Source organism: Chenopodium album, chromosome 11 (genome assembly GCF_948465745.1).
Source record: "Chenopodium album chromosome 11, dcCheAlbu1.1, whole genome shotgun sequence".
NCBI classification, from domain to species: Eukaryota; Viridiplantae; Streptophyta; class Magnoliopsida; order Caryophyllales; family Amaranthaceae; genus Chenopodium; species Chenopodium album.
In genome coordinates this window covers 35936423-36008511 of record NC_137844.1, presented here as the reverse complement: position 1 = coordinate 36008511, position 72089 = coordinate 35936423, and the positions used below count along the sequence as shown (strand labels likewise).

At 33.5% G+C, this 72089-nt stretch overlaps 4 protein-coding genes across 4 annotated transcripts in view; 2 read left to right on the top strand and 2 right to left on the bottom strand.

Annotated features, from left to right (window-relative positions):
• LOC145566549 (protein FAR1-RELATED SEQUENCE 5-like) overlaps positions 1 to 3637 on the bottom strand; it is a 9133-nt gene extending 5496 nt beyond the window's left edge. The window contains exons 1-2 of the mRNA XM_081625934.1: positions 3547 to 3637; positions 33 to 1027 (exon numbers count right to left, since the gene is read on the bottom strand). Coding sequence (XP_081482060.1) covers positions 33 to 1027; positions 3547 to 3637 — 1086 coding nt within the window. The remainder of the gene's footprint in view (positions 1 to 32; positions 1028 to 3546) is intronic.
• Positions 3638 to 18328: 14691 nt separating this feature from the next.
• On the top strand, positions 18329 to 24936 carry LOC145566548 (cation/H(+) antiporter 20-like). The gene is made up of 4 exons (XM_081625933.1): positions 18329 to 18505; positions 18644 to 19672; positions 23010 to 23963; positions 24574 to 24936. Exons 1-4 carry the CDS (start codon positions 18329 to 18331, stop codon positions 24934 to 24936), a joined length of 2523 nt encoding a protein of 840 aa, XP_081482059.1.
• Positions 24937 to 25700: 764 nt separating this feature from the next.
• LOC145567531 (putative ADP-ribosylation factor GTPase-activating protein AGD6) lies at positions 25701 to 30641 on the bottom strand. Its single transcript, XM_081626830.1, has 3 exons — positions 29496 to 30641; positions 29309 to 29386; positions 25701 to 26483 (listed from the first exon to the last, which is right to left on the bottom strand). Exons 1-3 carry the CDS (start codon positions 30333 to 30335, stop codon positions 25980 to 25982), a joined length of 1422 nt encoding a protein of 473 aa, XP_081482956.1. The 5' UTR covers positions 30336 to 30641; the 3' UTR covers positions 25701 to 25979.
• A 19509-nt stretch (positions 30642 to 50150) lies between these two features.
• On the top strand, positions 50151 to 56673 carry LOC145568817 (short-chain dehydrogenase TIC 32 B, chloroplastic-like). The gene is made up of 8 exons (XM_081628211.1): positions 50151 to 50440; positions 54582 to 54813; positions 54926 to 55005; positions 55152 to 55305; positions 55423 to 55501; positions 55856 to 55940; positions 56041 to 56090; positions 56338 to 56673. Exons 1-8 carry the CDS (start codon positions 50320 to 50322, stop codon positions 56521 to 56523), a joined length of 987 nt encoding a protein of 328 aa, XP_081484337.1. The 5' UTR covers positions 50151 to 50319; the 3' UTR covers positions 56524 to 56673.
• The last annotated feature ends 15416 nt before the right edge of the window (positions 56674 to 72089 follow it).

Sequence of the window (72089 nt, the reverse complement as noted above, 5' to 3'; positions counted from 1 at the left end):
GAACAATATATTATGAAGAATAAAATTCTTACCTCTGGTATGGCGTTACTCATTGCAAGATCCTGATCAGTGAAGATTGATTTTGGTTCGATTCCACACATCGACTTTTTGAAAATTTTAAGAAGCCAAACAAATGTGTCAGTCTTTTCGTCACTTATGAATGCACATCCAAACATTGTTGTTCTCCAGTGACAGTTTATACCAACAAATGGTGCACATATCAACCCATATTTGTTTGTTCTGTATGTTGTGTCAAAGATTAAAACATCACCATAGGCTTTGAAATCTTCAAGCATTTGAGAATCTCGCCAAAAATAGCTCACGACATTGTTTTCTTCTCCAAATTTCAGTCTATAAAAGAATGAAGGATCATTATCTGCTCTCTCTTGAAGGGTATCCAATACATTCTGCATGTCTCCACCTTCAACCATACTCATTTTCACCCTTGATACATAGTTTAGGTGATCTCTCTTAGTATGACCTACACATTCTTCTCCTCCAGCTTCATTGGTGATATAATTGTAAGCATCCATTGGTTTGATACCACTTTCAACCATGCTTTCAATTAGTTCACCCATTGGTGCTGATATTTGCCTTTCTGATCTTAGATGATTACGTTGAACTGCTATAACCAATTCATGATTATGTTCCAACTCATGTGTAACAGCTTCGAAATTTCCTTCTTTGGTTTTCTTGAAACGAATATGAGCTTTGCAACCAGTTCTTGTCTCATTTACCTCCCTATCTTTTCTCTTTTTTTCATCAGTTTTACCCAATATGGGTATTTCCACTGAATGTTGTTCAGCTGCCATCTTCATTTTACCCTTTGTATGCCCTTCTTTAGAACACCTAAAATAAAACTCATACAATTGATCATTATTATCTCTTCTCTTTGTTGATTTTCTGACACTGAAACCAACAGTCCTTGAATGAGCTTTGTATAAAACAAATCCCTCATTGTAGTCTGATACAGTATAACCTGCTAGACATTTACTTATGTTTTCATCCTTCTCATATTTGTAATAATCTGCAAGAAAAGTATATATGAAACATATCATAATTTATTTCTGTCAGGAAATAAAATATTATACACAGTAAATAAATGTTCTTTAAATTTATGATACTTAAGTATTATCATGTCGTCAGGAATTACATTATTTAAATCAGGAATTATTAAATACTAGTCAGGAAATAAAATATCTCAGTCAGGATTATGTTTACATTTAATCAGGAAATAGATAATATAAGTCAGAAATAATAATATTTGTATCTGATTATAATATGTTGTTGATTATTTTTTCAGGAATTAGATTATTTATGTCACTTATTAGTTTTGTTTTGTCAGGAATTAAATTTTGTATGTCAGGTATTAAAATATTATGATATCAGAAATTAGATTATATATCAGGAATAAAATTGTTTCAATCAGAAATAAGATTACGTTTGTCAGCTTTAAGATTTCTTTGGTCAGGAAATAAAATATGTACGTCAGGAATTAATTTGAATATATCAGAAATTAAATTGTATGCTTCAGGAATAAACTTGTTTCAATCAGGAATAATATTAATTTAATTTCAGTAACAAAAAATAGTCAAAATATCAAAATAATGTTCGAATCAGAAATTAGATTATAATATTCAGGAATAAAGTTATATTAGTCAGGAAAATAGATAATAATTACTGAGGACATAAATGATATGGTCAGGTTTAAGATAAATATAGTCAGGAAATTAGAATTTAATAACTCATGACCTTCCCTCTTCTCTTTTCAAAAAACACGTAAAATCATTTACCAGACATAAAATTAATTGAATAAAAATGAAATGAATTTACTATAAAAGAGGTTAATTATAAATGAAAAGACATAATTGAAAAGGTATGACTCTCCCTCTTCCAAAACACTGCATCTATTCACATTCTTAACATTATATATAAGTAACCATATTGTTAACAAACTATATTCAAAAAAACAAAAACAAAAATTCATATAAACTGCTTCAGTTAGAAATTTTAATTAATCTCATAAGAATTTAACTACTGCTATTACAAAAGGTATATTTTTTTTCGTATTATGATTATACCTTTGTTACTGTTGTTTTATTGAGTTTTGTTATGATTTATGTTTTCATTTTGTTTTGTTTAGATGGCTAATCAAATCCCACACCCAATTGACGCCTTAGAAGATGCACATCCAGCAATGGCTGTTGAAGAAATACTTTGCATGCATATTTTCCCTAGGTGCACATTCAAAGCCCAGGCAATGATTAACTGTACATGTAGATATTATAATGAATTATGGTATTATAAATATTGGATTCCAGAAACAGTAAGAAGAAATCATAATTCAAATGAATGGTGGGTTGCATATGACATTATGAGGCATAAGGGTTATGGGTTTCATAATGGCATGGTGCAAGACTGGGCTGAATTTCTGAATGGATTACGTTTTGTTTTTGCTGAAGAAGATGCCAGCAAATTAAAGAGAAAAAGAGAAGAGGCAAATCATCCATGCAGAGAGGCAAAAAGAATTAAAATTGAGGAAGATTATCTTTGTAGTTTATTTTCAATGTTTTGTACTTTATCATAATTAAATAACATTTCAGTAATATATAATTTGGAAATTTAGTTTATGTATTTTATTATTTGAAATTTAGTTTATGTATTTTATTTTTGGAAATTTGGTTGATGTTATTTTATTTTTGGAAATTTGGTTGATGTTATTTTCTTTTTTGTTTTAGTTGATGATATCAGTAGCTTATACTCAGGAATTAGCATATCTTAAACAGGAATTAAATTCAGAAATAAAATTAACTCAGTCAGGTTTAAGATAACATTAGTCAGGAAATAGATAATAATAGTCAGTAATTAAATGTTTGAAAATTTATTATACCAAGGAATTACATTATGTTATTCAGGAATTAAATAGTTCTTGTCAGGAATTACATGATGTTAGTCAGGAATTAGATATGTATAGTCAGTTTAAAAATAATAATATTTTGATACATTATAACTCGTCAGGTTTAATATAATATTAGTCAGAAAATAGATAATAATATTCAGGAATAATAATAATAATAGAGTAATTACATCATGTTAGTCAGGAATTAGATAGTTCTTCTCAGAAAAAAGATATGTATGGTCAGTTTAAAAATAATAATATTCAGGAATAATAATATCTATATTTAAATAGAGTAATTACATCATGTTAGTCAGGAATTAGATAGTTCTTGTCAGAAAAAAGATATGTATGGTCAGTTTAAAAATAATAATATTTTGATACATTACAACTCGTCAGGTTTAATATAATATTAGTCAGAAAAAAGATAATAATATTCAGGAATAATAATATGAATATTTAAATAGAGTAATTTAATGTTTTAAGATTTATAACATTAGTCAGAAATTAGCATATATTAGTCAGGAATTAGATAATTATTGTCAGAAAACAGATATGGATAGTCAGTTTTAGGATAATAATATTCTCATGTATTATAACTTAGTTAGGTTTAAGATAATATTAGTCAGAAAATAGAATTATCTGTATACCTATTATACTTGCAGTATCTTCATCTCTTTCTGCATCATCTCTTTCTTCATTTATATTTTCTTCTAGAATAACATTATCTGCTGCATTCATCATTAATGTTAGTATATTTGAATTTCAATCTGAAATTATCAAAAATAGTTTTGCATGCAAATCATAAGTTGAAATTGAATTCGATCGAATACTATAGTAAACTGAGTATCTGAAAATAAATTAGGCTTGATTTCAAATTATAAGTCGAAATTAACTACAATCTGAAATTCGATTGGCATTAATTGGTAATAATAAGTAGAAATTAACTCCAATTTAAATATGATCTGATATTAAATTGAAATTTAATACGATCTGAAATTCAATTTGGCTTGCATGCGAATTATAAGTCGAAATTCATATTTCAAAATCGGTATAATACAATCTGAAATCATGCGAATTATAAATCGAAATCAATATTATATGAAATTTGAAATTACATGCAAAGAAAATTATGAATTAGATTGTACCTTTTTCAGCAGTAATTGAGCTGCAAATTGATTCTATAGGTGAATCAGAATCTCCTTCAATCATCATCCTATTGTTTGATTTCTCCATGTTTTTCTGGAATTTGCAGATTTGAATTATATGAATTTTGCAGATTTGAATTTTATGAAATTTTGGGAAAATGAAGTGGTTGAATTTCAATGAATGACGGCGCTCGAAATTTTATGAAAAAGATTAAAATGATGAAAACGACAAAATTAAGACAATTTATAAAATGGCGCGCGGGCTTTGGTCGGGTTGGTCAGGCCCGCGCCTTTTTAATTAATGAGCCCGGACTCACGTGAGTCCGGTCTCACGCAAAACGTTTCGAATTAAAAAGGTTGAATTATCAATTATGTATTGTTGTACTACGTATCATATAACTACGTAGCGGTGCACAATAAGTGGTACAGAATCTCAAATGAAGCAATGCAAGCGGTAAATGGTTGGTGAAATTTGGAATACCAAAATTACGAAAACTCAACTACTCAAATTATAATGTAGCTAATGTGGGGCTTGTTCTATGTAGTTAAGGATTCTTTCCTAAATTCATTTTTTCTTTGATAGGTAACAAGAACGATTTATAATTTGGCTTTTTTTATATAGTTAAGGATTCTATTCTAAATTTTTATTTCTTTTTTGTTAGGTAACAAGAACGATCTGATAGAATTGGAATTTTTTAAAGGTCAACCTAATCAGTATCAGTGATTAGGTACTTTAATTTTATTACTCTCTGTGTTTTAATAAGTGTTACACTTACCAAATCCGGCTATGTTTTAATAAGTGTTACACTTTCATTTTTGGCAAAAAAGTACATTTAAATATTATATCTCTCTCCTCTCATTATCCCCACCCAAACACACGTACTACTACTTTTTTTTTTATTATATCTTTCCTCTTACATTCATTACTTTTCAATAAACTATTAACCGCATTATTTTTTTTTTTTACAATTTTTTAATAATTCAACTACCCACTTACTTCTTATTTTATCTAAGTCAATTAAATTGCCCTAAACTTTATGCCGGTCAAATTGTACACTTATTAAAACATAGAGGGAGTATACGGAAAAGGATAAGGGTATCCCATCCTAAAATTCGTTCTTTAATATCTATTAGTTGTTGCACTTTCTAATTTGCTTTAAATTATTCTAAAGAATAGTTTGTTACATTTCTTTTTCCGAGTGATTTCCGTGGATATGGTTCAAAGAATTCAAAATTCCTCAATTACTCTATATTTTATCGAAATTCCTACATACTGTCCACGTCATCCAACCTCTTCAAATTTGATTTTTTTTTTTCTAGTTAAGAGTCTTGCATAAAACCGCTAATTCAATTAGCGGTTATATGTTATATTAAACCCACACTTTTTGTAAGGTGACTTTTTTTTTTACTCAGATAAACCGTTAATTGAATTAAAAAAATAATAATAATAAATAAATTAAGAAAAAAAACTTATTTAAATAGGATAGATGACGTGGACGGTATGTAGGGAAATTTTATAAAAAGTAGTGAATCGTGGAATTTTGATTTTTTTGAACAATATTCATGAATCACTCTCTTTTTCCACCTACCTCACAAAATAAGTTGACATGTAACATTTGTCATTTATTTTTTAAGGTCTCGTTCACTTTATCTTATTTTTGCTGAACTGAAATTATTTTTATTGAAATAAAATTATATTTGCTGAACTTAAATTATTTTTACTGAACTTAAATTAATTTTACTGAATTGAATTATTTTTGCTGAACTGAAATTATTTTTACTGATTTTCTATTATAATTCTTCTTTAAGAAAGCTAAATTTTACTGAACTGAACTTATTTTTACTGAACTGAAATTATTTTTAATGAACTGAAATTAATTTTACTGAACTGAACTTATTTTTGCTGAACTGAAATTATTTTTACTTAATATTATTTTTTTATGGTGAAGTGAATAGGGCCTAAGTTATATTACAATAAGATATATACTTGTAAGACCCTGTTACTTCACCTTTAAAAAATAATATTCAGTAAAAATAATTTCACTTCAACAAAAATAATTTCAGTTTAGTAAAAATAATTTCAGTTCAATAAAATTAAGTAACTATAAAGAAGAAATATACTCCGTAATAGTGAATCAATTTAAATAATTTCAGTTCAATAAAAAATAATTTAAATTCAGTAAAGATAATTTCAATTCGATAACATTAATTTCAGTTCAACAAAAATTAGGTGAAGTAAACGCGGTCTAATACTCCATAAAGTTTTGAAAGAGTGAACGACTTATTTTATCCCTTAATTTAAAAAAAAAAAAAGGTATTTTCCCTTAACGATTCTCATATTCTCTCCAAGTTTCATTGGATATATTAAGAGTTGTATTTGCCCGTAAAAAAAAAAGAATTGTATTTGATAAATAGTTTGTATAAAATTTTGCAGGAAGGGTGAATGTTTTTTTTTTTTTTGATTGGCGGTAACATTATTTTTTCTATTTCATAAATTTAATCTTTCATTGATATTGCTTGAATATATGATTTATTTTGGACTTTCTTATTAAAAGATTGATTGAATTTTTACATTAAAATTAAAATTAGCTTTATTTAACTTTGAGGGGGTATTGAAAGTAGTTTAAAAATTAGAAACCAACTTTCATTCCTCCCTTCCCCTTCCCTTTATATAATAAAGAGATCAATTAAATTTTGATTAATGAAGTAAAATAATGTGCTCTCTTTTAATGTTATAAAGTTATTTTTGTTGAATAATTTAGAGTATTGTGGACTAAATACATGTTAATTAATTAATTTACTTAGGCAATGGTGTTGTGAATTAATTAATCAAGATTATTAGAGTTAATGACCTTGGTAGAAAAGAATAAAGTTTCTTTGAGAAAAAAGGAAAAAAAAACTTACACTCGGTAAAGAGAAGACAAGGAAGTCCGGTCAGCCGCCCGGTTAGGGTGGTGCTCGCCCGACTGGGCGCGTGAGTGAACTCCAAATTGCAAAGCTGCTGCCCGGTTTGGGATTTATAGCCCGGTCGGGCGCGTGTCTTGGTTCCACGATATTTGACGGTTTGCTTTGTTAAATTTGGCAGTTATCGTTCACGACTTTTGGTGATTTTTACTCTAATATAAAATATGTTCATTGAACATATGTTGTCAGGATCTTTTTAAAGGAGAAAAGTCAGATTTCTTTTTTTCCTTGAAAGCTTTTGCAACTTTAATTATCATCGTCATAAATTATCATATAAATATGGTTACATTAGATCACAAACATACTACACACTGTAGTGATTGTCTTCGTTGTATCTCTTAGTAATTTCGTGATACCCGGTGTGTAAATTCAAGGTTGAAATATTAATTTGGGAAACTGATTTCGTACGTTCAGGCCTCGAAGTGTTAATTGTCCAATTTTCTGTCATTTTTGTGACCCGGTAATACAATTTCCCCAACAATCCAAAGTAATAATTTCCTACAAAGATGACATGGTGTAAGAATTATCATACAATTTCCATAATTTGGACAAATTAAGAGGAGTGGCTATAAGAAGATGGTAAAAGTTCGTTATTGCAATTTGATGACATATCTTGGAGTAGTGTTTGCTCACATCCCCGAAGTTAATGGAGGAGGAAGACGAGATGTTGGAGGCCACAAGGAAGAAGATCAAGTGGAAGAACGGTTTGTTCGGTACAATCGATACGATGCAATTCGCGGTAATTAATTATTGTGTTTATCCATCGCGAATTGGTTAATATTTCTAGTTTTCTATATTATTATATTTTTTCATGCTTGAAATGATGAATGGTGTGATTATATTCATTGTTTGATTATTTATTTTATGATTATTTAGCATGGATGATTTATTATCAATTATGATTTTATTTGATGATGGCTTTTTATAGAAAGTATTAACATATATTTATTATGTTAATTGTTATATAATATGTATATTGATATTGATTTTATATATGCTAATTGTGATTCGTGGATTGTTGACTATCGATGGTAATTAATGTGGCAAGAGTAATGCTTTAATAAAATATTTGTTGGTCTATACATGGTAAAAGGTCTGTTGTAGTTTTCAATGGGTCATGCAGTAATGACTAATGGCCACAGTAGTTAGAATAGTTTTGAGGTAATTCGAATGTCTTGATTCAATTCAATTGATGCTTACTTCGATAGTTCATGAACATATTAATGTGGATAGTTTGGTATATACTATTGATGATTTAATTTATTCAAGTTTTGATTTTATTGTTTTATTTTACAAGAATATGATTTATTTTATATTTTATGGTGTTGTCTTGTGTAATTATATTATGTAATTTCAGTAGTATAAGTATATGTATATGAAACAAATTTGATGGCAATGAGGAATTTGTCAAATTTGTATATATGGTGTATTAATTCTTATGCATGAAACTGATTTTGGTTTATGATGAGTAAATTAGATGTATTTATCTTCGTGATGTCCATGTTTTGGAGGAAGAATTTAATTCTTAAATGTCACGATGAAAGGATAGATGTATTGACAAAATATTGGTTTATTTTGTTGGTTTGAATATGTCATGTATTGTTGCGGTTAAGCCAAGTAAGTTATGATATATTTGTATATTTATTTTATTTCATTGGTGTTGTCATATTATTGATGTTTGTTTATGTTTTAATTCTCTCATTTAAATCAAATGTGAAAAGAATAATTTATTGCTTGATTAAGTGCATTTGTGTTTTCATAGCATACTTTCCTTAGGCAATATAAAGTTTTTAGCAACTGTCATTGATGTTTTTCAAGATGTTGCTATGTTTATTTATTGTATTCTAAGGATGAAACCTAGACATATTTAAAATCTACCAAGTGAATAGTAGAGTTGTAAACTAACGGAAAGTTTAAAAGTTTAAGAAACGATATAGGACGTGAATATTATAAGCCAAGTTATTTCCAATCTAGAGGTTTAGTACATGAATCTACCGCGGAATTTACACCACAACAAATTGGTGTAGCGGAAAGGAAGAATAGGACACTAGAAGAAATGAATAATTCTATGTTGTCATATTCGGTTTTAAGTGATGGATTATGGGGTGGAGCCATTTTAATGGCTTGTTACGTGTTAAATCGTGTTCCCTTGAAAGGGAAGGATGTTACCCCGTATGAGCTATGGTATAAAATCAAACCAAACTTAAGTCATCTCAAAGTTTGGGGTTGTAGGGCAATTGTTAAAATGCCGGAACCTAAATGTAAAAGTTAAGTGAAAGAGGAGTTAAATGCATTTTATAGGATATCCAGAACATAGCAAATCCTATAGGTTCTATGTAATAGAGCAAAATGACTTTTGGTTGGTTCACACCACCATTGAGTCAAGGGATGCATGGTTTGATGAAATTAGATTTTCTTCAATTCCTAGATCAAAGGATGTAACTCTAAATACCAATGCTCAAAGTTTTGATCAAGGTTTCGTTGATCAAGAGGTGGATGACCAAACTCATTTACATGAGGCATCTACATCATCATCACAATTAAGGATAAGTAAGAGGCCAAGGAAATGAAAAAAATCTTTTGGACCGAATTTTCATGTGTACTAGGTTGAAGGATCAAGGGATAAAGTTTCACTACAACATCCATATAGTTTAATGTGGAAGATGATCCTTTAACATATGAAGAATCTATGAAGTCTTAGGATGCTCCATTTTAAAAGGAAGCAATTAATGATGAGATGAAATCTATCATGGGAAACAACACTTGGGTTTTAGCTAATTTATCGCCTAGTTTAAACCAATAGGGTGCAAATGGATCTTAAAAAGAAATCGAGGATTGATAGAACTGTTGAAAAGTTCAAGGCCTGGTTAGTGGCACAAGGTTTTATGTAAAAGCCCGGTATCGGTTATTTTGATACATATGTGCCTGTAGCTAGAATCTCAACTATTAGATTGTTAATTGCACTTGCGGAAATTAAAAATCTAGTGATCCATCAAATGGATGTCAAGACCGTGTTCTTGAATAGAGATCTAGAAAAAGAGGTTTATGTGCGACAACCGGTAGAGTTTGTTGTGGAAGGCCAATAGGCAAAAATTTGCAAGTTAAATTAAATCAGTGTATAGGCACTTAAGCAATGACATCAATAGTTTGATGGGTAGTGTTTTCTAATGGTTTTAAGTTATACAATTTAGATATGTGTGTATAGCAAATTTAATGACAACGGTTAAGGTGTCATAATTTGTTTATATGTAGATGACTTGTAGATCTTTGGATGGAACGAATTTGTCACAAGTTAAAATGACAAAATCCTTCCTTAGTTCACAGTTTTCCATGAAGGCCATGGGAAAAAGAGGATGTCATATTGGGCATAAGAATAAAGAAAGGAAAAGGTAAGTTGTTTTTGTCACAATCTCATTACATTGAGAAAGTGCTCAAGAAGTTCAATGTTAGTGAAAGTTTGACCTTTCTTTATTCAACACCTATGGATCCTCGCATAAAGTTATTACCTAGTAATGCTAATGCAGTTTCACAACTGGAATATGCTAGAGCATAGGATGTTTGATGTATGCCATGACAAGTACTAGGCCGGATATCGCTTATGCGATTGGTCAAATGAGTAGGTTTACTAGTAATCCTAGAATGCTACATTGGCAAATTGATCATTGTTTGTTGAAGTACTTGAATAAAATCATGGATTATGGTTTGTGTTATAGAGGGTATTCTTCGGTTGTTGAAGGATATTTGGATGCAAGTTGGATCTCAAATAGAGATCATTCATCCACAAGTGGATGGGTATTCCCATATGGGGGAGGTGCCATTTCATGGGCATCTAAGAAGCAAATTAACTTGCATTGCGGATTCCATAAGACATTGGAGTTCATTGCATTACATTCCGTTGGTAAAGAAGCAGAATGGTTAAGGGTTTTAATGCATGATGAGATTTCTTTGTTGCAAAAGCCAATATCACTAATAGTGATGAATTGTGATAACAATGTAATTTTTGGATAAGGCATATAGCTAAGTGTAAGATGGTGAGTTAAGGTATATTGATGTAAAGTATAGTAACATCAAGGACTTAACAAGGATAGTGTAAAAACTATTGTTTATTTTCGTACGAAGTTTAGTCTCACCAATTGCTTCAAAAAGCATGGGTAAGAGATGTTAATAAAAGGATGGCAATAGTTTTAGATTGGAGCCCTATGGTAATCACAAATAAGGGAATCTCAACTTAACGCCCAATATGACGTTGGGTCTTAAGTTCAATGAGATTAATTCTCTTAGTTGATGATTGAGAACTTGTTTAATCATCCAAGGTTAAGTTCCGGTTTTACTGTGATGAAAAGAGCTTGTTTTAACTTAATAGAATTCCTGATATACTGCTGGTCACAAGAGCATGTTTGGAAGTCTACCTATGTAAGTACGAAGTTTAGCCGCTTCAAGGAGCTATTGGAGCATAGCTTTGAAGTACTTACGAAAAGATAGGGACATATGGCTTTACGTGTTAAGTATTAATGTAATCATGTAATTTATCTTGTGTGTGTAATATCTTCATGAATCCAATATGTATTGCTTTTGGTTCAATCGTTTTATGACACCAAATGGATACGGGTTCTTGGAATGTCTATTGCACTAAGTGGAAGTTCAAGTCTTTGTACACTTTCATTTATGCACGAGATTGCTTTTATGATGATGATGTTTTGCAAAGAATCTAGGTTTATGCTCTAAATGGGGGAGGATTGTTGAATAATTTAGAGAATTGTGGACTAAATACATGTTAATTAATTAATTTACTTAATTAGACAATGGTGTTGTGAATTAATTAATCAAAATTATTATAGTTAATGACCCTGGTCGAAAAGAATAAAGTTTCCTTGAGAAAAAAGGAAAAAAACTTAAACTCGGTAAAGAGAAGACAAGGCAGCCCGGTCAGCCGCCCGGTCAGGGTGGTACTCGCCCGACCGGGCGCGAGAGTGAACTCCAAATTGCAAAGCTGCTGCCCGGTTTTGGGATTTATAGCCCGGTCGGGCGCGTGTCTTGGTTCCACGATGTTTGACGGTTTGCTTTGTTAAATTTGGCAGTTATTGTTCATGACGTTTGGTGATTTTTACTCTAATATAAAATATGTTCATTGAACATATGTTGTCAGGACCTTTTTAAAGGAGAAAAGTCAGATTTCCTTTTTTTTTTCTTGAAAGCTTTTGCAACTTTAATTATCATCATCATAAATTGTCATATAAGTATGGAAACATTAGATCACAAACATACTACACACTGTTGTGATTGTATTCGTTGTATCTGCTAGTAATTTTGTGATATCCGGTGTGTAAATTCAGGGTCGAAATATTAATTTGGGAAACTGATTTCGTACGTTCAGGCCTCGAAGTGTTAATTTGTCCAATTTCATGTCATTTTTGTAACCCGGTAATACAATTTCCCCAATAATTTTAACATAAAATTTGTGAGAATTTATATATAATTAAGGTCCTAATAACTTAATTTCCCTTAACTTATCTTCTTATGGAATATCTTACCTAAACTTATTGTGTCTTAAAAGGTATCTTATCATCTAAAGATCTTACATTGAACGGATCTAAAATTTTTCTAATATTTTGGATTTATAATGTGAATATATCAAAATATATAATCCTTGTATCCTATATAGGATTTTACACTTCATTTTTCCAACTGCCCCTAATTAAATTCTACTTGTATAAATTTGGCTAAGCCGGTCCCTTTGTTACCAATTTCCACTACAACCAATTAAAAAGTTAGGGCCTTCACGGCTTCACTAAATTTTTTCTACACACCTAATGTTGAGTAATTAGGTTTTGATGATTGTAAATTAATGATGATTATCAATCTAATGTGTTTGTTAAATTGTGCATATGAAGAACAAGTTATGCTTGGAATGAGATACAAGGAACCTAAGCTATGACAAGTATATATATAAGGAACTTGAGCAATTTAGGATAAGAAATGAAGGAACAAGAACAATGATGAAAGTTATGGTTGATAAGCATGATGATGGCTAAGGAACCATGAAGGTAACTATGTAAATAGGTGTTTGCATATGTTAACTTCATGAGGTAAGTACCCTATCCATACATGAGTCATATATGCATAGGAGTATTTACGTAGCTTTAAGTTTAATTAGTTCTCTCACTTGAAGTTTGTTTATGACAAACAAACTTCAATCTAATATTTCACTTAACTGTTTATGTGAAGACATGAATTGACTTAAGTGAAGTCAATGGGTTGGAACATAGAAGACATCAAGAGGAACAAGAGAGAATGAATGAACCTAAAGCAGGTTCTCCCATGAGAACTAAACCACGAAGGAACCTGAAGATATTCTCCAACGAGATGCAGAAGGAACCTTAGGAAGGCTTTCCCATGAGAGACGGAGCATGTTTCCTAACAGGTACATGAGGTGTTTCCTAACAGGTACACACAAGGAGATTACTAACAAAAGCATGATAGCAAGCTAAAGAGTGAAGATTGGACTGCGAAGATGACAGCAAGTTCCAGAGGAACTTGGTCTGCGGTTCCAGAATTGGAACGTTGCCCCAATGTCTAGAATACATCAATACTACAAGATTCCAGAACAAGAGTTTCAGAGAAGCAACATGAAGACGGAGAAATTGAAGTATATCGCTTTAAGATTCATGTAAGTATGTTGGACATAAAAGTCATTCTGAAACAAGCCTATAAAACCAAGGTGAACTCCTGATAGTCAATGAAATTAGAGTTACTGACTTGTTAGGAACTCAGAGACTGTCAGAGTTTCGGAATCTAATAGGAACTTAAGTTTGCATGTCTTTAAGAGACGGTTTTAATGATATAAATATTTACCTAATACGTGCATATCTTTTAGGGATTTGGTTTTACAGAACAAATATATTTATTTTCTAATAAATCCCTTTTGGAAAAAGATAAGTTATTTTTGGAATGAACTTTCAGCAAAAATAAATTTTGAATAAAATCTGATTTCATGGTTAGTATAATCTTTTGGAAAAAGATAAGCTAGTATATTTGGAAAATATAAGTTTGAAATAAAATATGATTTTATGGTAAATATATCTTATTATTATCGATAGAATATATTCCTAACAAAAAGATATATTTTTGGAAAACTTATTTTGGAAAATATCTTTTGAACATATATTTTGATAAAACTTATCTTTTACAAAAAGAATGATTTGTGTGTACTATAAGTATGCTCATATGTATTCATTCAAAGTTGAGGTTGACGAAGTGGAGTGGTCATACTTAATGGTTTAATCCTTCACCACGAAGCTAACTCAGACCTCCAAGTCAAAGTTCCGGGGTTAGGGTTTGGTTTTGGTTAGTCCAGTCAAGTCCAGACAGATCTCGTGTTTCCAACATATTAGTTTTATCTCTTTATTCATTTATATGTATTTAGAGTTATTCTTTGAGATCTTGTAATAAAGGAAAAAAGGGTTCTTAGTATTTTATGTATTGGGGTGTGAGAGTTCACGAGGATTCTCGTTATTGTAATTGAGATATTGCAAAGTGTGAGCTTCTAGGGTGAGGCCGAGTGAATAGTGCTCTGGGAGTACTGAGTGGAATCTAAGTCTGGGACTTAGGTTGGGTAGGATAGGGTTCTATCGAGTAGCAAGTTTTTGGGTAGGAATTTGTGAGAAAGGTCTGATTGTAATAGGTTGCAACTAGGAGTGTTTGGCCTATTATAGTGGATTAATTTGGTTTGAAATCCCTTGGAGGGTCGAGGTTTTACTTCAAGTTAGGCCCTGGATGGTTTCCTCGTAAAATTTGCTTTTCATTGTCTGAGTTCCTAACAACAATCAGTTTTATATTCCGCAAAAAATAGACACTAGGAACATACTACAATTCACCCCCCTCTTGTAGTATACCATCCGAAATAACACCTAACTTTTAATAAAATTATAAAAACTATATATTTCACACTATTCTGATAAATATAATTGATAACTAAACAACTTATAAGTTATCACTTAAACTATGTCTCATAACAATTATAACCATCAACTAATAATAAGCAATTAATATAAGAATGCAACCATTAGTTTAGTTAGCTTGTAGAGATTGAAGACGGTCCTTGTATGTTGTATGCATCATGCATAATGAATTTATTATGATGAATGATATTGATCATCTTTTGGTCATCTTAGGTAGCATATAATTTTTTATATTTGAATGAAAGTACAACGAGCTATGAAGTGTACGGATGACACTTATCTAGTTGATAAAGATAAGGAGACTTTACATACTTATCGATCAGAATTTATTATATGTGCACTCTACATCATTTACTACCCTTTTAGTCTAAATTCGTAAGATAGATAAATGCAAAACAATCCAAATAAGATAACTGTGAATGATCCAATAAATATGTTTTTTTTTTTTTTTTTTTTTTTTTTTTTTTTTTTTTTTTTTTTTTTTTTACAAAAGAACTTACAAACAAACAAACTAAAAACAGTAAATCATGCCGACACGCCATCCCTGCCAAACAGTGAGCTTGAGCAACCGTAGACCATGGAACCTTCTGAACATGACACACAACAAAGCCCCAATAACTTTCAGAGCTCCTTCTAAATCCAACGGATAGAAATATCCTTGGGAAACTAAGACCGAAGCAGATCCACCACCAAAGAACAATCAGTAAGAATATGTAAAGAGGAATACCTACGCTTCCTGGCATGGCGTAAAGCAAACAGACAAGCCTTCATTTCAGACTGAAATGCAGAATTAGAGCTACAAGTCTGTGCCCCACCCCGATTTGAACATCAGAAGCTAGATCCAAGAATACTCATCTAGTACCCGCATTATGACAGCCAGAACTCCAGGCCCCATCAAAAGTAAAACTAACTATACAAACATCCGAAGCATTCCCTCGAAGAACTACAGAAGACATAGTACAAGAAAACCCAGAAGGAAACGCAGATTTAATATTATATTTGAACAACCTAGCCCCAGAACACCTGTCCACCCAACTAGAAGCTAGATCCATAATACAATCAGGAGAATAAACTGCAGAACGAAACCTCATAGAGTTCCGAGTAAGCTAGAGGGACCATAACAGACTAAAAAACGATCTAGCATCAACCAATCCTTGTCATGAAGAAACCTAGAAAGAACCTCAAGAAACCACTGTTCAAAAGACTGATCTTGGGGCATATTCAAGGCCGATCCACAAGGTCGATCCTCCCATAAAATCCAAGTAAAAGGGCTATCTCGGAAAAGATGAGAAAGAGTCTCCACATCCTGAAGACAAAACCCACATCTGGAATCCACACGTAAACCCTTTCGAGAAAGCAAAGAAGCAGAAGGCAGCGCTTTATGGATAATCTTCCAAGCAAAAATTTTCCACTTCGGAAGTAAAGGTGAAGCCTAGAATTGCCTCCACCAACGCGAGTCAAGAACCAAAGGTGACCGCTGGTCACCATTCTCATAACACAAGGAACACACATACGCAGTCTTCATGGAGAACATCCCGTCCCTGTAAATTTTCAATAAACAAAATCATCAATTCTTTCCTTAGGTCATTCACGGCGCAAAATAAGGTCAGTTGTATAGGAGGAAACAACCGATGAATCATACCCGTATTCCATGCGTTCGAACGCTTATTAATTAGATCAGAAACAAAGGATGGGGCACCTATCCTATCCACATAATCCTTAAACTGAACCTGAACCCCAGGCACCCAACTATTATCAAGAATACTAATGTTGGTATTAGACCCCACCTTCCACATCAAACCATGACGAAGGGTCTGAAAACCCTATAACACACTACGAGTCTACGACAACCCCAAGACGGCCTAACCGTCTTGACAATACCATGAGAAGGCATCAAAGACAGATACTTTGCTGTTTTACAAGAGAAAAGAAAAGGTAAGAGAAAGTATTTCAAGATTTGTATGAGAATGATGTTGTCATAACTCATGCGACACAAACACTTACAAAATCACGAATACTCCACCACATGAATATTCGCTTCTAAAGCTTAAGTTAGTAGTCGAAAACAAAAAATCTATGAAAAGGAATTGAAGTAGAGAGAAGTAGAGCGTTTTTGGGCGACATGCCTTAACCTTAGCGCATATCTCCTATTGGTTTAGCAAACGTATAGGATGAAAAATGTACCATTATATGTATAATAAGTGACAGGTGGTAAGTATTTTGGGGAAAAATATTCACCTATAGGATGGTAAAAAATACAACTACATGCATAATAGTACACAAAAAGTACTATTCAGATAACTTATATTTTAATAGTACATTATACATGCATAATGGTACATTACAATGTACATTATACATGCGTAATGGTACATTACAATGTAATGTATCACTGTAGAGTCAGTTTTTTCCAAAAGTTTACCAAATTTACATTTTTACCCTCCTATATATTTTGTAAATATATAGGAGCTATGCGATGAGATGCACTCAAAATGCATATGTAATGAATGTAACTTGTTTCATCATTTAATGATAAGGGTATTTATAGTGTTACAATTTTATGTGCAGTACACACACAATGCACACAAAATTGTAGAGTGAGTGATAACTCAAGTGGTTAGAGCTCTTGTCCCGGTTTCAGGTGATCCTGGAATCAATTCTCATTATCCGCCCTCGTGGCTCTCTAAACACCCAAAAAAAAAAAAATGTGTTCAGTATGGTTTAAACCCTAAAACACCCTATTTTGTTGCCTAATACACAAATGACACGTGTCATAAATAACGTACTTTTTTGGGATTTTCTTAAGGTTTGGGCTTTAATGCCTTTTTAATTTCTTTTCTTTTCTCAAATTAATTATTTCAAATGGATCATAACTAATAAAAAGAAATAGTGTGGATAACATTTATAAATATATATATTTTTATGTTTTAACATTTATATATATTTTATATATTTTGGAGTAGTAAAAATAGGGGGTCAATATTATTTTTTATTTTTATTTTTATTTTTTTTAGCTTAATATAAAAAACAATAAAAAAATAAAAAAAATAAAAAAAAAAGTGCAAAAACTTTATTAACAAAGATTTAAAATTTATTAGTCAATGAATAATTGTCACAATGTATGTACTAAAATTATAAACAAATTTTTTATATTGTATTCTATTGCAACTTTGCTCCATTTTCTAAATTTTATTTTGAAGTCCTATGGACGGAGAGCGTGACATATTCTTGCGTAATTGTGCTTTCAAAGTCTCAAAGATGCACAAAATTTCACTATATATGTAACATCCAAACTTCATACTTTCAATACATAAAACTTTTCCAACATAGTCTTTTAGCAATCAACTTAAACAACAATAATAATGTTAAACATAACAGCCATCAAAACTGCCTCTGATGGCATTTTACAAGGTGATAATGCCCTTCAAACCGCCTTCCCCTTACTCATTATACAAAGTACCTTAATCCTCGTCGTAACCCGCCTCCTCGCTTTCGCCTTCAAGCCTCTCCGACAACCCAAAGTCATTGCTGAAATTGTGGTATGTACTCATAATAAATCATACATACAATGCCTTAAATGATTACGTATAATTATTTTCCTGATTAAGATTCATATGTATGTCGTATTAAGTGGTAATTATTTTTTGTATAATAATTATTTATTTAACATTGTATAGGGAGGTATATTGCTGGGACCATCCGCACTTGGCAGGAACCAACAATACATGGATAAAATCTTTCCAAAATGGAGCACACCAATTTTAGAATCAGTTGCTAGCATTGGTCTTCTTTTCTTCTTATTCCTGGTAGGCCTTGAGTTGGACCTAGGCTCTATTCGACGTAGCGGCCGTGAGGCCTTCACCATTGCTCTTGCCGGAATAAGTCTCCCCTTTATAGGTGGTGCGGCGGTAGCTGTTATACTCCGCCGCACCATCGAGGGAGCTGACCGAGCTGGTTATGGTCCTTTCCTTGTGTTCATGGGAGTTTCACTCTCTATCACCGCCTTTCCGGTGTTAGCCCGTATTTTGGCTGAACTCAAACTCTTGACCACCAAAGTAGGGGAGACAGCCATGGCAGCGGCCGCTTTTAACGACGTAGCTGCATGGATTCTCCTTGCTCTCGCCGTTGCTCTTGCAGGCAACGGCGAGGCAGGTGGTCATAAAAGCAGCCCGTTAGTCTCGTTGTGGGTGTTACTAGCCGGGGTTGGGTTCGTAGCATTCATGTTCTTGGCTGTTAAGCCCTTAATGGTCTGGATGGTCCGACGTTGCTCCGCAGAGCAGGGTGTGGTGGACGAGCTTTATATCACTATAACCCTAGCCGGTGTACTCGTGGCCGGGTTCATGACCGACTTTATAGGCATTCATTCCATCTTTGGTGCATTCATTTTCGGTTTGATTATCCCTAAAGAAGGTGATTTTGCCGGGAAGCTACTAGAAAGAATTGAGGATTTTGTTTCAGGCCTATTGTTGCCACTATACTTTGCCTCTAGCGGTCTAAAGACCGACGTCACAAAGATCCAAGGGGCCGTCGCGTGGGGGTTACTCGTGCTGGTGATCGCGGTAGCGTGCTTCGGCAAGATTTTCGGTACCTTTGTGGTGGCTAAGTTTTGTAAAATGAAGGCTAGGGATGCGTTAGTCCTTGGTGTGTTGATGAACACAAAAGGTCTGGTCGAGCTCATTGTCCTCAATATCGGGAAAGAAAAAAAGGTTTGTACCTCTTACTCTAGTAATTTAATTATTACGTCCCACATATGTTGTTTTTATTGCAATTTTAATTTAGTAGTGTTTAATCAACTATCTTTAATTTGCACGTTCAATAAGTGTGTGTTGTATGCATGTCAACCTTAATTAAGCTTAGAATGTTCATAAATGCTTGCATGTTATGTAATTTTCCACCTTCATAAATTAATCAGTTAAGCTAAATGAACAAGAAATATTATAGACATTTTACTTCAATTTGGTATCTTTGCTCTCATGTATGATGTATAGTTGTGTAAGCAATGCTAGAAATAAGGTTGTATTCTAGCAACTTGCTTGAGAATTACTATTCTCATCTATTGAGCGCCAAAACCAGCATGATATTGATGACTTTTATATCCAATGTAACATATAATTAACACTCTGTTTAACGTAGTATAATTATAAAATAATGGAACCATGAACCAAATTTGCGTCAACTGCTAAACTAGGAACATTTTGATCGATATTATCTCTATTTACATATGATACGTTGCTACGTACCTTCAATGATTTATATTTAACAAAAAATACAGTATATGTGATTTAATTATTTCCTAATAAAATATTTAATTTATTTTTTTGATTTTTAATTTATTAATAATTAAAACTAAATTTTGAAAATTAATTTGAAAAAAAAAAATCAAAACTTAGAATAATTAATTTTCAAAAATTTAAATTGAATTCCTAAAATAAGAAAAATGAATTTTAATTAATTTTTACATTCAAATATAATTCAAAAACCATTAAATCATAGTTGTCCAGTTTTAAAAATTGTGGTTCAAATATTCTTAGCAATATACTATTTGTTAAATTGTTAATAATAAGGTATATAAGTGTTTAAAATCATGCATTAACTAGCACAAAAGTGTATTAAATAAAAAAAAAAAGTGTAAGTACATAAATAAATGAGAACTTTAGAAATCACTATTCAAAAATCTATTAATTATTACTGCTGATATCATTAAAGGACACTTGTCAACTTCTTATGAAATTTTTTCCCCCAAAACTATATTTTACATCATCATTTGTTTTTTCTCTATTTTTTTTAAAAAAGAATTCTTCCTAAATTTCAAGAAAATACTTCTTTCAAAATTAATTAATGAAATTATAATTACACTTTTTCGAATAATAAAAATATTGACAATTATTTTAAACAAATAATATTTATTTAATTTGTGCAATGCACATAACTAAACTAATTAAAAATAAAATAAAATAAAAACTTTATGCCTCAAAAAATAAAAAAAACTTTAGAAGTCAAATTTTGCTAAGAATTTTTACTCCACTATGTACAACAGTTATTGCTTTGCTATCTAGTTTCAATAGTCCTTTTCAAAAAGATTATATTATGCCACTTGGCTTAAATTAACCATTTTTTTTAATCCAACTTATAATCTTCAACATTTTTTCATATTTGGACCTTAGTAAAAATTGAAATATATGATAGGATAATATTATTAGAGAACCGTTGCTTAGATTTTAAAAATAAGTAATTCAAGTACTACTTCGTACTTCGCAACTTTGAATTGGTAACATTACATGTTTGATAATTAAAGTAATGACAAGCTAGCTAATTGTTGAGTGCCATTTAAACTTGAAGATGTGGATACAATTTACGGAGATGGAAACATTATAATCTTGTTCACAAGTTAGTGTTTGACACGTAATGATTCATAAACTAAAAAGATCCTTATAATCTTCACTTTAATATAGTTCTTCTTTTCTAATGGCTTACGTTAACATTTTATTTTCCATTGACATAGACCTCTACGATCAATGATGTTCATAGATCAATTTTTAATCCTAATATTATTAGTAAGAATTATCTTGAAAGTTGCTGTCTTATTAGTCTAAAATGCAGCCACCGGCGTCTTATTACACGTCAAATAATTATAATGTTATAATGGATGGATTGACTGATTGAAGTATTTAACAATTTTTTAATACATTTCCGCATTTCCAAGTAATATAAGCAAAAATTTATTTGTCTACATAATGGTATGTAGACAGTGCCTCTACTTTCTATTAAGAGAAACATCAAAGGATACTTTTAAAATATTCAAAGTCAAACTTACTTAATAATCTAATGTGATATTTAATTTCATGTGAAGGGATCTGAGTATAGGATTGGTTAAATACTATAGATTCAATCACCAGATTCTTAATTAACGACTAAACTTTTGTTTGGCCTGACCTATATACAATGTAGTATTATTTGTCTAATTGTCTAGAAGTGGAGTTCACAACACTAACAAATCTTCCTTGTGATTTGACATCCTAGAAGAGTTATATTGTGATTATGACCTGACAAGTGTTAAAATTTTAGCTAAACAAGTATTATAAACCAATTTTTACGAGCTACAAAATGTACAATAGTGACATATATATGGTTTTAATATCAAAACTTCTTTGACAGTCAACTGTCCAACTATAATTAATTGCTTCCTTCGTCCTTAAACAAAAGTTTTATTTTCTTAGTGCATAAATTTTTTGTAGATGGATTGTAGTGTTACATTATACTGTTGATTAAAGTTAAATAGTGATTAAAGATAGTATGCAAGTATTAACTTTAAGGAAGTACGGAGTAATACATTAAGAAAGAAATAACGTATATATTTAGAAAAATTATAGAAGAATGAAAATTTTTACATATGAAGCAAGACCAATAACAAACACGGTACATCAATGATAAATTTCATGTGGTATTATTAGGTTACAGAATTATTATTATTCTTTCTTCATCAAAAAATTATTTGTTTTTTTTTTCATGGTCAAACTTTAATACTAGTCATTCTTGATTATACATATAATAACATGATTAACATCTATTATCCTCAAATTTACTTTAAGATCATAATCTAACAATATACTCCGTAACAATTTTTTCTCTCATTTTTTGTAGTTTCTTTGCTACTATTACCAGCTAATAATTCATACTCTAATAATACGAAGTATGCCTATATATTTTACTCTCTCCGTCCCAGAATAATTGACATGTTTGACTTATTTTTATCAACTTTGGGCCTTTTTTTTTTTTTTTTTTTTCCTTTCATCATATAAAATAAATTCTTAATTAGTAAGTTGTTGTTGAATTTATTTTAATATATATTTTGTAATATCAAGTTTTTGTTAAAATTTATTTTATATAATATCAATAAAAGGTGCTCAAAATTAGTTAAAAAAAGTTAAGTGTCTCTTGGAAAAAGGGTTTATCATTTTTTTTTAAAAAGTTTTTCTGCTACTATTACCAACTAATAATTTCTCCATATTCCTTTTTTTTTTTTTCTTCTTCTTGTGGCTTCAGGTTCTCAATGATGAGATGTTTGCAATTTTAGTGCTAATGGCACTCTTCACAACCTTTATAACAACACCAATAGTAATGGCAATCTTCAAGCCAGACAGTTTTGAAACCCAAAAGAGGAAGCTTCAACCTGTACATATGGACTCTAGCAATACACCGGCAACCTCGGCTTTTAAAGAACAGTTCAGAGTCTTGGCCTGTGCTCATGGTCCAGGGAACGTATCCGGCCTCATCAACCTCATCGAATCAACCCGAAGCAAGGCCTCGAAGAACAATCTTAAACTCTACATTATGCACCTTGTAGAGCTCACTGAACGTTCTTCATCTATTCTCATGGTCCACCGCCTTCGTCGTAATGGGTTCCCGTTCATTGACCCAACTCGACGTCGTAGTCAAGTTGAGGTACATGACCGTGTAGCTTCGGCTTTTGAGACCTACGCTCAATTAGGCAGGGTTATGGTTCGTCCTGTGACAACTATATCAGGCCTTTCGACGATGCATGAAGATGTTCGACACGTGGCAGAGGGAAAGAGAGTGATGATGATCATAATGCCGTTTCATAAGATGTGGAGGAAGGATGAAGAAAGAGGGGAGATGAAATTGGTGGAGAATTTAGGGCATGGGTGGAGAGGTGTGAACCAAAGGTTGCTAAAGAATGCTCCTTGCACGGTTTCGGTATTCGTGGACCGGGGTTTTGGTGCGGGTCGTGCAGCTCAGGATGATGCGCAAAGGCAGCTTAGGGTTTGTGTTATATTCTTTGGAGGGGCTGATGATCGAGAGGCTTTGGAGCTTGGGGCTAGAATGATGGACCATCCCGAAATTCGGGTTACGATTATAAGGTTTGTAGAGAGCCAAGGAAGGGATGCTAACAATGTCAAGCTAATGCCATCCCCTGAAAAGTGTAGTGATAGTAATTATACATTCTCTGTTGCTGCCATGAATCGAACCGAGGAAACGGTGAGCCTCCTGAACTTCTTTTGCTACCGTTTTTTATTTTCAGTTTTCAATCCTTTTGAAATATAATTATAATAATAATAATAATAATAATAATAATAATAATAATAATAATAATAATAATAATAATTAATAAATAAATAAATAAAACCCAATTATGTCCGAGTAAAAAAAAGAAAAATAAATAAAAAATTTCACTCTTCAGTTACTAGTTTTTAAAAGTAACATGATTAGTACAAGTATATCTAATTTAATGGTTAGTTAAAATACAAATATAATTATATGACTTGAAAAATATAAAACAAAAACGAGAACCGTGTGTCTTGTGTGCAATTAGTCGCATCATGTGATCGTTTACAAAATAATAAATTAAGCGCTATAACACTAGCCGAGTAACTTTCTTAATATTGACCAAGTAACCCTTATAACGTTGATAAAGTAACATAAGTTGTAACACTAATCAAGTAATTCCTATAACACTAATAAAATAATCTCTAGAATAGCTGGTCACACGATGTGACTAACCACACATAAGAATTGTGAAACGCGAAACTAGCAATGATATTGAACGGACAAGTAAAATTATTTTGACACTTTTTACTTTGTGATGTAGGCACTTGATGAGGCAATGGTGGAAAATTTCCGCAACAAATGGGATGGAACAATGGAATTCATACAAAAACAAGCTAACAACATAGAGGAAGCAGTGTTGACGCTAGGTCGAAGTGGTGAGTACGACCTTATAGTCGTAGGCAAAGGTCGTTTCCCTTCGACGATGGTGGCCGAACTAGCTGACCGCCAAGCCGAGCATGCCGAGCTAGGGCCTATAGGGGACATCTTATCATCAACTAACAATGGCATTGTGTCATCTGTGTTGGTTATCCAACAACATGCTTCGGCACATGTAGAAGTGATGCCTGTTGATAAAGTAGTTGAAGGTGATGTTAATGTCCAAGATGCTGCTAACCAAGTCTGATAATCTTTTGGCACAAAGTCTATGACATGGTAAACAGATTTTGTAATACGTTTAGTGCTGTACTGTGCACTGTACAAAATTCTTGTACTTTAAATACATAATTATAATATGAAATATACGGAATACCATTATTTCTCATATTATTTGTTCAAATTTTTAGAGTTGTCGGGTTTTTTTTTTTTTTTTTTTTTTTTAATCTTTTTTAAAAAAAAAAAAAAAATCTTTTTGAATCTTGATTGATTTAAAAAACACAATGATTTAAATGATCCAATTAAGCATTTTGAAAGTAAGGGCATGTTCTCTTCAACTTAATTTCAATTCAGCTTAGCTCTAATCAGTTTGATTACTAATTTCCTTCTCTCATAAACAATTCATTTTAGTTCAGTTCAGTTCAGCTCCAATCATTTCAGTTCAGTAAATCAAAACAGGTCCTAAGTCTATGTATGATGTATCAAAATGAAATGTAGGACAAGTAGGTGCAAATTAACAAACATTTAATTGATAATCCCAATAATTTAAGTTATGTTAATATAAATAAATACCAATTTTTTATTTTGATAAAGTTATTATCTTTATCTTGAGTAAAAATCAAATTTCATTGTGTGACTGCAATCATATCAAGCTTAGAATTACTCTTAGAGTCTTAGGTAGGTTAAAGTTATGCTGAAACTGTTTGAGGTACATTAATATCATTGTACACCCGTTATACACATATGTTATTGTAAAATAAAATGCCAAAGGCGGAATATAAACTAACAAGAATATGAAGAAAAAATAAAAGTCTTGTCAATTGTGATTCCAGTGAAATTTGAAACAAGAATGGCCTATAATACAAATCGAAGAACAGAAGAAATAAGAAAATATATTGTTGACAAGAGTAAACTAGAAGAAAACAGTCTGAAAAATAGCAATAATTGATCCAGCTCGGTCACAAATAAATGTTTTGAAGGGAAAATCCCTCTTGTGGGCAATTGTACACATAGACTAGAAGCAAACATAAACACCTTTGTATTTGAAGAATGACTGCTTCAACACGAAAATCTTCAAAGGAAGCCACCCTCACCCCATTTTGCATCTGATTTCCCAATATGGCCAGAACTTTTATTAGTCGAGCTATGGTGGAAATCGTCAAACTCATCATCTTTGTGGTCATCCCAACCAGCCCAATCATCATGACTTTGGGACGATCCCCCCTTTTTAGAACCTTCCTTCCAACTGTCCTTTTGGTCCCAATCATCCCAAGATCCTGAGCTGACTGCATTATTTTGTCTGCCAGACGAGGATTGCCCGCCGGCTGAACTTTTGTTCCATCCCCGGGATTCCTGCCTAAAGTCCTGATAATATCCATTCCTTTCGTTTTCAGTTTGATGTGGGTTATCAGTCTTCCAGTTCACCCCGCTTTCCCGTGTAATCTCCTCAACCTTCTGAGAAGCTATTGCCATGACACCTCTCATGATGCCCCATGTCTTCTGACCTATCTCAGAAGTCTTAGCAGTGACAACATTAACAGTTTCATTAACCTTGTAATCATAGCTACCTTCGCGAACCTGTAATAAAATTTCAATGAATTTAGAAAACAACATAAAGTATTATTTTTCAGAAAGACTATTTTATTACTGTTAACTAACAGATGTTAGAACGAACAGTGTCAAACCAGGCTGTTCAATTTAAGAGAAATGCCAAAATTACTCAACAAAGATCAAGGATTAATTATATCTACACTTACTTGAGCCTGATGTAGTATACAAAATATTTAACTTCAATTACAAATGTAAACCTAAGCTTTTTCTCTTCTAAGTACCCCTCACCCTAACAAAGATATATAGACTTTGCCTGGCTCTTTAAATTTTACTCAACTCAATTATCTAGATCCAAATTCGATAAGAAAACCTATAAATATACAGGGAAATCCAAAACAGGAATACTATGATACAAAGATGGGCTAGGTCGAAGTGCTACCAACTATCAACATATTGTGACATTGCCTATTCAGTTGATAAATTGTTACTGTTAGTATACAAAATTTTATTAAGAGTGGGCAACACATAGTACCTGTTAAAATTTTTGGAACCAGAATCTCATTACTTAAAATGAGAACCAGGGTACCATGTCATCATATATACTTGAATACCTTGCAGGCACTATATTATTATTTTTTTTTTATAAAAAAAAGAATGCATTAATTATTTGGGTTTAAACAGTTCTATGATTTAACCTGGGTTTCAAAAATTCGCTTGGATTAACTTATGACTTGGGCTCAAATAACATTTTTATCTGTTTGTGGTTCCAGATTTAGTACCCAATATTGAAACCAGTGTTCACAGGTACCCAACAGGTTGAAACAGGTACCCTAAATTTTTGCTCACCCCTGTATCATAAACATCAAATTCACAAACCCCCTTTCATCAACATCCTTCAGACCTTCACCACATCATAATCCTAATACAATTCCAACAGCATCCCACTGCAACCTCCACCAGCTCAAACCGCCATTACTGACAATCTTATTACCAACTACTTTCACCACGACCATACCCAACAGAACAAATACGAACCTAATTACCCCTTCCTCTAATAGCCCATCATATATTACACACCACCAAACACATCACCACCCAACCTAGATACACAATATTACTCGTTCCTTTTTAGGTTCCCACAACCCAAAAAAAAATCTACATCATCATCCATCTGTTAACACTAATGAGGCATTTTGGGTACATATCAATCAGTATCGTTGACTTGGCACCTTGGATATCAAAATCCAAACTAAATTACATCCTGAGTACTTTGACATGGCTAGTTACCCATTTTCATCTCATGCCCCCTAACCACATAGATTAAAAGAAACTGTTATGGGATAGAAACAAATTGGCCAGGCTACAAATATAAGGAAGTAAATCAATTACAGTGGACTCTTAATAGTCAATCAGCAAAAGATTAAGCGCTATAATCCAAAAAACCAAAGAAGAGAATTGGCATTTTTTTAAGCCAAATGGATAACAACAATTTTCAAAATCAAGAAGTCTGACACACAGAACTTATTGCCTTCTAGTATTAACTTTATGAGAGACCAAGTCAGCAAGAGGAAATCCTTAATATGCTAATCTTCAATAATGATATCATATTACACAAAAGATCAGCTTTGAGTTCCATCTGCTACGCATAACCTACGATTTACATATGCAACTTGCTAACACAATGAGGAGGGCATGCCGTAGAGCATTATTTGCAAACAATACAATATTGTAGATGATTGACAGTAAGGCATCAGTGATCAGCTAGAAGGTGATAAAGATACTGAAACCCAAAAAAGCTCATGTTAATTAGACTAAGATAGGTTTGCTAGAATTCTACTGAGTACTGATTAGACTATTATATTAGGACTTAATCTTTAGTAATACAATACACTCAGAATATATTGGAAATGTATAAACAGAATAGAATAGATAAAAGCCTATGAAGAAACCTCTACGGAATGTGTGAGCACATTATTGGAAATTTATAAACCATCAAGGTCCAACACCACGCTATAACACATCAGCAGAGCTCAATTTGCTAAGATCCCCTCTCTAACTCCAATGCAAGGGGAAAGAATTCATTCTCTTCGTGTTTGACTAAATACTGCAAGTATAAATGTATTCAAAAATTCTCTCTAAAGGTTGCCTCAGTTGATCTCAACTTAAAAGTAGGGAGGGAAATGGAGGCTGTGCTCTCCATGTTAAATTTCGTATGATCAAACAGAGTACATCAAATGCAAGGCAACTAAATGTCAGGTTTATAACAGTAGCCATGCTCATCTTTCCTGAATATTAAGTTGAACAGAATTAAGCTAAAACGTAACCAATAGAGACAAAGCAAACAAAGAAGCTATCATCCAACTAAAACATTAAGGGGAAAATTTGAGAAAACAAAACCACATGACGCAACAATAACAAAAAAATCCAGCAAAGAGAGAATGCAGCATAGTACAATGAACATCCAAATAAACGACAACCTTGCAAAAGACATGGAATTATGGATAACTTAATACTTCTATATATTACTCAAATGAAATCAAAGCTATCAAAACAGCAATTAGAGATATTATTATGTAGAAACATTTGAATGCCATATAATAAGCAAAATAATACTCAGCTCAAGACATTTTTTCTATGCCAGTTCATCAATTCAACCTAGCATCAAAAAATGACCACACCAAAAAACAAAAAAAAAAAAAAAAAAAAAAAAAATCAAACTATCAAATCATAATTTATCATCATCGTCGTCGCCAAATCAGTTGACATTCTGATTAACACCATTACCATAATATACTAGGGACTACAGCAGGGTCAAAGCCAACAACACCAAAGAAACTGAAAACTTTATATACCTTTGAAGTGATATCTTTTGTGCCTGCTTGAACAACACTAGCAGCTGATTGAGCAACCAAAGACAGCTTCCCAATTCCCTGATCAATCATTCATCAAAAAAGAAAGGACTAAACAACAATCATCCTAAAATAAGCAAACAACAAAACAAGAACTATCATCCCCAATCAATAAAAACCAAACACACACCTGAGAAACAACAGAAAAAACATCACCCTGTGAATTATTATTCCTAGACATTGAATTAGGGTTAGGATTAGGACTAGACCCAAACCCAACATACTTCCCTCCCTGAGAAGGAGGGATATTATCCGGCCTCGTCACGTTCTCCGCCAACTTCCTAGCAAAGAAGCTATCCTTATTAGCTGCAGACTCCTCCAATTCCGCCCTCGAATATATATCCGACGACGATCTTGACTTATGAGGAGCATGATTACCACTCCCATTAGCACTCCCAATTCCATTCGTATTCCTGAAATTCCCAGCAGACTGATTCCTCCTCATATCATTCGCGCCACCGCCGTTCCCGGCCGATCTAAACGAATCATCATTATCCCAACTATCCCAACCCCCACCATTATTACCACTCTCACTACTCCTCCCACCACCCAAAGGAGGTTTCTTACTACCACCGCCAACGGATTCCTTCACGACAGGCGGGTCTCGCCACGATCGCCCCTCGGCCAAAGCCGAGACCTTCTCCCGGTAAACGGAGGCAGCATTTGAGTTGTACTTGGCAACAATATCAGTTTCCTTGGGAATACCATACTGTTGTAAGAACATATTTAGCTTCTCATTACCACCAGCCTCCATCTTCTTAAGCTGGATCTCAGACCATGAATCCATGGTGACAGATCTGACAAAACTGATATGAACACCGAGACCTCGATGCTTCCCTGAACACTCCAAACACATGAAAATCCCGTAAGAAACAGATGCCCATTGTGGGTTTTTCTGGGAACAATCAACACAAGTTTTGTTGCCTGTTTGTGATTGAAGGTCTCTTAATCTTCTAGAAGCACCCGCCATTGATGATGATGATGATGATGATGATCTTCCTCCTCCTTATTCCTGGGGTTGTGGAGTAATGGGGGGGAGGAGGAAGAAGAAGGGAGAGAGATTTGGGAAACTGGGTGAAACAAAGAAGAGGAGAGAGATTGGGAGATCACCGACACCGTCGATCGAAACGGAGGAGAGAGAAAGAGAAAGGGGGGTGTGAGAATTGTGAGTTTTGATTAATTTTAATTGTGGTTAGGGTCGTGTTTGTTTCGAGTGGGAATTACGCTGTTTGGTGTTGTTCATGTCTGGCAATTTGGAGGGGAGGTTTGGCGTTACTGGATTTGGACAACCCCTATCTATATTCTATAGGGATGGACGGATGGTCTGGAATGATGGCTCAACTGAAAGTTCGATTTTTTATTTTTTTTTTAATTTAAGAAAAATGGATGATGTTAGTCCTAATTTTGAGCAATTTACTTTTACCAATCACAACTATCAATTATTTTCTTTAGAATCTCAACTTTATGGGGCGATTTCTTCTATTAGGCATGACTGGTCAACAAAAGTCAACGACTTAACACCGACTAAGGACTTATTCTTTTCAACTTTTTTCAGATTCTTATTACTTATTCCATAATAAATGCAGATCTGATCAGACCAAATCAGAAAGATTCAAATCAAACCACATCAGAACTTTTGATTATCATTTACTTATCGTTAAATATCGTTAGTTACGTATTTAAAAAATTTATAAAATTTTATATTTAAAAAATTCATAATGAGACGTATCTAACAAGATCCATTTTTATAATGTTTTTCTTTATAGATTAGTATTAAAATGCAGTCAAAATTTAGTCAAATTGTTAAATCATATTAGACCAAACTAGATGTAACACCCCAATAATTCTCTCTTTAAACCTGGGAGTAACCTGAACAATATTCAAGAGAATTACTGGCATGCTACCGCCACGTATTCAAACGTTAAGGCTATATCAAAAATTAGCAGCGGAAAACTAAATCAGTTATAAATAAGTTTCAAAACCAATAACCAAAACTAAATTAAATCTTACAACTTGGAACCATTAAGGCCCTTATTCAAAACCCAATTTTGTTAAAATAGTATAAAATGAAATTGAGTTTAATGAATTCAAAAGTAAATAGCAAAATAAATAGTGAAAAATAACCAACACTCCACTCAAAATCCCACAACCTTGATGCGAATGCTGAATGTGTAAGAACCTGTGGTTAATCTGCTCCCCAATATTACAAGTGTAAAAATTGGATCGTCACAGGGTCATTGAAAGGCGAAGGCCGTGACCAAAGAAAGACACACACAAAAGTACGCAATCAGCAAAGCTGAGTACATACAAGCTGCGAAACATAATAAGAAATCTTTAGCATGCTATTAATAATCAATCAACACACATCATTAATTTGTAGACTCAACACATGACTCAACACATGACTCAACTATCAATTTACTAAGACTCCATTAGTTAAAAGTAGTTAACTCATCATTTTTATTCATTGGATTAAGCAATAGACAAGGTTGTCCAACCCATGCTCCATTTGGAACATCAATAAAAAAAAAACCCCCATGCCTCCTTTCGGAAACATCAATAAACATCCAACGACCACGGGCGCGACTCCGTGATCGTAGTTAGTATGAGATCTCACCTAACTCCTAGTTTTTGAAAATTATTTGAAATAAGAGACTCGTAGATCAGACGGCCTCGAGAAAAGTGCACGGCTAATACCCCGTGTACCCCAACCCCTGTTTGTCATTACTCTAGATGTGCACAAATCCGGAGTTTTATTGCTCATCCATCTTGCACTTTACGTGATTTACATGTTTAGACTTGGTGATGAGTCATATGCATAACAATACAAACAATCCAATATCCATTCAATCAAGTACACCAAATTTCCAATTCAATTCTTGATTAATTAGTGACAAGCAATGTTCATTATTGGTTCTTTTAACTACCTCGGTGTATAAACACCTTGAGTGCATAAGGCACCCCCAAAACCTTAACCTCGTCTCATAAGACTTGAATTCTTCCTTTACTCATTCTATTTCAATAATCATGAATGAGTAATAACTAAATCATTCCACATATTCACATACCTTTGCCTCTAAGCGCATCTTGAAAAGTTAATGCATAAATAATATTTGCAAAGTAAAATAGTGCACATCATACGAAAATCACAATGTATAACCAAACAATCATTCCCAGTCTTCTCTATACATGATACTAAGTTCGCGATACATCCCTAAACATGCTTCTAAAGGCAAGGTTTTGTAACTCGTACGTACCTTGAATAAACGAATTGGTATGCCACTTTACTAAACTACAACATCGAATGTTCAAAATTAAGGAGACACGTCACCTAAATATCTCATATTTTAATTACTGCAATTAGATAATATCATATATTATTCATGACCATCAATAAAATATCATATATTTTAAATTAGGCATGAGATAGAATCAAATCTTATTTTAATCTTAAAAGATAAATCATATTTATCCTCAAAGATTATCCTAACAAAATTAGGAAATTCTATCCTAATTCCTAGCCAATCACAATTTTAAATCAATTATATCCTAAAATAATTATGGGATAATCACATTATTTAAATCAATCTTTATCTTTTTGGAATATGTTCAAAATATCCTAACAAATCCTATCCAAAATTAACAACTCTAATTATGGATAATCATCAAAATTAACAAATTTAAATATGGATAATATCAAATTTAACAACTTTTGAAAGATTTGATTTTATCCCAAATAAAAGATTTTATTTCAAAACAATTCTATTTTATCCCAAAATAAATCATATTTATCTGAAATATCTTAAAATAAAAATAATAATTTTTTTTTTTGAAAAAACCGTGCACCAGCCACCGTGGTGTGGCCAGCCTAAGCAGATCACGGTGGCCGTACACTTGACGGTGTACGTTGCTGAAGAAGCGGTGCAGCAACAGCGGCAGCAGTGCCGCGCAACAGTTTGCACGGTGCTGCTCCTGCTCTTTTGCTCTCGGACCTCTGCTGCCCTACCCTTGCCCTCCCTCTTAGACCACTGTGGCTGCGCCACCCAGCCGCGGCTGCCGCCTGAAAACTTCAATCAAATTTTTTTTTATTTTAATTTCAATTTTAATCAACAATTTTTGTTAAATAAAATTAATGTGATCCATGATAAATTAAAACATAACTTTTATGCTAATTCATCAAATCAAAATTAAATTCACAATCTAATTTTAAAATCTAGGGTTCTTGATAAAAAAATAATCCCCAATTTAATTTAACTTTTAAATTAAATCATTGATCATGAATAATTCACAATTTATACATGAAATCAACTAGATTAAAATCATGAAGCATAAAACAATCAAAATTATTCAAAAACCGAAACACAAATATCAAAATTTTAGGGTTTAAGGTTTTGAAAAATTCGAATCTAGGGCTAGGGGTTTTGAGATTTTCGAGCATAAGGCAAAATTCAATCCATTCTAGGCTATTTTGAGCAGAATTAAATCTCATTTAATCAAATTCCAAAAATTAAATCTCCATTTAATATAAAGATTGAACCATAATTAAATTATTCTCCCTCTTAATTGAATTAAATTTGGGGACATCAAAGACTCGTGATTAATATGCGTAAATGCAAGAGGCTAACTGATACCACTGTAGGGTTTTAGGTACTTTAATGCGGAGTTTCACGAATCATATTCGTTTGCACCTAAACAGGATCTACAAGCATAACACATAAAAAATCACATAATATATACCTTTGACGCGTGATTTACACAAGCAATTGACTGACAATCAGGGAGATAATAGAGCCCCAAGCGTTGCTCCTCTACTTAGTCCACGGGATAAGATTGAACCTCCACTACTGCTAGGTAGTTGGGCATGAACACTTCGAACCACCTTCTTCGGAGAGGGGAGGAGAAACCAACCACGAACACCACCACACCACCAACACCGTGCACCACATTGCACCGGGAGGCCATACAGCTATACGGACGTGAGGAATAGAGTGAGAGAGAGATTGCGTGAAGCATAAGGGTTTGGTTGCTAGCTTGTCAATTCACAATTGACTGCTAATTGTGTTGTATCAAACCCTAGGCAAGGTCTCTATTTATACATCATATGTATAATTAGAGCCCAAACCAAGCCCACAATATTCCCTCTTCAATCCCATATGGTTGGCCACTCCATGAGGCCCAATAATGGGCTTTTTTCTTTTGTTCAATCCAACACCATTTTGTGTGACCTTATAGGAAACATTCTATTGGTCTTTGGACTATTTGACTAGCCCAAAGATCATTGATCACGTCTAGCAACAGATAATGACGACCCAAAAGAACGAACTTAATTATCTCCATAATTTGATCCATTATATATCTAGTAATTGCACTTGACGAAGACATAAATCCTTCAGTTTATAGGTACTATATAGCGGAAAATCTTGAATCATATTCATAAAGCACCTAATCCCAAGATCGCATGCATAACACACAAGACATATAATTATATCTTTGAAGCGTGAATTCCACAAAGCTATTTGACAGGCAAATCAGGGAGAGAATAAAGCCCCAAGCGTTGCTCCTCTACTTAGTCCACGAGCTTCGAACGAGCCGTCCACCAATACTAGATTGGTCGAGAAAAAGGAAAACCGCGATCACCACCTTTAATGGACTAACCGACCACCATGAACCACCACAACCGGCGCAAGGGAGGATGAGAGAGCCGTGAGAGAGAGAGGAGTATGAGAGGGGTTTGGTCTCGTGTTTGCTAATTAGAGTTTGATCAAACTGATCACTCAATTGCATCTACAAAAACCCTAGGCACTTAGTCTATTTATAATCTTATTATAATTAGACTAAGTCACGAAGCCCAATAAACTCCACACTATTCCATGTAGCCGACCATACTAGGGGATGAGGCCCATCCTAGGCCTCGTCCTCTCATGCTCGATCTAAGCCCTTTGTGTGACCTTATAGGATCCGTCCAAGTGAGCTTTGGCCTATTTTACTAGCCCAAAGATCGTTAGTACCTCTAGCTATGATATAACTGTAATACCTCGTATTTTTATACGTATTTTATTTAAAATAATTATTTTGAGAAGTATTTAATTATATTGAAATGTTTTATTTAAAGTATTTTAATTATTTATTTTAAATAAGTTTGGAAATATTTATAAAAGGAAAGTTTATTTAATTAATTATTTTAATTAAGTTGGAATTTAATTTAAGGAAAGTTTTATTTTAGTAAAGTTTTATTAGGGAGGGGATAAAGAAAATTAAAAGAGGAAAGTTTAAGGAGAAGGGTTCTAGAGAAGGGGTATAAATATTCAACACATGAGGCAAATCAAACTTTACCCAGAGTGGAGAAAACCCAAGGTAAACTTCTCTCCCTTTTCTCTTTATTTTTCTTTCTTTTCCTTTCTCTTTTTCCCTTCCCCTTTTTTTTCGGCTCCCCCTTCACCACCACAAGCCGACCACCAGCAGCAGTGGCCGCCAGCCGCCAGCAGCGCCAGCCGCCGGCAGCAGCCTGGTGGCTGTTGGCTGCCTCTTCTTTAAAAAAAAAAAAAAATAAATAAATAAATTAATTAATTAAAACTTTATTTTAAAAACCAATTTAATCCTAGATCTAATTGTTAATTTTGAGTTTTGGGATTTGATTTTTGATGTTTGATTATGAGTATTATATTAATTAATTTTCAGATTATGTTTTTAATTAAAAAGCCCCAATTTTTGAAACCCTAGGTTCTTGATTTATAAATTATTGAAGGATTATGATGTATAGTGGTGTAAACCTTTGATTAAAGTGTTTTAAGGCTAAATTACAGCAAGTTTTCATTAAAATATAGTGCTGGAATTTTCGGTAGAGCATTAAAAATCAAGTTTCTTTAAGGAATTTTAATTACCCATTAATTGGGATTAAAATATGATGTTTTAAATATAATTTCAGTTTACTTTAATTAAATTATGAGGGGTTTTATAACAGTATATATTGCAGGAAATTTGTGTAGAGAGGATTTTAATACTCTTCTATGATTTTAAATTGTAGGAGACTTTAAAGTGAGTGATTTCTATTAATTATGGTGATATTAAGATCGTATTCAAGGTACGTTCGCATACTTAGCATAATTTTATTGATATAATAGCATGCTAAATGTGTTTAATTGATTACAAGTAGTATCATGCTAGATTTAGAATGGAAATTATGGTTTGGTTGTTATTGATGATTGGATTATGAAGCATGATTTATTTGTGATGGATTATTGGATGGAAAATTATAGTTTGGAATATTGTTTATGAACCACATATTTGTTTGTGGCATGTTAGAGAGCATGTTTAATTAAACTAAATGTTTAATTTGGTTTGGAATATTAAAAAGGAATTTTATTATGGTTCATATAATTTTTATTGATGCTCTAAGCATGAAGAAGGAGCTATATAAGTGTCTATGTACACGAGGAATAAATTATATTTTTGGTGCCTTAATGCACTTCAGGTGTTTTCAACACCAAGGGATAGGATTTGTGGCGCTTTATGCGTTTAAGGTGTCATTGGCACCGAGGTAGAATTAAAAAGGGTTCAACATTAAATATTATGTGGTCACTAAGTATTCAAGAATTTAATTGGTATATTTGGTTGTTTGAATAATTATTGTTGATTGAATGATTATGGTTGAGAGTCATCACCAAGTTTAATAATCTGTAAATAACGTAAAGTGAAAGAGGTTACGCACCAAAACTCTTGGAACGTATATACCTTGAGTATGAACATATGGGGGGAGTTATGGGGTTTTATATTTAACCATAACTTTTACTGGAGTACAGGAGGCTGTACATTCCTTTTTTTATTATTATGCGTAGGAATTCCGCCGCTTACGAGTGGTTTTTGATGCTGGCACAGTTAGCTCTCGTGTCAGTAACCTCAATTTATTTGGGGGAGGTTAGGGGGAAACCCGCTCGATGCGTAGTCAACATTAAATAAATTATGTAGTGTCTAGTGAGAACTTTTATTGATTCTTGTATGCTTGAAAAACAGGTACAACGAGGTAAGTTGTGTATTGATAGGGGATTGTATGCTAGTGTGTTAGTTACGCTTATGTACTCAGCTTTGCTGATTGTGTGTTTGTTGGCCTTGTCTTTATCTTGGCCCTATGATGACCCATTTTTAATGGAGAGTAGTAGAAATAGGTAGAGATAAGCTTTTCAGGTGATGAAGCATATTCATGAATGGGCATGAGTGAAGAGCGAATCATGCTAGTTTCTATAAGTATATGATGTGTTTATTGCTTTAATTATTTATGATATTAATATTATGCATGACTAACGAAAAGGTTGTGAATTTGGTGTGGTTTTAATAAGGGCATATAATGGTTCAAAGTTGTAGGTTGATTTTATTTTACTTCGTTTGATTTCGGTTTGACTTTACTTTCGTTGATTGACTTTTCAAGTTGACTTGTTTTTAATGGTTTTGAAATTAGTCTTCCGCTGCATGTCTTTGATAGTTGCCTTAGCCGTTTTCACGGTGGCGGTAATGTCTTAGATATTCCTATTTAAAGTTTTAAACAGGGAAAAACAGGTATTTTAAAAGAAAGGAATTTCTAGGGTGTTACAATAACGACGAACCAAATGTACGAACTTAATTATCTCCATAATTTGATCCATTTATACATCTAGTAATTGCACATGATGAAAACATAATTCCTTCAATCTCCCACTTGTATGAGACAAGTATGCAATATTCAAATTCCATAAGTCAATATGTGTCGATTTGATAATATGATTGCATCACATGTCGAGATCATATTAATCTACAAATCGTTTCTTGAAAACTGAGTTCGAATGACAAAACCGAATGATTAATGAGTAATACATTGGAATGCGGCCACGTATTTTCTAAAATTCTCCCTCTTCAAGTGGCCATGACACATTCCTTATTTTAATAGGTAGACTCAAGCCAATCTTGTAGCAACAAGGCTCCCACTCAACTTTTGAAATAACCAGAAAACATCCTTTACAGCCTCCAGTTATGGGAAGACGTTTGAATGCACCACAGTCAAAACATCCATTGAATGAAATCAATGTTCCACTCATGTCAAAGGTATCCACTAATATGTCCGGAAGCTCTATACTTGAACTTCAAAGTAGGTCAATATTTCGATCATGCATCATTCATGCACATCCAAGTGATTGACCGAGCATCACTATGCCCCTATAGCCCATGAAACTGCGCTATCCAATCAATCTTACATGATAGTCCATTTATTGAAATCATTTATGTCCACTTTAATGAATTCGAACTAGGAACTTCAATAATATATGAATTTTGTTCACCTGTGGGGTTTCATTCACCAGGTCATCAACCTGATGAGCCCATCAATTCATAATTATTTTGGACATTTTATTTAATTTCGAAAACCATAATTAAATAAGATAAATGAAATTTTTATTTTAAACATAATTCTACAAATATATGCATTCCTTATGTAATATGCTTTCTCAAAACATACACAACTTAAATTACATAACTTTCTTCAATCCAAATCTTTAATATGACCGTCATATCTTAGTCTGTAGAAGGGGTTTAGTGATTTCTCACTCATAATAAAACTTTGCAGATCACGACATCCCGCCTGTCATTGATCTCATAAACGAGGTGATATCTCATATCACTACTACAAAAATGGCCAAAGAGATCTGTTGAAATATGCGTAAGAGACCTCTTCATAACGGGTCTCTATCTCAGGGGTCTCTTTGATAAAGAGATCCGTTCAATAGGGGGGTTTGTTTAAGAGAACAAAGAGACCCGTTGTCACTTTTAGTGGGTTTGTTAGGTAGGTTAAAAAGTTGATATTTTAGAAGACGAAGAGACCCGTTATGTGAAATATAGGGTATGTTTAGATGTATCAAAAAAACCTATTATGTCAAATAACGGGTCTGTTTGTTCTCTACTTTTTTTAAAAAAATAATAAATATTATTTTTGCAATTTGCTTTTGAATTTTGAAATTTTTGTTATTTATGCTCCATAAAAATTGGCAAAAAAATCATATATTGTAATTTGAGATTAAATTTATTGAGATTTACATAAATTATTACATGATCACGTAAAATTGATGTGAATGATACCAAAAGATCATCCAATATATAAAACTCCAACAAATAAAATTTTACAATAATACGTAGTAATTACATTAATAAGGGTTGAGTACTCCATTTCCTATCTCCGTTGAGAATAAAGTGAGATCTGATCATCTGATGAATGAAGCAAATCTGACAAAAAAAAAACAAAAAATCATCATTATAATTAAGAAATATTCTACACTAGAACAATTATTTGAAACACATTCAATTGTTTTCATAAAAGCACAATAAAAAATTGCAATCATGAATGTAATTGAAGGTTATTCTCAATTAAAAACCAATTACCGTAGAAATTTTCAGCAATGCATCGACGACAATGAAGACCATCAACTAATGCAAAATTTATCTTCAATATAAACCAGGGTGTATAATTATACAAAGCCTTCAAGATCAGATCTAATAGTATAATTTACTCCTTTAATAATTCTCACCAACTAAAAAATCAAGAAAAGAATACCATATTAAAGGGACAAATTACCTGAAAACTAACTAGCAGCAATAAGAACAACATGAACACTCGAATCACGCATTCGAATCTCATCAAAATCAGCATCAATCATAGCATGAAGCTTCTCAAATTCAACCTTAGCCGATTTCGCTTCTTCACCTCCCTTAGCAACCGCCAAATCATTCATGAGCGTGGCGCTTCGGAGCCGCCAATGATGGTTATCCAACCGTTGTGGGTCGGAAGAAAGAGAGAGAAGAATCCACCGGAAGCGGCGGATGCTGCTGAGGCGGCTTTCTCACGAGTGTGGCGTTTCGGAGCCGCCGATGATGAAGTGTTGGTGGATTTACACTTTTTGTTTCGGCAGCAAGGAGCTAGTGGTTCTGTCGCTGGAGAATCGTTTGATTTTGTGGAGGATGTGACGGGAATTTTCGGCGCCGGTGACGGAGACCCGGCTTCTTGGCGTGGTTTGTCTCCCATAAATGTATATACATATTAAAAAGAGAGAAACACCCATCTAGGAGTGACAACGGCTAATTCAAAGAGGGAATGAGGTAGGGTTTTAATTTCGGGTTTGGCTTTTGAAGAAAGAGAATGCAAAGTAAAGATCAGTAGCTAAGAGTAGTAGGTGAATGAATTTAAGGACACGGTGATTAAAACAATTTAAAAAAAACAAAAACAAAAACTGAGTACGAATTAAAAGCCTACAAGGAACAAAGGTAAAAGACCTGTTAATAATGAGAACGAGTCTCTTATCTTTCTAATACGCCAAATATGTGGGACCTAACATAATGAAGAGACCCGTTGAGTTTGACAACAGGTATTTTATCTCTCATTTTGTCATTAATACATGTAAGAGACCCGTTACAATTAATATTAGATCTCTTTTATCAAACAGACCCGTTGGTTAAATAACGGGTCTTTAATTGGGGGTCACTTTTCCAAGTTTTGTAGTAGTGTATCTATTTGTTTGGATTTGTGATGTGACCCTGGCTCCTTTGTTTTGGCAAAAGTGTCCTTTTAGTCACAAGATAATTTGATCCAAACTTCCTCCTTAATTACTCTTACTGTAGCTAAATACACATATTTTGACATTGAGTATGCAATAGTGTTGTGCTTTGAACTCTTCAAGCTTACTGTCCTTTCTCCATACATACATAAAACGCATCCAGATCACCATCTAAAGTCATCTTGCCTGTTTGGAAAACTTGCATCCGTATAACCTTTAGACAACTTGTTCACTTTTACCATCATAAACTAGAAAAATTCCTTTAGTCCTTCTCAAGTTCTCAAGGATTTGCTCTTGGCAACTTTCAGTATGCTTATTCTGAATTTACTTGAAACATGTTACACATGCACAAGTCATATGTAACATCTTGCTTTGTACATATCATGGCACATATAATGGACCCTTTTGCAAAAGCATGAGGTACAATATCCATACAACTCAACTCTATTAGCTTTTGAAGGCACTGAGTTTTACTAAGCGTAATACCATGAAACATGGGAAAACTGTAGGAGTTTATAGGTACTACGCAGTAGAAAAAGATGAATCATATTCAATCAAATACCTAATCCCAAGATCACATGCATAACACACAAGACACATAATCATACCTTTGAAGCGTGAATTCCACGTAGCAATTTGATTGACAAATTAAGGAGAGAATAGAGCCCCAAGCGTTGCTCCTCTACTTAGTCCACGAGCTTCGAACGAGCCGTCCACCAATACTTGATTGGTCGAGTGAAAGAGGAAAACCGCGATCACCACCTTTAATGGACTAAGCTGACCACCACAATCCACCACCACCACAAACCACCACACTGGCACCGAGGGAGGAGAGAGCCGTGAGAGAGAGGAGAGTTTGAGAGGGCTTGGTCTTGTGTTTGCTAATTAGGGTTTGATCTCACTGATCAGTTAATTGCATACAGCAAACCCTAGGCACCTAGTCTATTTATAATCACATTATAATTAGACTGGGGTTAGGAAGCCCAAAACCCTCAACCTTACTCCATATGGCCGGCCGCACTAGAGGATGAGGCCCATCATGGGCCTTGTCCTCTCGTGCCCGATCTAGACCCTTTGTGTGACCTTATAGGATCCGTCCAATTGGGCTTTGGCTTATTTTACTAGTCCAAAGATCGTTAGTACCTCTAGCTATGATAAAACGATGACCCAAATGTCCGAACTTAATTATCTCCATAATTTGATCCATTTATATATCTAGTAATTGCACACGACGAAGACATAAATCCTTCAAAAAATCCTCTCTTAGAGTCTTGCTTCATGAAATTTTCAAGAACCTTATCAACATAAGTCTCATGATCCATTCCAATCATTCTTCAAGATTCACTTCGTGGATTTTGATTCCTAATATGTACTCAACATCTCCTAAGTCTTTCAGATGGAAACAACTCTTTAACCATTGCTTAACTTATTTAAGCATTGATATGTCATTTTATATGAATTGTATGTTATCTACATACAAGACTAAGAACACCAATTGCTCCCACTAAACTTCTTGTCTCTATAAGATTCCTTTTTGTTCTTTAAGGAAATCAAACTATTTGGTTTCCTAATTGAAACTAATGTTCCAACTCCCTGATGCTTGCTTCAATCTATTAAATGAATTTTTGAAGTTTGCAAAACTTTTTGTGATTTATGGATTTTCAAAACTTTTAGGTTGTATCATATACATATCCTCCATCAAGAACATTTCAAGAAGGTGATTTTGATATCCAATGCTGAACTTCGTAATCGAAATCAACAATCACTAGAAGAACCCAAATAGGCTTACGCAGCTGATAGGTTTGACCCTATTTAAAAGACTATCATGGACTAACACATCTTTACAGACATGGAGTCTATTTATGGATCTCATGGCCTTAAGCCACTTCCTGAGTTGGCACTTACCTAAAGCTTGCTTGTAGGCTGTGGGTTCTAACTATTCCAATAGGAAAATTTTAGAATCCAGCTTTTCTCAGAATTTCAACAAATTGTTTGTCTTGATCCCAAGTAACCTACATTAGGTATAAGCAACAATAGAATTATTCTCTTCAACTTTTGAAGTCTTTCATTCAAGTGGGACGATAGAAGCCTCGCTAGTTGAATTAGCTTGCTTCGACATATGATTTATCAAATTAGTTGATTTCATACGCCCTCGTCTTTGATGTAGTGTTAACCACATCCATTTGTTGCTCGTCTCGAATCTCATCGAGTTCTAATTTTACTCCCACTTGGCTTTGTAGGAAGAGATTTCTTTCTATAAAGACACTATCGTGAGCAACAAAAGCTTTGTTATCTACGCGATTGTAGGAATAATACCTCTTACTTGATTTATGGTGCATTATGTCATCATTGCAAACATTTTACAATGATTCCATAACCCTTAATATTGTTTTTGAAAAGACAACTTTTGGAACATTTCCAAATCATAACTTTTATGACGCCTTCTCAATCGCTTTGGTTGAGTTTCAGTTTAGTACATTTGCAATTGTAGTTCTAATATGTATCCTCAAAATGATATTTGTAAATCATTAAAGCTAATCTAGGATCGAACCATGGCAAGCAAAGTTTGATTCCTTCTTTTAACACACATTTTAATTGTAGTGTTCTTGAATTGTGAATTAATTCAACAATTCCCTTAGATGATCAATGATTTTGAGTTAAATATTTATCACAACAATCATATTGTGGTGTTAAATTGTTTATCTCAAATTGATCTTACATTTCATTTTGGAATTTTGAACTTTTCAATGATTCCAAGCTTTACTTCATTAAGTAATTATCAATATAGTTACTTAAATCGTTAGTAAAAGCAATGAAATAGTTAAATCTCTTTGCTAATTCTTGAACTTAGTGGTCCACACACATCATATGTATGAGTTCCAAAAGTTCATTAGCTTTTCACCCTTTCGATTAAAAGGCGACTTGGTCATTTCACCTTATCAAGCATGACTTTTAATTCTCAAGTGATTCATAATCAAATTAGAATAAGAGTCCATCCAATTGTTACTTTGGATGTGCAAATTGGTTATGTGACCTAACCTTACTTTGTTATAAGTAAGTTTATCTTTTAATCATCTAAATTTCTTTTGTGATATACTTTTATCAATGTCATAAAACAAATTAACTCGTATCTAGCATAAATTAAAACACTTTATTACCTTGGTCATGGATCAACACTTGTCCATGCCAAGTAAAACCAAATCAGTATTCAACAAGAAAACCGAAATATTATCTCATCAAAACTGGAAATTGTCTTAAATCATGATAAACTAATCAGAAAATAAAACTATGAAGCTATTTCTGGTCACTCGAAAACTTCTAGTTCACCCTTAAGCTCCATTTCCCATGCTAGCTTCACTTGTTTGCAGTTCCTGTCCAACATTAATAATGTTAAACACTGCAACTTGGTATCACATACCTAAGTGAAAGTTAAAATGTTTATAACATAATACCTGAGGTTGATGCTCCATTCTTCTTGAGGAAATCAAGGTATTTCTGGAAGTTGCGCTTCTAATGCCCTTTCTTCTTGCAGTAAAAGCATTCAGTTTCACTTGCAGCCTTGGGTTTTGGAGTCACTTTAGGCTTTTCAGGAGCTTTAGCAACTGCCTTGCCCTTGCCCTTGCCCTTAGCCTTTTGCCCCTTCTTCTTGAACCCCTTTCCCTTTTGAACCATAAGAACCTCTTTCTTAGGTTCCTTAGGGATTTGCTTCTCAGCACTAACCAACATAGCATGCAACTCATTCATGGTCTTTGTAGCATCAGACATGTTAAAGTTCATGATAAATTGGTTGAAAGTTTCTAGAAGTGAATGGAGAATGATGTTTGTTGCCATATCATCACTGTATGGGTGCCCTAGTTTCTCCATATTTTGAATAAGGCCGATCATTTTAAAAACATGATCATGAACTATGGTACCCATCTCCATCTTACAGTCCAGAATTTCACGATGAAGCTCGTACCTTTCAACTCTTGCTTGTCTCTTAAACAAGGCTTTGAGTTCTTGCATGATTGTATATGCATCCTGGTCCTCAAAACGCTTTTGAAGACTAGGCTCCATAGTAGCAATCATTAAGAAAGTGATAGGCACAACTTTCTCATAAGTTTCCTTGTGCTTCCTGATCTCTGCCGCAGTTGGATTTTCTGGCAAAGGTCCTGGTAATGGGGTATCAATGACATCCTCTCTACCCTCAGATTTCAGAACAAGTCTCAACCTATCCTTCTCAAGGAATGGTCGAAGATTGTAAATGTTGTTGTCATTGTAATTACAGCTACCCATCTATGTCAAAATAAGGCAAATTTTAATAATTATGTTTAATATAATAATTAAAGTACCACAAACGAATTGATTAGGTAACTTTAAATCACTTTATTCAATAATTAAATGATCCCAATTGAATTTTAAGTGATTCCAAGACCCTTCATTCTTGCAATAATTAACCGAACTTTGGCCCTACCATCAACCATTACATTTTCAAGGTGAGTAAACTCTTTACTTATTACAACTCTTGTAACTCTTGGTTGAATAATTAATCATCAATTGTTTAATTATTACCCTTTGCTTCAAGGTTCTAAACTCTTTAGGTAACCTTGTTGAGCACAACCAATCAAAATTGTAAAACTTGATTTACCCCAACTCTCCCAAGATATAAAATGACACCCAACTTTGGCATGACCTATCATAAATATCAAAGGTTTATTGGGTTTTAAATTGGAAAAGCAATCTCAATATTGCTGGGACCTAGATTTATTATGTTGTGATTATTTAGTGAACTCTAGCACATCATCAATCAACATATATAAAATCTAACATGAATAATCTACTAATGCAATAAAACATGACATAGTATAGCCCCTTAGTCCTAAGAAAACTAGAAATGAAAAGCTCCCACTTGAATCATCATGCATCTCCATCCACCTTGGTCCTTTGGGCCTTCACTTCATGGGCTTCTATGGACTAACACTATTTAAATAACTAATCTATTTACTTTAAATAAAAGTTACAAAAATACTTAACAGCACGCAGACCGTATTTAGATTACAAAAATACATCACGATGCGCAGATCGTATTTAGAATCTATGGGCCATACTAGTCTATATATAGCAACATAATATCATATATTATAAAAAGTCATATAATAAATCACTCAACATGCTTGTCTAAACTACAACATCGAATGTTCATAATTAAGGCAACACATCTCCTAAAATATCTCATATTTTAAATCATAATTAGATAATATCGTATATTATTCATGATCAATTATAAAATATCATATATTTTAATTTAGGTATGAGATAGAATCAAATCTTATTTTAATCTAGAAAGATAAATCATATTTAATCTTCCATGATTATCCTAACAAACTTAGGAGATTCTATCCTAATTATTAGCCAATCAAATAATTTCAAAATCAATTACATCCTAATCTAATTATGGGATAATCACATTATTTAAATCAATTATTATCCTTTTGGAATATGCTTAGAATATCCTAATCAATCTTATCCAAAATTAACCACTTAATTATGGATAATTACCAATTTAACAACTTTAAATATGGATAATATCAAATTTAACAACTTTTGTAAGATTTGATTTTATCCTAAATAAAATATTTTTATCCAAAATAAAAGATCATATTTTAAAAATATCTTATTTTATCCCAAAATAAGTCATATTTATCTTGAAATATTTAAAATAAAATAATTACTTTTTTTTTTAAAAACCGAGCCACCACCGCTGCCCACCGTGGTTGGCTGCCGACAGCAGCCATTGCCGCAAAGGACAGCAACGAGCAGTAGCAGTGGCAGCCACGGCAGCAGCGTGCAACGCTTGCACAGCTGCTGCCTAGCCACCTCGGACTGCCGCCCTCCCTTCCCCCCCCTCTTGGACTGCCAGCAAGTCGGCAACCGTCGTGGCTGCGCCACCCAGCCGCGGTTTTCGGCCATTTAAATCACTTTTTTTTGTTTTTAATTTAATTAAAATAACTTTTATAAAATTAAATTAAATCAGTCCACTAATTAAAATTAAATCATCATTCAATATTAAAATTAGGGTTCATCATAAAATTAATCCCAAATTTAATTCTAACTCTTGAAATTAAATCGATGATCATACATAAGACATTTTTATGCATAAATCAATCCGATTAAAATTATGAAACATAAAAAAATTCGAAATTTGGGTTAGGGTGTTCGAATTTTTCGAATGCTCTAGGGCTTAATTCGGTCCTCTTCATGGCTATTTTGAGCATAATTAAATCATATTCAATCAATTCCAAAACTTTTAATCACATTAAAATAATAATTGAACCATAATTAAATTATTTTCTCCCTCTTAATTGATTATAAAATTAACATAGACTTCAAATAATCATATTATTATAATCTAGCGCGTTCATGCAAGAGGCTAACTGATACCACTGTAGGAGTTTATAGGTACTATAAAGCGGAAAATCATGAATCATATTCATAAAGCACCTAATCCCAAGATCACATGCATAACACACAAGACATATAATTATACCTTTAAAGCGTGAATTCCACGAAGCTATTTGACAGGAAAATCAGGGAGAGAATAGAGCCCCAAGCGTTGCTCCTCTACTTAGTCCACGAGTTTCGAATGAGCCGTCCACCAATACTAGATTGGTCGAGTGAAAGGAAAACCGCGATCACCACCTTTAATGGACTAACCAACCACCACCACGAACCACCACAACCGGCGCAAGGGAGGAGGAGAGCGCCGTGAGAGAGAGAGAGGAGTATGAGAGGGGTTTGGTCTCGTGTTTGCTAATTAGAGTTTGATCAAACTGATAACTCAATTGCATCTACTAAAACCCTAGGCACTTAGTCTATTTATAATCTTATTATAATTAGACCAAGTCACGAAGCCCAATAACCTCCATACTACTCCATGTAGCCGGCCATACTAAGGGATGAGGCCCATCATGGGCCTCGTCCTCTCGTGCTCGATTTAGGCCCTTTGTGTGACCTTATAGGATCCGTCCAAGTGGGCTTTGGCCTATTTTACTAGCCCAAAGATCGTTAGTACCTTTAGCTATGATATAACAACAACCCAAATGTACGAACTGAATTATCTCCATAATTTGATCCATTTATATATCTAATAATTGCACATAACGAAGACATAATTCCTTCAATAGGAGCATTTGAAGTTTGATCTCATCAACCCCCACTTTTAAATCATACTTTATTTGTTTAGTTTTAGATGTAACACTTTATTTTTCACGCTTGGCAATGCGAAATAAAAATTTCTTTTACCGATTATATTATTTTTTAATTTTTTTTTATTTTTTTATTGTGAGAAGAAGAAAAAGGGGTTTCATTAATAGGAAAATGATAAACATAGCCCTAAGGGCTATGTATAAGAAGCTAAAAAGGGAAATATTGAAGAAAAATTAACATTAATTACATCGATCTACGCGTGATTTTGTCATGAATTCCCAACTTAATTTCATTTTATAAAGTACTACCTCCGTTTCATATTATTTGCAACGATTAGACATTTTTCCTCTCTACTTTATGTCAAATTGTTGCAAATAATAGAAAACAGGGGTAGTATATTTAGTGCTTATATATAGCCCTAAAGGCTACATATAACATTACCCTAATAAAATATATCCAAACAACATTTACATATAATTCCTAAGAAATCAAGAATTTCAACACAAGTACACACCTTAAAACTAAATACATCGTAGATTTCATTAATAATGACCTTAATAAAAAACTTTATCTGAAGCAATACAATCTGTAAGTTCACACTGATTCGGCTTGAAATCCACTGATGCGTAGTCGTTTAAGTGAAAATACTCATGTGGTCCTAAGGATTCTTGTAGAGATTATGAAACTCTAGATCTTAAATTTTTGCCACACAAAACATAAAAAAGAAAATAAACTAAAGAGATAAATCATCATCTTAGGGATGAGATTTATTTATTGAAAGCAATTAAAAGGTTTTGGGGGATTTATCACCGGTAAGAACACTGGTGGAAGCCCCTACAAAGATTCACAACTGAGACCAAGAGAAAAGAGATGGTGGAGATGGAGAGAAAAGGGAGAAGAGAGAAGGAAAACCTTCAAAAAATAATTGAAAAAACCTAGCAATGGGGGCTAGGAAAACCCTTCCAAGAGAAACTTGAGAGGGAATAAAAAAACCCTTCCAAGGAGAAAATCTAAAGGGAACTTCTTTTACTGAATATTTGAATAAAGCAAATAGAACATGGCCCAACTATTTCCGGGCGAATTATATTAGAAATTTCCTTGTACGTTGTACCTAACGTCAAATGAGAAGTTTTAACACGCTAATAGTTAGGGCCTGTTCTGATTTACTGAATTGAGCTAAATTGAACTAAACTTATTGAAGCTGAACTGAACTGAACTTATTGGAGCTGAACTGAACTGAATTGAACTGAAAATAAGTTGAAGAGAACAGGCCCTTAGAGTCATAAATAACTCTAATAAGGGCATATCCGTCCATGCACATTTACCGCACTTGAAAAAAATGGTCATAACAAGCGTTGATATTTCGTTATATTTTAGATGGTATGATCATGATACCAACAACCTTATTCAATGACCCAGCGAATGCAAAATTGTTTTGTTGGTATCAATATAATTTGTTGTTGGTATCATGTGAAATACCAACGTGTCTAATTATTAGAGGCTAAGAATAATTCCTCACGCCAAATTACCCAAAATCAAGGCAACATCAAACACAAAACCCACACCTCTCCTAAAACAAAGAACCACCAATATAGTCTTACAAACTTCATAGTCATTTTACCCCCAATATAAGAACCACCCCGGTCCCCCTCTTAAGCAAGTGTAGAGTGCAGTAACGTACAAAGTCACTATATTTGATCAGGCTGAACCGAGGCATTAATGTACGGGTAAGAAAGCTCTATCGTACTCGAAAAACTCATCAGATTCAGTAGTACACATCATTCTTACAGTAGTACATTTCATACAGCAATTAAATCTGGTAAGAAATGAAATTCAGACACTTAATCTATCTTTTGTTAAAAGCTGGACAAAATGACCATTCCTAAGTAATAAATACCAATAAGATAGGTAGTTGAATTCTATACTCTACATAAAGTTAAACCCTCTTTCACCACCTACAAATGTACATTATTCTTATTTATATTCATTTCATTGCCTTCTTTTGAGTTTACAACGATATTTCACTTTATTTTTAACTGCTTCTCTTCTGCCATACAACTGTCCCCATTTCTCAAGTACTCCTATATAAAGGAAGAGTAGTCACCTTATTTGCTCTCTTTAAGCTTTTTCTTTCATTTGTGTTTCATTTCTTCTCTTTTCAGTTCATCTCAATTCAAATAACAAAAAGTTATACAAGGAGATATGGTGAACTTCTTCACATTGGTGACCGGGTATCCGGGTGCGAGCGGGTACGGATCGGCTACAACTGCAGAACAAGTTACTGAAGGGATTGATGCTTCTAACCTCACTGCTATTGTCACTGGTTTGTTTTTCCACATACCCTTGTGCTATTTTTTTTTTTTTTTATGCTATGATCTCGATTTTATCGTAGAATAACAATTAAAAATTCATCATCATTTTATAGGTATGTTATGGAGTGTGACGACTATCTAAAATTTCATGACAGAGTATGGGTGATTGTTACGAGTATTTCCAAATGTTTAATAAATGATCTCATGACTTATTTTTTAGCGTTAGTTTCACCGAAAAGTTGGGTAACATAATTTATTAAAAGTTTTAAAATCAATTGCGGTGTTCTTTTTATTATTGTTATTATTATTATTTCCTCTAGTCGGTCATTTTAGATCTTGCGTTATCGATGAATACTCTATTTGGGATTTTATACTTTCTATAGAATTGTGCAAATTCGTGTTTAATTTCTATATATTTAAAATTAATTTGTTTTTGTTGGATGTTAAATTGAGGTCTAACATTTTGTTTTACTCTACCATTGTATCCATAAATCTGGTTAACACCTTTATTGGGTTTTTATTGACATTTACATTTTAATCCAGTCGGCTTATAAATTGTTTGGTTAGACTCCAATGAAATAAATTGTTTTGGTTTTGAGTAACTTGTTCAAGTTGTTACAAAAATAACTTGGTTCAAGCTATTTCATCTGAACCGATTTGAATATCCTAAATTATGCTACTCAATATTTTAAATTTGTAACAAAACTTATTTGTAAATATCAGCACTTTATCAAGAAAAAAATATCTAAAAATCAGTACTTATTAGAATATGTTCATTATAAGGATTTTATTTTTAATTTAATACTTTTTTTTAACGAAATTTTTTGTTTAATATTTGAATTAGTTTGTTTTGCAATATAAAATACCCATGAATGGCAATGAAATAAGTTAAAATAAATTTTCCTCAAAAAACCAAAAAAAAAAAAGGGTTACATAAATTAAACAACCAGAACTCAACAACCTTTAAGCATCTACGTAAACTTTATCATCATAAATTAAAAATTGCTACTTTATACAACATTTAGAATGAGGTTGATTGCAGTCAACTTATTTTAATGACAACAAATAAGCCCACCAAAATTGCAACAAATTAGCAATAAATCATCATAAACGACAAAAATGCGCAACCCCTGTTTTTTAATTGTAACCAAAGTAGTCAACTCAATAGAAGTGAACTCCATCCATTAGCATCAATACATTCAATCTCATTTCACCACAATAATTTCTTAATATGCTTGTTCGAATCTAACAAGAAAATCACTTAAAGACGAATGAATATATTTTACTCATATATAAATTATTGGTGTAATTTTCTATGTGGTTGGTCACACCGTGTGACCGACTTACTCGAGTTATTTGGTCAGGGGTTACTCGATTGAGTTACTTCTGACCGAGTTACCCCTCAAGTAATCCCTAATCGATTAACCCCTGACCGAATTCCTCAAATAATCCCTGATCGAGTAACCGCTCGAGTAATCCCTTACTGAGTAATATCTGATCGAGTAACTCAAGTAATCCGGCCACACGGTGGGCCAGCCACATATAAAAATTTGTGATAATTATTATATAACATATGATTTTTTTACTAAAACATTTGTTTTCCCATTATAATTTTTCAAAAAATGCCAACAATGAACCAAATCATTTACCCATATTTTCGATTCGCATCATCCAAATTGTTTGCACAACCTAAGATTCAACCAATTTGCTAGATTCACCCAATAAGTATGATATTGTTAGTCTAAAAATTGTGCATACTCCTTCTAATCCATCTCTAAATAAAAGTCTAACTTCTTTTTTTTTATTATAGCTAAATAAAAAAATAAATAAAAAATAAAAAATTGATTTCACCTTATATTATTTGTTTACTTTTTATTAGCCAAACCCTACAATTTTCTCTTCTAAAATTTGATTGTGATAAATTATATCCCGTTGTTTTTTATTATATTCATGTTTAATCAATAAAATCACATATTATCTCCTAATATCTTCCTATTAGTTATACTCGTACAAAAGCTAAATGAGACATTCATTTGGGCGGAGAGAGTTTTAATATAATGTTTGCTAGAAAGGAAGTGTGCAACTTCTAACTTCCAACTTCTTCTTTATGAGGTGACAGGCCTATGGATTTTGGAAATGTCTCATTAATTTCATTTTGGCTTTGGTTAATGCAAAGAAAGAGTTAAAGATCATTTCATGATTTAATGCATGTAAAACTTAAATATGCAACATATAACTAGCACAAATTACATGATTGAATTGACAACTTTACCACAGGTCCTCAACTACTATATATATTGTACTACGAGTAGTATGAAATGTATGTATAGTAGAAGTAATTGTTACATTAATTACTTTTTCCAATTGAAAAGATTCAGGTATATTTAACTTATAAATCCGCATTAAAAACATTATTTTATATATTTTGTTTGTTTTATTTCACTTGTCATTAAACACAAGTTAGATTGTTGATATAAGTCATATAACAAACTGTCTAACATTGGTTAAAATTAATTTTTTTTCTTTTTTTTTTAAAAAAAATAGATATATAACAAACTTCTGATACAATTTAGTAAAAATAATACGGAGTTAAAAAAAAAATGTGAACATTGCATAAATAGTAAAACTAAAAAAAAAAGGTGTATAAGTTTAAGGATTGTATAGATTTACCGAAAATTGTTGGAAATTATATTAATGTAAGGCAAAGGCCATCCGTTCTACCCTCCAATGAATCATATATAAGATTATTGTAACTTGTGTTCTATCTTTCATAAATAGATGTACCATTATTAGAAGCAACATTACGCATAAACACAATATATATCTATACTTCACAAGTCATCTCAAGCTCCTAACACAATTTATTATAGCTAATTAATAAAATTCTTAATGAGGTGGTTGTTTCGAAGAAAAGTACGTCGTGAAAATGCTACTCCCCCTGTTCCATAATACATAAGCGGGGCAATAGTGAAATTACTATTTGCATCCCAAAATTGAGCTTCTACTAAGTTCTTTTCGAGTTTTCGTACCAATATTGGACCTACAAATTAATTTAGCATATAGTTTTTGTGTAATTTGTGGGTTGGAAATAATTAGCTGGAAAATACGTACATTTATTAGGGTGGAGGTTGGGAGCTGGGTATATACTCTAAGGTAATTTGATTCGCAACAAATAAAGTGGTTTAATTAACATTCTAGTTCTTATGTCACTATTCCTTAATTATCTAATCAATTTAATTCATGGGACAAGAAGATATCATTCTCAGCAGTTCATCAATCTCACACTCACAGTTGACATAATAATAAATATTAATGATTATTTATCACTTTACATTTTTACTCCTTTAGGAAATAATATTTGAGATTAAAGTACATTTGAGTAGACTATCCAATTGCTTTATTGGAGTAAAAGCATCTCGATCATTTGTTCTTTTTAATTGCACTGTTGGTGATTTTATGCTTTGAACGTATATAAAAAAATATTTTAAATTACTTTTTAGTAAAAATTATAGAGAAAATACAAGTTTCTCTTGATGATAAAGTATATTAAAGTTAATATTTTTAAAGTATATTTTGAGATGAATATAACAAGGTCATATATCACTGTCTATCACACTTTGTGTTGTCCAACGTATAGATCTCAAAAGCCTCAAAGGAAAGTGTGTGAATATTATACATATAACATTACGATAAAAAAAGAACGAAAGAAATATATATCATTTGATTTTTTGTTAAAATTGCTGGACAGTTTAGGATATTTTCGGTAAGTTTTGAAGAGGACTAAGTGTTGTATGTTCTAACCAAATTTTATTGAAGCATAAATGTTTTATATCAAAAAATAATACGAAGTAATTAAAAAAAAAAATTGTAATTGTTTATAGGTTTGCCATTAATGTATACAATTGTTTTTATAATTAGTAAGATTTGAATCACGAGTCCTCTTTTCAACTCGTATCCTGGAGGGCTTGGTTATGAATCTTGTCAAGTAATTGTGACTGGAAGTGGGGATTTTCTTACTTTAAGTAGCAGTTACAAAATCAGTTACTATTAATAAGAAATTTGTACTTGTATTTCCATAATACAGGTGCTTGTATATATCATTTATTAAATTTAGTAGAAATGAAAACTGAGAATGAATTTGCAAATGTGTAGGAGGAGCAAGTGGAATAGGATTGGAGACAGCAAGAGTGTTGGTACTTCGGAATGCCCATGTCATAATTGCTGCAAGGAACATGAACGCCGCTAAGGAAGCCAAGGAGATGATTCTCAAAGAGAATAAATCTGCTCGAATAGACGTTCTTAAGCTTGATCTCAGCTCTCTCACATCTGTCAAAGAATGTGCTGATAAATTCCTAGCTCTAAACTTGCCTCTTAACATATTAATGTAATACCATCTTTTCTAAACTCATTGGATGATTAGCAAACTTGTACGACTTCAGATGCTGCAGAGAAGATTATGCTAATGTAAGAATATGTGGTGTGTTTTAATCTTGCAGAAACAATGCTGGCATTATGTTTTGTCCATTCCAACTTTCTGAAGATGGGGTGGAGCTACAATTCGCGACAAATCATTTAGGTTAGTCGAGAATCAGAGATCATGCTTAATCTTAAGGGGTCGGGTCCATATGGCATTTAATTGGATCAGGACAGGGTGGATTTTCTTCAAATGCTGCTTGATTTAATGTCTCAACGGAATTTATTTGTTACATGACAACATGACAGGTCATTTTCTATTCACAAATCTGCTGCTTGACAAAATGAAGCAAACATCTAAAGATACTGGCATTGAAGGAAGAATAGTGAATTTATCATCAATAGCACATCTTCACACTTATCCAGGAGGAATTAGATTTGATAAAATCAATGATGAAGACGGGTATGTTTGCTAGAAACTCCTCTAATCTCCGTATGACTGAATTGAAGCAGCTCTAGCATATTAATTGTAACTTAATTTAACGCGAGTTTGCTATTGGATTATATTTTTGTTTTGCAGTTACTCTGACAAAAGGGCATATGGACAATCTAAGTTGGCAAATGTACTTCATGCAAATGAGTTATCACGCCGTCTCAAGGTTTTGATTCTCCTTTAAGTGTTTACTATTGAGTACTTACATTAATATTTATTGTCATCACCTCATCATGTTCATAATAACTTTTTGATGAAGTTTTGCACGAGGTGTATTTCTTCACATCATTTTCCATTCAGTTCCTCAAGATTCAGATCATCAAATACCAAAATTGAAAACATACCGCCATGAAAGTTTTGTTCCATGTTTTTTAACTTAAAAACTCAATGCTTGTTAATCAAAATTTATGAGTGCACATTTTCTTCTGCAATCGCCATTACAGCTCATTATCTAATATTATCCGAGGCCAAAAACTGAAGGCTCAACCTATCTAACTATATTTCTGTATCGTGTGTCCAGGCAGAGGGCGCCAATATTACTGTAAACTCTTTGCACCCAGGACTAATCATGACAAATCTCATGAGACATTCTTACTTTCTGATGCGTATGAATTCTTGTTCTCCCTCAATTTATGACATGCAATCAAAAGATCCATTACAACATGATCTGTAAGTACTGATTGTGTGACCTTCAATTCCTTGCAGGATTTCTTAATATTCTGACAGGGCTATTGTTATGGAAAAATGTGCCGCAGGTAAATATAAACAACTCACTCGCGTCTATACAGCAATGCATATACTGTTGAGCAAACATTTTTCATTGTACATAAACTCTTTGTATAAATGATTATGACAGAGGAACAATAATGATTGTCACCTGCAGGCTAAAACACTAATTTTTTCAAGACTAATTGTTATTCTTGGTTTCATATAATCGAAAACATAGTAGTAACCAACTTAACCACGGTGATCTAATTAATTTGTATTTTCATTTCTTTTTAGGGAGCTGCGACAACTTGCTATGTAGCCCTCCATCCGCAATTAAAAGGTGAAACAGGCAAGTATTACGTGGATTGTAACGAGTTAGAGCCATATGCACTTGCTAAAGATGAGGAATTGGGCAAGAAACTTTGGGAGTTTAGCGAGAATTTGGTGAACTCAGCTACGAAGCTTAAACAAATTAATTAGTTCAAAATACATTTGCCTTGCAAATAATTATGAAACAGAACAGTGTCCAATATCTCTAAGATTTAATTTGTGTGCTACTACCTTGAGCAAATCATCCTGTAACAGATATGTTTTATCTTCTATGTTATGTTATGCTATGTTCAATTCAAAGGCTCTTGATCTTAATCGTTATTAGTTCAGCATTGTAGCAAACACGTAATTTTATTGATCATTGAATTGTATTGAAGCCATGAAAATATGCTTTAAAGCAATATGGACAATAGAAAAATAGACTGCAGAAAACACAAAACAGGTAACAATATATAACAAGCTAGATCTAGCCTACACACATGATGCCGTAGTTTTGGGCTTCAGATCATTGGCAACATGATTACACGAACAATAACCTAACACGCCTCAGGAAGGATTTGCCCTCCCCAGTCACCAACGGCAAAGCCCTCAACTCGATTCTACCTTGATCTTTCATGTCAAGTTGTCATAGAACAGGATTATGCCGAAGATGAAATGAATAAACAAAACTAGAGCCTTCAACTCAGTAGACCCTAGAAACAAGAGCGATTTTGATCATTTGTGAAAATGAGAAAACTGGATAATGTCCCTAAAAATTATTAATAATCGTTAATTCATCTAAAAGAAAGAACATACTACCTCTGTTTTTTTAATTGCATTACTTTCCTAAATCTGACCTGGACCTGCCACAAATGGTATTATGGTATGCCCCTTACTCCCTATACCTCTTCGTGATTACCCGCATTATGATCAATAATGGAGTTGTGTTTGTTTGGTTTGAAATCACACACGAATTCACCAAATAACAGGATATAGGAAAAATGTACACCAACTACAACTTCATTACATAATGGTATATACCGGTATCCCCTATAATTGATTATTGCAAGAACCACAATTATAAATATATCACATATACATCCATCATTCCCTACTTCAACGATATGCCAACTATAGCCAACAAATTCCATTCAAGATACAATAAAAACGGTCAATCTAAGTAGAAAAGGAAAAAAAAAATATGATAATATGTTGGTAAACACATCCTCAATATAGTCAAGTTAAACAATTAATATGCATAGCTAATATGTATGCCTAAGTGTAAATAATTCTTATAATATGTGACGTGCAATTGTACTTTGTTGAGTCCATGAATAACCCACATGTGAGCATTCTCTTGTCCCACACTAAAAGACTAAAAAGGGGAGTATAGTGGTAATGGAATCTCACATTAAAAGAATTTAAGAGTTACCACCACTATATAAAGCTAAGGGGTTACTCCCCTCATTGCCATATGGTTTTAAGGTGGAACCTCCTTGGTCTTGTAAATTGGTGGACTTGCAATCTCCCGTGATGGGTACGGTCCAAACCCGTATTTAACAAGGTATCATAGTCAGGCCTACGATCTCACGATTGGGGCCTTAATGGCTAAAAGTATATTGGGCCAAAATTATGGATCCCTCACATGTGAGGAGGAGTGTTGAGCCCAGGAACAATCCACATGTGAACATTCTTTTGTCCCACACTAAAAAGGGGGAGTGTAGTGGTAATGGAATTCCACATTGAAAGAATTTAAGAGTTACCACCACTATATAAGGCTTAGGGGCTACTCCCCTCATTACCATATGGTTTTGAGGTGGAACCTCCTTGGTCTTGTAAAGTGGTGGACTTGCACTCTCTCGTGACGGGTACGGCCCAGACCCGTATTTAACATATTCTGAAACATGCACCTTGCGACTTATTTGATAGCTATAATAAATTACGGTAATGGAAATATAATATGAAGTAATTTTGCAAGGAAAGTAACGTAAAATTGTTCATTAAATGTCATCTCATCCCAAACGTGTCTTTCAACATAAATTACATTTCAATCCATTTACAAGATTTAGAACACTCCAAAAGGAAATAGAAATTGATAATTGCGGTAAAAAAACGTCATTATGGGTTTTTATATCACTTTTCTTAGGTTTCTTACCATGAATTTTTGTATCACTTTTCTTAGGTTTCTTACAACACACTATTATTCCAATTATATACCAAACGAGTGGACAATTTTCAAAAACTACATACCTCTACAACATCAATAATCTTATGAAAATAAGGAAATACCATGGTACGTAACCCTTGTGAGTCAATTTGAAAATGATAAATAAAAAAAAAAAAAAAAAAAAGGGTTAAATTCTATTTCATAAGAAAAGAGTTGATGAGTTGTGTCCCCAAGAAAATACAGTTACAGTTTCATTTGAAAAATAAAGCCCAATCAAAGTATGACAACAACTTGACTACATGACTAAAGCATCACATAAAGCACGTCATATTTAGCAAAATGTCACACTTAACAATTAACATTGTAGTCTCATTCATTTACTTAACATTCATGCATTCGATCTATTGTTGATGGAAAATTCAGGCCACATATTCTTCCTCCCAAGAATTAGGGGTCTACGCCTCTACGGGGGTGCATTTTATTTATGCATGCAGTTGTTTGCATTTCCACTAGCACTTTGCACACACTTGTCACATACCATAATGCTTCTTTGATATGAATTGTTAACATCCTAGTAATTCGATCTTCCTTTGTCCAAACCAAATACCAAATATGATATAGGAGAATTATCCAATTACAGTACATATATATTGGGTATCAATTTATAGAGATAGATTTAAGAGCATGATTGGATTGAGCCAAAGTACTTATATTGAAAAGGTATTGGCAAGATTTAGTATGACGGAAGCCAGCTGCCCATGTCTCATGGTAAAATTCTCAGCAAGAGTCAATGTCGAAAGACATCTGATTAGCAAGAGAGGATGAATCAAATTTCATATGCTTCACTTATTGGATCGATCATGTATGTCAAGATATGTACTAGGCCAGATGTATCATATGCCTTGAGTGCTATGAGCCGATACCAATCAGACCCGGGAGAGGCGCATTGGACTGTGGCCAAAAATATACTCAAGTACTTGAAAAGGAACAAGGATAAATTTATGGTCTATGGTGGGAGTAAGGATTTGGTTGTCTAAATAAATAATGCACATTAACTGTTTATACTCCTTCGCATTGAATCCCGACCCTTACAATGCATACAATAAATTTTCTTGAATTCACATCATCAAGCATACATACGGGTGCAATATTATTGCTCCCTAACAGTAAAAGTGTTATGATAGTTCATCACAGGGCCATTAAGGCAAAGACCTTGCCCAACTATCACAAACAAAGCATTATTCGGCATTAATAGTACATACGGTCCATAAACTTCACACTTCAATCATTAAAGTAGACAGTTATGTATAGTATCAAACACTCCCTATTATAATCAAACAGATAAACTCCAAAATATATTTGTGACTCGTCATTACTAGCTAGACTCTTTAGTAATTAATTTAGTTGTTTCAAAATAAGCAATTCAATAGATCACCAATTTGTCAATCTGTAGAGAAATGATATTCTTATTCTTGTTTAATTACTAGTCTTCATGTACGCCCTGGCATTATGTATTTTTTCTTTTTGTCTATTTCTTGTCCTTGTTGTATGCTATAATTGATGTATGAACACTGTATACGTAAATGGGAATGTTATCTAGGGTGAGGAGCCTAGATGATTCCAAGTGCTTAAATAGTCTAACCATCTTTTAATTTGCACATGTGCTTACAAGGGCATTCCAACTCTAAGCATTGTCCCAAATAAAGACTTTGGAACGGGCTTAATATCTCTCCATAGCCAATAACCTCCTTTCAGGAGCCTTGATCTTCATGTGTGCAATTGGATGCCCTAATCAATTCAAATAAGTTATCGTCACAGTTTCCATTTCCATACTTTTGAAATTAAACTTGCCACTTACGACATCTCAAGACATCTAAGTAGCATGCTAGGTTTGTATGATATGTATGAACCTCTGGTTTTAATCTCTTGGAACTACCATCAGGTCAGTGGCTCTATCGGCATCAGAAGCCCAACTTGCATGATATTCAGGAGTCAAATCCTTGCTGTAGAATATCGGGATGAAAAAATCTAAGACATATTCCAAGTGACTTGGCCTTAATGATTCTCTTAGCTTATTATTTTCTATTTAAGAAAGTTGGTCAAGTTCAAATTAACCTCCAATTTGTTTGAAAGTTCCGGTAGACTGATGTTGTTTGTAGACATAATTACTACAATTGAAAAAGAAATGCAGTAAATAACCTTCGTATTCAAATAAGTTTGAAACAAAAGCATACTTTTTTTTTTTTTTTTTTTTTTTTTAAAGTAATTTTATATTACCAAAAATGGGAAGCAATCAAGCTCCCAGGAATGCAAGCTACTTAGGCTAAAGAAGCCTAAAAACAGCCCTGTATAACCAATCTATACAACAAACAATTATACAACCAAAGCTTCTATCCACTCTATTTTTTTTTACACTTATTATTGTATTATTGACATCTAACAACCTAGTCTTGATTTCACGTTTTACCTGTCTAGCTATAACAGGAATGTGCATGATTTTAGTTTATGCTATATTCCTCACCCTTTAGCTCTGGCAGAACACAGCAAGGATGCAGATGTTCAAGACACTTCTTTGAAATCTAGATCTCAATTTAGAACAGACTTTAGTGATAGTATTCAAGTTAATACTATTAGGTCCAAACTCAATCCAATTCCTTATCTCAGCCTATAATGAGATGTTGTATCTGCACAGACTGAAAAGTTGCTCATGAGTTTCCTACACTTCATCATACAATAAGCATGTCTTCTCATTCTGTTACACAATCATATGCAACCTATCTCGAGCCTTAAGTCTATTTTGCATGGCCATCCAAGCAATAAATTGATTCTTAGGCATGACTTTCTTTTCCTAGACTAGAGAATCCCATATGCATCTTTGTTTCCTAGTAGTGATCTGAGCAGCTCAAAGCTCTTCTTAATGCTATACTTACCTTGACCCATCAAGGCAGGACTATAGACACTCTTAATTTTTTCCTGAACTCCTATGGCTACGGCTGCAATCCTTGCATTGCTCCATTGCCTACCCGAAGTTCCACTTTTCCCTTCACTAGTCTTCTACTTTTCCTTAATCCCTGACCATTGGAACAAAGGTGTGAGCCACATCCGGTATCTAATACCTATGAAGCTTTGCTAGTAAAGTTAAGGTCTATAACAAATATACCTGATCAAAAAGCAACAATGTTGTTCTTCTTATCTTCCTTTAGCTTAAGACAATCCCGTTTCCAATGCCCCTTCTTCTTGTAGTAGAAGCATTCGAACTCGGATCAAGAAGATGCTACCTCCTTTTGCTTGTCGCCCGTGGTGGCTTTTCGCTTAGGCGAAAAGGTCTTCTTACCCTTCCCCTTATATCCCTTCTTCTTGCCTGATCGCTTAAACAGCTTGTCCTTCTTGACCATAAGCATGTCATGCGTCCCCTCATCTTGAGCGTTTGCTTGGCTTGCTTCAACATCCCGTGAAGCTCTGTGAGGGTTTTCTCCATGTTGTGCATGTTATAGTTCATCTTGAATGGATCATAAACTTTATGCAGTGAGTGGAGAATGATGTCAATTGCCATCTCATTCGAGTATTGAATATCAAGCCTCTCAATGTTCTCGAATAATCCAATCATTTTGAGCACATGAGGATTGACAAGCTCTCTTTTCTTAAGCTTGCTCTCAAGGATTTACGAATGGGCCTTGAACCTCTCAGTTCTAGCTTGCTCTTGGAACATATTCCGAAGTTCAGATATGATCTCAAAAGACGTCTCCTTCTCAAAGAAAGTCTTTTGGAGATCCGGAGACATTGTGGCACACATGATGCATTTGACATCCTGATTGGCAACATGCCATTGGTTTAAGGAAGCACGTGTGACCTCTTCATTTGGAGCATCGGGCATTTCCTCATCAATGACGTATTCCTTTTGCTCTTGCATGAGAACTATTCGCAAGTTCCTTTTCAAATCAAGGATGTTTGGCGCATTCAATTTCTCCTTATCGAGAATTGAGCGTAGTGAAAATAGGTTGGTGTTGGTGTTAATTGCAGACATTTTGCTACAAATGAAAGAATTTGCAATGAAATAACCATTCATAAAACCAATAAGTTTGAAATTTAACACATACATGCAAATTTTCAATCTTATTTAGCATTTTATCCACACATTTAAAATTGGTCCCTTTTAGGGAGAATAAAACGATTTCAAGACTCCAAAAATTAGTAAGTGATATTAAGTATGCTTTGGCTTTTCTTAACACTTAATTTTTTAAGGTAAGCAATCTAATTGCTAATAGCTCTATGCTATTCTTGATTCGAAAAATCGTAGCATTTAATGCTTTCTTGACGATTATCTTCGTTGCCATGACATCTAAGGACTCCTTACTGATATCGTTGACTTTAACCAAAACTAACGTGTATACCTAGTATACCTTACTTCCCTAGGAAGTAGTAATGTCTTGCTTTGGCATAGCTCATTACTTTCTCATTAGTTCGGTAAGTGTCATTTTAGAATGGCAAATTTTAACTCAATTTTATAAGAACTTAGGGTTTCTATGTTGGTTGATTTAAGTGAACTAAATTAATCATTCAACATTCAAAATTCTAAACATGCATCTAATATCGCAATTATATATAAGCAAAAATATATAAGAAATGATTAAAGATGCATGGCAAACTAGCATGACCCTTTGAAACTCGAAGCATCCAATCTTCAAGGCCATCATCGCATCTTTTACGCTTCGTCTTCTTAGAAACGCCGTCTTTAGACTTCACCATCAATTATGCAACTACTAGTTTCCGAGAGTAATCTAAATAATCTGAGTACAAAAATACTTAATGGCATGTAATCAATATTTAGATTTACAAAAATACAAAATGGAATGCAGTCCATAATTACTATCCTAGTTGGGCCATACTAGTATCCTTTTTGTAAAAAACTGCATAAGAAAATTAATAATATTCCATTCACCCATTCACTTTAAAAGTAAATGGCCCATGCATTTTTACAAATAATTAAAGCAACAATACAAGACATTGTATCAAAAAGAGCTCGTAATAGTTACTAACTAATGCAATAACAAAAAGCATAATCAAGGCTTAATCTAGCTTAAAGCCGAATAATAAAGCTCCCACTAAATTCCACATCCAACTTAATTAAATTAATCTAATAAAATATTAATTAAGCCAATCAAGTCAAATTTTTTTTTTAAAATTTTGCAAGAGCGTGAAAAACCGAGGCCTGGCTTCGTTTTAACAAAAATCGTAAAAGAGAAAACTAGGAAACATCTAGGCCAGCACAAAACTAGGCCCTTAGCTCCCACTCAAAAGATGGGTGCTGCTAGGTTGCGAGGCTTAGAAGCCATGCTAAGTCTCTGGGCTGGCATTGCTGATGCATATAATTGTTATGGACTCTTCAAGAATTTTGGGGATATGAAGCTATTTAATCTAGCCAAGACTAAATAACAACTAAATTGGTAGCTTTCTCAGCAAAATATCATATGCAATTCTCTTGCTAAATCAATTCATACGAATTGATCATAACTCAAAACATCTCTACCTTTAATAATGAAAATAAAGAATATTTATAGGCAAACATCCCATGCCGTTAGGATAACTAAAAGATAAATAAAATATATAAGATATAGATACCAAATAACCTATCCTAAATAGCAAAATATATCTTCTAATAATATTAGAAAATAATATCTTATCAATCTACTAATTCTACTCCAACTCTAATTCAATTAATCACGCTTTTGGATTGACGCCACTCAATCTCATGATTAATAGACGACTCAACAAAAATAAATAAAAATAATAAAATGATGATATTGATGTCTTGGATACGCATCAATTGCCTAGAAGCCCCAACTACTCATACGCACGCAAGTGCTGGGTGTTATCTAGTAGCCCTGGCCTTGCATGCCGAGCTGCTACTGGGCGCTGCCTGACAGCCAACACGCACACGGCGCGTGCGCACGAGCAGGCTGCTGTTATGCTTACTGCGCCATGCCAGCTATCTCCGCATACCCTCCGCACCAAGTGTGTTTGCAGCCACACAAAACGCACACACATACGCACCTGGCTCGGCAACAACATGGCGGGCTGCGCAAACAGCCCTGCTGGCTGAGCCTTGGTGCTCAAAGCTCGAGGCTTCAATTTATGTTTTGTGCTTCGGGATTTTACTCCAATTTTCGTGTGACTTTAAGTTAATTTCGAATTGAACTTTAGAACTAACATTTGAGTAATTTTGAAATTAAAATAAGTCTAACTTAATTAATCCAATTTTAGTGCACAAACCAAAATTAATTCAAGAACTATTCTTTTAGCAATTTTGGCTCTACTTGATGCAATAAAAATTGAGGGCATGTCTCATAATTAATTTAACCAAAAATTGAAATTAGTTGAATAAATCATCTAATGAATTTATCTGTTACTTATGAATATTTGAATATTACAACCTTCCAATATGAAGGATAATATTTCAAGAACAAGTATGAACATTCATGATTTTAGTTAACTTCCAAACTGATTAAAACTCAAAATTTGTTGAATCTTTAATTATTTAAGGGTTCAAAAATCATTTTCAACATAAACTTTCACATTACAAGCAATTTAATTGCAACAAAGAAAAATTCCAAGTTTATGTAAAATTAAGAGCTATCCAAATTAAGCAACCAATTTACATTATAAACATGCTCAATAAGGAATGAATTTGCAAAAGATTAATGGTATAATCAAACACATATTCCAACAATTACATGTCATAATTAATCAAGGTTTAAAGATTTAGTATTTTTTGTTCCAAACGAAAAACATTCGAAAAACCACATTCTCAACAGATTTTGGCTTCTGGAAGGCCATTTTTAACCACTATGTCTATGTGGGTAAATAAAGTATGATTTTGAACATCGGTTTCAAAAGGAATGGTGTCATTCGAACAAGTGTATTATTTCGATAAAGGGTTCGGAATTATTAGAAAGCTAATTATTCAGTGAGGTCAAGTGATCGGAATGCTTAGCTGGAGACCACTTCCGATCAGTATTATTAATGCAAAATTAATATTATAACTTAATTTTGAATGAACCCTCACCCAATCGAGTAACCAAATCGGAACGACGAATAAAGCCGAAGGATTAAATGAGTCATTAGAGTATTACGAACAAAGACGTCGAATTCAGAGCTTAGAGCATCGAAACCAAGCATCGTAAGTCGAGTCGAATTAGGAATCGACGAGGCGATAAATCAACCCAATAACAAGTTACAAGTATAGCCTTAGCCTCGGAATGCCCGAGCAACCCGAGGGGCTAGGGCAATATAGCTAGCTAGAGCCACAAGGCAAGGCAAGGCTCGGCTGCAAGCTCAGCATGCCTAGCTTGGTTGAGCATGCCTGGTGCGCATCACAAGGCTAGCATGGCTGGCCGTACTCGCTAGGCGAGCCAGCAGCCACCCTCGCACCATCGCAAGGCCAACAGTAAGCGAATACTCACTAGGCCTCGCGCATGGTCGCATAAGCTGGCTGGGCACAACTAGCACGAGCAACGCGCATTGCGTGCGAGGCCTGCTGTGCATGCATGCTTGCATGCGGGCTAGCAGGCAGGCCCAGCCAAGCACCAGGCTGCCAGCGCGGCATGCCTTAGTGCCCAAGGCTGGGCGCCAGCTGGCACGTCGCGGTTGATGGGCTTGGAGAGCCGGTTTTGTAAGGTTTTGCTAGGGGAGCAAGGGGAGGGTGGTCCCCCCTTGTGGTCCTCACCTAACCCCTTACTGTCAACTTGACACTTGTTATTTGTTTATTCATTTGCATTTTAATTTGATTTTTGAATTAAATTAAATCGTAAAATGCCTTTTTACTAACTCTCCCACAATTATGGGAGATTGGAATTCGATGGCTTTTTTCCCTATAAATACCAATCATTTGGCATTGGGAAAGGTCACTTGAGTTGTGAACTTGAAAAGATCTCCACAAGCGAGAACACTTTAGTTCTAATACACTAAGTACTTTTGGTGTAGACCCGACTAAGCTTCGGGGTAGGGCCGTTCGGATTGGGTCTCGAGGGTGAGAGCCATCGGAGGCTTGCACATTTACGGAGCTCTACGCTTTCAAGTACGAGCTCTTTGAAAAAGCGAAGCACGCGTCAAGGGTATGATCGTCTTTTCTTCTTTCTCTCTTTAGTTTAATTAATAATGTGGTTATTAATTAATATGCATGTTTAGTTACTTTAATTTGTGTGCGGATTTTGGGAGGGCTTTGTTCCACATGATGTCGGACATCACGAAACCCGACTATGGTATCAAAGCCAGGTTCATTTAATTATTTTAACTAGTAATTAATTAAGGTGTTTTAAATGGATTTAAATTTTTGGTTTTGCTTGCTAATTAGATTAGAAGCTCGTTTTAATTGATTTTAATCTGGTTTTTAATGCTAATTTTTGCTAAAGAACCTAGATTTCAACCAAAAAGTAGTGAATTTTGGGTGGAATTGATGTTCTAAATTAGTTAGACCCTCTTTGAAAGTTGTCCAGTAGCCAAAAGCCACCTAGAAATTCGATTTTCGAGGGGTTTTTCGATTTTGACGAAAAATTTTAAATCTTTAAATCTTGATTAATTATGGCATGTTAATAATAGATTATGTGTATGATTACATCATTAATTTACTGCATTAATAACCCCTTTCAAGCATGATAATAAAGTTATAATAGGTGCTTGATTTTGTTGCCTTTTAAGTCTCTAAATTCCATGTTGAACCAATTTTGATTTAATCTTTTTCAAGTTGATTAAAGTCATAAAGGTTCAAACTTGTGATTGAAATTTGATTACTCTTCATATTGGAAGATGTAATTTTTCAAGTTAACACAAGTAAATGTTGGAAATTTTTCATTGGTGGATTGTTTTTATTTTTCCAACCTCTTTTAGTTTTGTCAAAATCTCATTATTAGTTTATGTTTGGTTAAATTAATTGTGAGAACGAATAGCCCTTAAATTTTGTAGCATCAAGTTGAACCGAAAATAATTTAAAGAATAGTTCTTGAATTAATTTTGGTTTATGCACTTTGAATTTATTTAAGTTGGACTTGTTTTATTTTCATTTTACTCAAATGTTGGTTCTAAAATATTTCGAATTAATTATTTATGCCACACAAAAATCGGGACAAAAACCCGAAAGCACAAGCATGCATGATAGGCTAAAGTTGTATCACCTAATAAAAAGTAATTCCTAAAACCGCTAACTAGAATAGATATGGAAGTAGGGTCGAATCCACAAGGAAACAACGTTCGTCTATTTCTAATAAATTATTATAATCTAAATTATCAAGAAACAAATAAAAGTTTTGTATGAATTAATCTAAGGGAATAACCAATAATAAAATGTCTAGGGTCACTAGTTCACCAATAATTAATACTACAAGATAAAACATAACAATCAACAATCAATATTGCAAACACAACATGATTAACAGGCTCTCGTAATTTATTAATCAACATAAATCTAACAGGCTCTCACAATTTACTAGATCTAAGATCCTATTGAAAATAGCCTTTAATACCAAATTAACATCTGCTTGATTCATCAATTCAATATTGCTATACTTTTACAATCAATTCACATTTGCTCGATTCATAATATAATTGTAAAGAATTAAAACAATCTAATAAGAAATTATCATGAAATATTAATAATCAATAATAACAAATTATCTCTTCATATTAATTATGGATCCCAAAAGAACCCTAGAATTAAACTACTCACACATATTTAAATCTAAACTAATCAAAGCAATTAAATTAAGCATGATTAAAAGCAATAATAATTTACTAATAAGAAAGCAATAATAAGGCTACTGTAAAAACAATATACTATTAAATCTAAAGTAAAACTAAACTAAATATATAAACTTGAAAAAAACAAAGTATAAAGAAACTAACTAAAATTAATCTAAGGAAATCTAAAACTAAAAAACTTCCTATGTGCTATTGCTCCCTTTTATAAGGAACTAGTTGTTGGCCTGCGTGCTACGGGCGCGGTCCCCCAATTTGGTGATCTATGCTTGGTGATTAATGTGTAATTATGCGATGCTATATGTGCAGATTATCACTAATGTTTTTATTTTGTAACGAGGTTAGGTAATAGTTGTTAGCGTTTGTAAGGAGGGTGTGCCAATCGTAGGAGATCCTTCTCCTCTATACACATGGCCCTTTAAAAGCCTTGGAATTTACACTTTTGAAGGTGTATTATGATTTGAATTCCTGATTGTTTGGGAGACGTTTGTATTAGAGTCGATCCTATCATTATGCTTTTCGTAAGAAACTAGTAAGGAGTCGCCAATGAGTTTTAGGAAAACTCATAAACCTCGTTCATGCCTTTCTCCCAAGTAAGGTTCAAGGGATATTTAGCATGAATCATAAGTTTACCCCATGCCCAAATTGGTTTACGTGTACCCGAAATGAGTTCGGGAGCCAGGGTACTAAAATAACGTTCCCTTTAGGAGGAATCGCTATTTTAGCCCTAGTGCGGCCTCTACTAGCTCTTCCTTTTTAGGAACGTGGCTCATAAAAAAACTAAGTTAGTTGATTTTATTTACAAGCATTAATCACGTAGGACTTACATTGCAAAAGTCGTCATTATTTTGTTATTCAAATTCGTGAAAAGAACAAGAAATAAACAATGTTCACCTTGACTTAGGTGATAAAACAATCAATTAATTATTCAAATTCTAGTCTTGATTAACACAAGAATGCTATGTGAATTAAATTAATTAAAAGTTTTTTTAAAGTGGTCAAACAACAATATTTATTCAATTAAAGTTATTTAAACAAGAAAAGAGAAGCGATTTACCTAAGTGCTCAGGAAACTAACTGTTCTTCTCTTATGCTAAATCTCCGTCTTATGAATCTATGGACTTTCCTCCTTCTTTGTACCTCCAAGGACTTCAATGGAATGTATTAGGTTTGAAGAGTAGTTGGAAAGGGGAGGAAAAAGTTATATGATAGTAAGAGGGTTTGAGAGATTAGGGCTTAAAGAATTTAGGGTTTTACAATTCTGGTTTTTCTCTCCCGTTTAGTATTGAACGAAGATCCCTATTTATAGGCGTAGGAATATAGGTTTAGGGTTTAAGAGCCACACCGTCAGGTGGCCCGTGCAAATCTCTGAGTCCCGCGGGGTGCCACATGCATCTCAATGACTTGCACGCGCCAGGCGTACGCAACTCACTGAGTTACGCTCGGTGCGGTTTGCCTTATACAAAAACATGCGGTTGGCCTTATACGAAAATACGTTTTTAAAACTTCCTTTACTTTTGATTGCCAAGTTGGATTAAGGCATGTAAGATATCATTGGGAAGCTCTGAATGTCTACTTTCCAATGTCGTTGGAATTAGGTTAAAATATGTTATGGATCAAAAGATATGGCCGTTAGAGTGTACGGGTGTCGGTTTTAGGGCCCGGTTTAGTGTTTTGATCATAACATCTTCGTTTTTACTCAAAATTGGGCTTATAATATACTTATGGAAAGATCTTTGAAAGGGCTATCCATATGTATAGGCCTTGCATGGAAATTTGATGGTTGGTTTATCTGATTGGCTCGGTTTTTAATAATGTAAGATCTATTAGATTTAATCATTGCATTTGACGCATTTGTGTCCGTTATTAATCAAGTTTAAACATGTATGAGCACGTTTTAGGCCTAATTAATAATCAAAAAAGGCTCTAAGATAACTTAGTCTCAAATATAGGTTTTAATAAACTTCATATTGCATTTCGTAGTCCATAAACATTTCAACTTTGATCTAGCATGAAGAACGGGTTTTTGTAACATCATCGTACTTCCTGTCGGGATAGGAGGCCAAAAGTAGGTGTCTATAGTTAGCCCCCACTTTGATCAAGTCTAGAATATACGATGATCAAAGTAGCTAAGGAAATAAGTTCGAGACTTATTCTGCGAAATTCCATAAAAATAAGGAATTTATCAGTAGTGTTGAGAATGTTGAAACTATCCTCGATTCGCTAAATGTTCAAGACAAATAGCTATTAAGGCTAGAAAAAGTACTTTATAGTCTTAACGCGCTAAAGAATCTAGATTAATCCTTTGCAAGTGTAGAACGCTTTATTTTACAAGTAAAGGCTATCCTAAATGATGTCATGTCATGAGAAGATATCGGTTTAAAAAGAGTAAAGAGGATGATATCCTCCCAATATGGCATCGTTGATCTAAAGACCCTTAATATGTCATTGAAACTTTAGTCCATGATTTAAACAAAGTAAAAGATGATAAAGAGAGGTGTTTCGGCGTTCGGAGCCTAACACCTGAATAGAGGCTTTGACACTCGCTTGCCAAAACGAAGTATTCGGGGTCCACAAGATAGAAATACATGTCTCAGGGCTGGAGGCATTTATCCAAATCCAGTGAGAGAGAAGAAAATCAACAACACTATCAGCAGTTTTGTCCACAAGATGAAAACACACGTCTTAGGACTGGGGGCACATGTCTAAATAGGTGTGACTTCGGCATGTCGCTTTTTATACAGGGGGTGGACGGACACTCTAACTGTGCGATAAGCCAGTAGGCTCACTATCTACCGTATTTGCTTCCAATAAAGAATGTGCCTTGTTCTCGATGGTTTGGCACGCCTGTCGACTCATAAAGTTAACGCCTAAAGAAAGAAATTCTACTGTTTTCGCTTCGAGAGCTAAATCATGTTGCTGGGAAGAGGGTGAAATTTTCCGCAACACTTACGCCATTCTTTTTGCTGTGGACGCCAAAAAAAATGAAAAGAACATGACATTTCTAAAGTCAGTACAGTAAAATGACAAACCTGTCTATGGGAGCTATTACGTAAAGCACCACCACAGAACGATTTAAGACACGCTCACGAAAAACGTCCAAAACGTATGTTTGGGTTAGGCACAAAGCACGGTGTGCAAGCAGGATGATGCAAAAAACTATCAAATAAGAAAGTAAACTACAAGATGCAAAGAAAATTAAAATATTTGGATGATTTGCGTGTTATTACGTCTAACAATACACAAAACCATTGAAAAAATTTCGTAACAGAAGAAAATCTAAGAACTAGTCTTTTAAGTGACTAGTTTCCGCACGCAACTCAGTGGGTCGTGCTTGCTAGGCGCGCGCAAGACACTGGGTTGCGCTGGGATTCCACGTGTAACTTGATGAGTTGTGCGCGACATTTGAATCAGTAAAATAAGGTGGAGAAGTGCGATTTGCAGCTCACTCTCTTCTTTTCCTCTTTCACCATTTTCGATCTCTTTCCCTTTTTTCTTGTCATTTGATGGAAAGTAAATCTTGCTCCTTTTATTGTACCAAACTTTGAAATTGGTCAATAAAATGGAGAAAGTCGAATGAAGAACTCTAACTTTAGAAGTTGAGGGGTTTTCGATTCGACTTTTTATCATGAATTTGTTTGTCCTATGTCATTGGGACATGTTTAAAGAGTTTATTGCAACAAATTTCATGTGAAATGGTAAAGTATTGATCCTGTATGAGCATATACAAGCATATACGTATTTAATTTTCGAATTTGTACTTGAACTTTTTCCTTTTTCGCTCACATGGATTATACTTGTAAATTTTATTGTAAATTGAAGC

Coding starts and splice junctions, on each gene's coding strand:
- LOC145566548 (XM_081625933.1), top strand. CDS start 18,329: ATGTTAAACATAACAGCCATCAAAACTGCCTCTGATGGCATTTTACAA. Junction 18,506..18,643: donor AAGTCATTGCTGAAATTGTG/GTATGTACTCAT, acceptor AACATTGTATAG/GGAGGTATATTGCTGGGACC. Junction 23,964..24,573: donor TGAATCGAACCGAGGAAACG/GTGAGCCTCCTG, acceptor TTTGTGATGTAG/GCACTTGATGAGGCAATGGT.
- LOC145567531 (XM_081626830.1), bottom strand. CDS start 30,335: ATGGCGGGTGCTTCTAGAAGATTAAGAGACCTTCAATCACAAACAGGC. Junction 29,387..29,495: donor TTTTTTCTGTTGTTTCTCAG/GTGTGTGTTTGG, acceptor ATGATTGATCAG/GGAATTGGGAAGCTGTCTTT. Junction 26,484..29,308: donor CAAAAGATATCACTTCAAAG/GTATATAAAGTT, acceptor ATTTTATTACAG/GTTCGCGAAGGTAGCTATGA.
- LOC145568817 (XM_081628211.1), top strand. CDS start 50,320: ATGGTGAACTTCTTCACATTGGTGACCGGGTATCCGGGTGCGAGCGGG. Junction 55,006..55,151: donor ATTCGCGACAAATCATTTAG/GTTAGTCGAGAA, acceptor ACAACATGACAG/GTCATTTTCTATTCACAAAT. Junction 55,306..55,422: donor AAAATCAATGATGAAGACGG/GTATGTTTGCTA, acceptor TTTGTTTTGCAG/TTACTCTGACAAAAGGGCAT.